Source organism: Mauremys mutica, chromosome 26 (assembly GCF_020497125.1).
Source record: "Mauremys mutica isolate MM-2020 ecotype Southern chromosome 26, ASM2049712v1, whole genome shotgun sequence".
Taxonomy (NCBI): Eukaryota; Metazoa; Chordata; order Testudines; family Geoemydidae; genus Mauremys; species Mauremys mutica.
The window spans coordinates 7,625,662-7,697,548 of record NC_059097.1 but is presented as its reverse complement, the minus strand read 5'-3'; the positions used below and the strand labels follow the sequence as shown (position 1 = coordinate 7,697,548).

The 71,887-nt window shown below is 49.6% G+C and overlaps 2 non-coding genes across 2 annotated transcripts; one reads left to right on the top strand and one right to left on the bottom strand.

Moving 5' to 3' along the window:
- The first annotated feature begins 32,398 nt into the window (after positions 1–32,398).
- TRNAV-AAC lies at positions 32,399–32,471 on the top strand. Its single transcript has one exon. It is a non-coding gene; the product is annotated as a tRNA-Val (tRNA).
- Positions 32,472–35,393: 2,922 nt separating this feature from the next.
- TRNAT-AGU lies at positions 35,394–35,467 on the bottom strand. Its single transcript has one exon. It is a non-coding gene; the product is annotated as a tRNA-Thr (tRNA).
- Between the last annotated feature and the right edge of the window lie 36,420 nt (positions 35,468–71,887).

Here is a 71,887-nt window from a genome sequence, read left to right as displayed (position 1 = left end):
GAGACCTCAGGGGTTTTATACTGACTCCGGAACCTCTCCCAGTACATCTCAGGAGTCAGCCCAAACTCGCGCAGCAGGGCCTGCTTGAATAGTTCGTAGTTCCCTTTCTCTGTCTCTTCCAGCTGGCCGTACAATGCCACGGCCTTGGGGTCCAGTAAGGGGGTGAGAACTTGGAGCCTGTCCACAGGATCTAGCTGGTACAGCTTGTAGGCCATCTCAAAGGCATCCAGGAAGTCATCCATGTCCTTCCCCTCCTTACGCTGGGGCAGGATGCACTTATCAAAGCTCTGCGCAGTCCTGGGCCCCCCCTCACTCACCGCAGCCGGGGGCTCACTGCCCCTCAGCCTCACCAGTTCCAACTCATGATGATGCTGTCTCTCTTTCTCCTCCCGGTCATGGTCTCTCTGTCTCTCCTCATGGTCTCTCTGTCTCTCTTTCTCCTCCCGGTCATGTTCTCTCTGTTTCTCACGATCCTCCAGCTCTCTCAGTTTTAGCTCCTTCTCCCATTCCAGCCGCTTCCGCTCCACGGATGCCGAGCGTCGCCGGGACGATCCCCTGCTGGGGGGTGAGCTTCGCCGGGAGGATCCCCTGCTGGCCGGAGGGGTCACAGTGCCCTCAGTATTCACTGGGCTCCTCCCCGCCCTTCCCTAGGCATAGGGATGGGGGGTCTCGGGAAGCCCTCAGCTGCCGGCTGACCACTCCCAGCTGGGACAGACACTGGGGCCTGCGCTGCATCTGCCAGGCTGCTTCCCTCAGACACAGGGATCAGTTCATTCAAGTGGTCTCCCTCCTCCAGCTGGGCAATCAGCTGGTCCTTGGTGAGCCTCCCTCTGCGCAGCCCCCTCTGCTTGCACAGCTCCACCAGGTCGCACTTACGCCGCTTGGCATACATCTTCCTGCTGGCCACTCGCAGGCCGGGGTGCTCACCGCTCCCCACGGTTTCCAGGGAGACCCCTAGTGCACCAGCCCTTCTTGAGGTCACCACCTCTCTGCCAGGGTCGAGCCGCAGACTCCTCCGCCCCTGGGACCGCTCGCTGCAATCCCCCGGGGGACCCTGTTACTGCAAATTCTTTCTCTCTGGTCACACACTCCCAGGGGTTAATTATCCCTAAAATTGTCCCTTTCTTTTACTGCTCCCCAGTCACTTACTGCAGGAAGCGCCGTTCATGGGGGTGCAGTAAATCCCACCTCTGCCACCAGTTGTCACGGAGTGTGGGAGAGTTTGGTCCTGCACCCCTCTTCCTAGGACTCACAGTGACTCTCAGCCAGCCAGTAAAACAGAAGGTTTATTGGACAACAGGAATGCAGGTTACAGCAGAGCTTGGAGGCACAGCCAGCACCCCTCAGTCAAGCCCCTCTGGGGTCCAGGAAGCTTAATCCCCTAAATTCCAACCACCCAGCCCCAAACCAAAACTAAACTCCCCTCCCTCCAGCCGGCCCCTTCCTTTGTCCACCTTCCCGGGCAAAGGCGTTGACACCGCTCCCTGGCTCAGGTTACAGGCTGAGCACTTGTCTCTCACCTAAAGTAATCCCTGGCTCTCCCATCCCCCACACAGACAGCCCCTACTCCATCACACCTTCTCACACTGCTTTGCTGGACATTCAGCCAGCCTCTTCAGGCCCTGTTATCACCCAACATGACAGCAGGTGGCGCCATACACCCAACTAAGCTACCTGAGTGCTTTACCTGAGCCACTCAAGGAGAGAGAGAAGACAACAGCCAATTTCCCAGTGATAAGTGATAGCAAACAGATCAAAGCAGATGACTTAGCAAATAACCAAAAACTCAAAAAAGCCTAACATACTAGATGGATAGAATTTGAATTAGCAATTTCTCACCCTGACTGATGATAGAAGCAGTCCCCCAAGTTTCCATACACAAACTAGAAATCCCTTTACCCTGGGACCAGCACATCCCCCAGTTCAGTCTTTGTTCCTCAGGTGTTTCCAGGAGTTTTTGTGTGCGGAATGAGGCCAAGAGATGCCATCACACCCCACCTTATGTAGCTTTTCCTATGGCAGGAACCCTTTGTTCCAAACTCAGTTCCCATTCCAGTTAGTGGAAAAATACAGGTACCAAAATGGAGTTTAGTGTCAAATGGTCTGGTCACATGCTCTAGCATGTCCTGCTGAGTCATAGTAGCCATGACTCATAGGCTGGCTGAAACATTCACGGGAAGGCTAAGCTCTTCCATGGTCCATTGTCTTTGTTGATGAGCCATGAACACTGTCTGGCTTCTTTGTTGTACCTGAAAGGCTCGTTGTGGCTGTTACCCAGAGTAAGCACATTTGAAATACAGATGCAGAGTCAATATCCATAACTTTAGATACAAACATGATACATGCACACAAATAGGACAATCATATTCAGCAAATCATAACTTTTCCAATGACACTGAACATGACGCATCTTGCACAAAATGCCTCATAATTATGTCCTAATCATTTGATAATCATACCACTAGGCTGCATGTGGGGTGTAGTGCCAGGGCCTAATTTCAAGGCACAGGTGTTGGGAATGGAACTTCCCCTCTTTGTGGAACAGGAAATAACCCTCTAGCCATGGCTGGGAAAACTACCCAGACTCCCAGTGCTGAAGCCTGAACCTACTGACACTTCATTAGTTACCACCAACCCCGATCTTTGTGGCAACTGGAAACGTTATCAGTGATGATTTTATATTCTCTTCCAGGTCATTGATAAGAATGTTAAATAACACAGGGCCAAGAACCAATCCCTGTGGGAACCCCCTAGAAAGAAATCTACTCAAGCATGGTTCCCCATTTACAATCATAGTTTTTAATCTATTTAATGTATGCTGTGTTTATTTTTATCTTTCTAGTTTTCTAGTCAAAATGTTGTGCTGGACCAAGTCATATGCCTTACAGAAGTTTAGGTATATTACATCAATACTATTAAATTGCAACCAAACTTTTTGATCTCATCCAATAAGGATATCCAGTTAGTTTGATTGGATCTGTTGTCTCTGAACCTTTGTTAATTGGTACTAATTATATTACCCTCCTTTCATTCTTTATTAATTAAATCCATATTCGCTGCTCCATTATCTTGCCCAGTATCAGACTAACACTCTCGTAATTAGCTGGGTCATCTCTTTTACACTTTTAAAATATTGGCACGGCATTAGCTTTAGTCCAGTCTTCTGGAATTTCCCCAGTGTTCCAAGTCCTAATTATAATCACCATTAAAAGTCCACCACACTCCTCCACCAGGTCTTTGAAAACTCTTGAGATACAAGTTATCTGGACCTGCTTATTTAAACATGTCTAACTGTAATAGCTGCTGTTCAACATCCTCGTGAGTTATTGTTGGAATGGAAAGACTGTCGTCGTCAACGTCTTATATGACTTACATCATCCGTTTTTCTCCAGATCCAGGAGAGAAATATTTATTGAACACTTTTACCTCTTCTACATTATTTTTGATAATTCTGCCATTTCCATCTAGTAATTTGCCACTTCCATTGTTAGGATTAATTTTGTACTTAATATACTTTTTAAAAACTTCCTTCTTATTTTCATTAATTGGTCATTGATTTCTGATAGCTTCCCTTGCCAACTTTCTACAATTCTGACCTTCTATTCTTTACTATTAACTTCCCCTTTCTTCCATATATTTTATTTGGAGAGTGGTGGGATTCCTACCAGGGAGCCACCAGCAGGGTCCAGACACAGCCCCATCTCCTATATTAAGCTCTGGCTAGTAGCTATGTGATAAACGTGAAGAGCCTGCCTCCGTCTGTCAGCTGGGAGACACAGAGGTTCTCTCTTTCCACCCTCTGATGCCTCCTGGCTGCTCTAAGCAAGGTGGGGTGGGACTCTGTTAACATGTACCTCACAGAGCTTCCATTTACCTGGTGCTGCTGTTCCGTGAATAGTGGGGTTGTGAGTGGGGCAGCAGGTACTGAGTGTTGGACTCTTGCTCTTTCAGGGGCCGGTGACCTTCGAGGAGGTGGCTGTGTATTTCACCAGGGAAGAGGGGGCTCTGCTAGACCCCGCTCAGAGAGCCCTCTACAGGGATGTCATGCAGGAGAACTATGAGACGGTGACCTCGCTGGGTAAGGAGTCCTGTCCCCTGGCTTATTAGAAGCTGTGGGGTCTCTGAAGAACCTGAGTAGTAATAACTTTATACCTTTATTTGTCATACAAGTTTCCTGGCTCCCCCTTTTTTTGCCTTATCTCCCACCCACTAGTATCATTTTTGGACATGTGCCTTTTTGGTGCCGTCAGTCATTTTAAAATTGCATTTAATGTATCCTTATTGGATACATTAATAACTGTAGCTTTCATGCCCATTCCTCATTTTAAGAGGAAAATATACCTCCTATAGAATTCTAAATTGAGTAAATAGGTGTATGACTCATGCATGGCTTGTGTGACAGTCAGATGAGCTCCTATTTTGATAGGAGAGCGTATAATGTTGCCATTCAGGACCCCACGGATGAAGGGAGAACAGAGCTGTGGGAAGGGAGGAGAAGAGGGGAGTAGATAATTCTGGGGTGTCAGGACATGGGGAGGGTGTGTGCAGGGTTAGAGCTAAGAAGCAGCAGGGAGGGACGAGGTTGTGAGAGACGAGGAGGGAACACAAGAATCTCCCAAGGTGCTGGGAGGTGTTGCTGGCTGAGAGTAATGGGAAGAAGTGGAGAGGAGTGTGCAGGAAGTGCACCGAGGAAGTGGCTCGTTGTCAGGTGCTGAAGCTAAGTGGCCTGTCCTTGTGGAAGAGTGGGAGCCCTTGGGGGGTCTAGTGCACTCAAGGGGCACCTCCCAAGGACTGTTTAAAAGCCTGGGCATTGCACAGATCCTATGGATCCATGACAGTGCCAGAGGTTCAGCCTTATGGGAAAAATATATAAAACAAGAAAAGGATCTAAATGCGTGTTTACCATCGCTCCCTCTCAGTCCTCATGGGAATCCCTGATCTGTTCCAAAGTGTATTAAAACCTTCCTTAAAGGCTTACCTCTTGGTTATCAGGTCATGTCCATTTGGTAGAGGGTTTTCCCTTCACCCTCCCACTTCCCTGGTTCTTGTCACGCAGACAGCAAGCAGCAAATGACCAGAAGTCTGAAGCACAGATAATGCGATGTTTATTGGGGTTATTTCCAAGCAAGCATGTTCCACTGCCCTAATGAACTTACACCTAGAAAAAATAATTATGCAGCAGACAGAAACAATTAGAGAACCAGACAGATTAACAAGGTTAAAGTGGTGGCCATAAAGATAAAACAGTACAGAAATGAGGGTTTCACAACCATTGATAAGTGATTTCTTGCCAGACAGGCTGCTATCAAACTAAGTTTTCTTTATCCATCTTAAGATCTGTATCTTTATCTGGTGGCGATGGGCACTATCAGGACAGGATCATCTTCCTAACAGCCCAATAGCACCTTATTTCCGTGTGACTGGTTAGGGATGTGAGGATGTGACCCTTCGCTTCCCAGCTTATGGCTGCCCCTGCTGCTTAGCCAAAGGCCTTAGCCTAAGAACAAGGCCTCAGCCTATCCTAGTGAGAGAAGGCCCAGACACAGGCACACTGAGATTTTGATAATTAGCTAGTTACAGGGGTATAAAGACAAAGTGATAAAAATACACCTACGTTCTTAAAGTCTAGGCTTTACAGGCAGGCCTGAATATCTCTATTCTAACAGTGAGTTCTACCCCTTCCCCCATTCTGTGTCTGTCCTGTCTATTTAGATCGGGGTCGGTAACCTTTCAGCAGTGCTGTGCCGAGTCTTCATTTATTCACTCTAATTTAAGGTTCCGTGTGCCAGTAACACATATTAATGTTTTTAGAAGGTCTCTTTCTATAAGTCTATAATATAGAACTAAACTATTGTTGTATGTAAAGTAAATAAGGTTTTTAAAATGTTTAAGAAGCTTAATTTAAAATGCAGAGCCCCCCCGACCAGGGGCCAGGACCCAGGCACTGAAAATCAGCTTGTGTGCCGCAGGTTGCCTACCCCGATTTAGATTGTAAATTCTTCAGGGCATGGGCCATCTACTATTCTTTGTTTGCACTTTGCCTAGCACAATGGGGACCCACTGTTAGTTGGTCCTTAGGCACTAAGGTAATGAATATGATTTGTTATAATAGTAACTCTCCTGCCACTTTGAGCCAAGGAAGATGGCCGTGGGATGCATAGCCTTATTTGGGGTGTGTTAGTAATGTTGATTTGATTTATCAACTTAATTTAATTTGTATTGTAATTATTTTAATTAATTAATAATACTTAATCATTTATATTAATTAATATGGGTTTAGGCTTGCCAATTTGTTTAATCAGAAGATAAAAGTTCGTGTTTCGAATCGGGTTCCACAGAATTGATAAAGGGACCTTCGGGGGTATGACAGGAAGCTCACAGGGAGACAGATATAGTCATAAAGACTTTATTAAACTCAATGAAATAGTAAGTAAATTGTAAAACAGGTAGAATTACAGAGTTACAATTGTATTACTGTTATTCAGGAGATACATATAATGATACAATATTATGTGCTGCAAACTTTGGTTAATATTCACACCCTGTTTTGATAAACTGCTGTTGGCCTCGCCTCTGGCGGTTCTGGTTTCACAGCTCTTGCAAGGGAAACTAATGCAAAGAGCTGTCAAATCTACTTTGGAATTTACTTTTTAGGTCAACTAAATAATCTGATACACAAATTATAATAAAGTTTAGAGAGACCAAGCTTAGCCGAGTCCCTTTTGAACTTAAAGTTTGAAAAGAAAATAAGTGCGATCTATTACTGGTTAATAGCTGTCGTAGATGGATAGCGTGAATACGTAGTTGAAGATGGTGAAGTGTAGAGAAGAAGGAGGAGGTCGAGGTGGGGGTGGGGATACCATAGTGAGGTAGGTTACCTCTTTTTATAGAAATAAATGCCGGAAATCCTTCCTCTTATGCCCAAATTTCAGTCTTCCCCCATAGAAATGTTAGGGTACGCTTACTCCATAGGCTAGTGTGTATGTGCGTATGGATGACAGGTATCTGTGCACTTGTGGGGTACTTGTTCAGTCTGTGAGTGCAACTTTGAAAAATCCCCTTTGCTATTCTTCATTGTCTGTTGGTCTAGGTAAAGGGTCTTAGACCTAAGCGTAGGCACTTTATTTGAGCATAGGAAAAACAGTTCCTTTTCTGGGTAACAGGGCACAGGATGTAGCTGTGCTAACTTTGCTTTAGCTTAAAATGCAGGTTTTTGGCCTGTAGGTTTCTTGCATTACAGCCAAATGTATTTTTAATATGAATTAATAAACCTATCACAATACTGTACTTATAAGAAAAGAGATATTGATGCAGGCAAGCAGATGAATCCTGAGAGCTACAGATGTTACTGTCTAAAAATGAGATGGGGTTAAAACTATGGAATATTCTTTGTGACAAGTATCCCACAAATTCCACTGACCTCCCTTGTTTTCTTTGCCTGCAGTAGGGTTTCCAGTTTCCAAACCTGATGTGATCTCGCAGCTGGAACGAGGGGAAGAGCCATGGGTCCCGGACCTCCAGGGCTCTGAGAAAGAAGTGCTCCCGAGAGCTGCCTTTGCAGGTGAGGAATTGGTTAAACAACTCAACAACTGCTTAGGAATGCAGGAAACATTTGGGATGCCTTACAAAGACCCTGTGAGCTCTTCAAGGTCAGGATTGTTCCCTGCAGATGTGGAATCATTATGGCAGATGTCACTCATGGCTTCCCTCCTATTATGACTGACAACTGGCAGCAGGTCGCTCCCTGATCTCACTTTCCCCTGAGAGTTATGGTGCAATGAGGAGCCAGAACTGATGCCTTCCTCTCTTCTCTGTGGAAGGGTTTGGGGAAAATCAGCTCCTGATAGGTTTGATCTCTCCCACATATATTTTGGTTTGTTCATCCCTTTTTCCATTCCTCTCTCTGACATTTCCTTTTTCTCAGGCACAGGGAGTGACCTATGTCTGGATTCTCTCTGTCTCCCATCCGGCAATGGGATGGTGAGTGAGAACGAGGAGGAAAAACCCCAGCAGGAAGACACTGTGCAAGTAGATGCAGATTGGATGTTATCAGGAAGATCCAAAGGGAATGTTTTCAGGAGTTGTGCACTCCCAGAAAACACAAAAGCCTGTGAGACTCAGCAGAGGCCAGAGGAAAACTACAATAGCCACTCAGCCCTTATTCCACGCAACAGAATCAACTTGGAAGAGAGACGCTACATGTGCCATGAGTGCGGGAAAAGCTTCAAGCGGAGCTCTGTCCTGAGTGCACACAGGAGAATCCACACAGGGGAGACGCCCTACACGTGCGCTGAGTGCGGGGGAAAAGCTTCATTTGGAGCTCTCACCTTATCACACATCAGAGAATCCACACAGGGGAGACGCCCTACACGTGCTCTGAGTGCGGGAAAAGCTTCGGGCGGAGCTCTCACCTTCTCAGACATGAGAGAATCCACACAGGGGAGACGCCCTACACGTGCGCTGAGTGCGGGAAAAGCTTCGGGCGGAGCTCTCACCTTATCAGACATGAGAGAATCCACACAGGGGAAACGCCCTACACGTGCGCTGAGTGCGGGAAAAGCTTCAATCGGCGCTCAAACCTTATTACACATCAGAGAATCCACACAGGGGAGACGCCCTATACGTGTTCTGAGTGCGGGAAAAGCTTCGATCGGAGCTCCCACCTTATCGCACATCAGAGAATCCACACAGGGGAGACGCCCTACACGTGCTCTGAGTGCGGGAAAAGCTTCGGGGACAGCTCTGTCCTTATCAGACATCAGAGAATCCACACAGGGGAGACGCCCTACACGTGCTCTGAGTGCGGGAAAAGCTTCAGGTTGAGCTCTCACCTTATGAGACACGAGAGAATCCACAGAGGGGAGATGCCCTACACGTGCTCTGAGTGCGGGAAACGCTTCAATCGGAGCTCACACCTTATCACACATCAGAGAATCCACACTGGGGAGATGCCCTACACGTGCTCTGAGTGTGGGAAAAGCTTCAATCAGCGCTCAAACCTTATCACACATCAGAGAATCCACACAGGGGAGACGCCCTACACGTGCTCTGAGTGCGGGAAAAGTTTCAGGCTGAGCTCTCACCTTATCACACATCAGAGAATCCACACAGGGGAGACGCCCTACACGTGCTCTGAGTGCGGGAAAAGCTTCGGGCAGAGCTCAAACCTTATTACACATCAGAGAATCCACACAGGGGAGATGCCCTACACGTGCTCTGAGTGCGGGAAAAGCTTCGGGCAGAGCTCAAACCTTATTACACATCAGAAAATCCACATGAGAGAGAACTGTTATAAATCCCTTGATTAGGGCTGGAGAAAGATTTTTTTATTTGTTTTTTTTAAATCACATTTGTGAATTCCCACACAGTGATTTTTGTACCATCTTCACCGTGGTGTCTCAGCTCCACCAGATCAGTTGCCTGCTTCTGCCTTTTGCAGCTCATCCTTCTTTGGGGTCAGTCCTGTGATCTTTTCTATCAGCTCCTTTCCTTTGAGTCAAATGAGTGTGTTTCCCTCCTGCCAGGAATGTTCATCACCTCCAGGTGGGAGAGAGGTTTGATCCCAACAAGCTACACTGAGGCAAAAACTACCTGTGCCTGACATCCACTAGGACTGTACATGGCGTTGGCTGCTCAAATTAGTGATCTTAATGTAAAAAATTGTAGTGCAGATGCAGCCCAGGTGCAGGTGTTGCCATTCGCTTCCCCCTTGACCTGACCTAAACTCCATCAGTTTCCCTAGTCTAAACAAACCCTGAGCATCATGGTTATACTGTTCCCCCATTTCAAAGGCATTGTTAGTCATCGAGTTCACTCTTGGGGAAGAAGTTGTTTCACTCCCAGTTGCTCTGATGTTGGTTCAGGTTGTGCTGCAGAGCAGATATTTTTACTACCATTTTTCTCACTTAAAATATATTGAACTATAACAAAGAGCAGGAACAGGGCAGGGATAGGGGAAAATGTCATTTCATCCTCTGGAACAACAGAAGAAGATGGGGTAAATCAGAGGGATTCCCTTATTCCCCATCACCATCCCAATCCCCCTGTTGTGCAGTTGGTTAGGTCAGTATTTTTTCTAAAGGGCTGGGAAGAGGATTCCCTCGTAAATAACTTGTAACTAAGCAAAGTACCCATGCATTGGGCTCCCAAAGACGTTGTGGCCCAGGCCCTGCAGGAAGTGGCTCCTGAAGAGATCTCCTTCCTCATTAGCTGCATGTTGCCTGTTATTTGGGAAATACAATCCCTAGCTAGGTAGAGATGGGAAACATGGAAGTGACTTTTCTCATCAGCTCACCCCTGGGAGATGCTGCAAATGTGTAGAAAATGAAATCCGTGTTGAATGTGCTGTAGCTGCAGAAAGATACCTATTTTTAATAGAGACCTGACATTTGTTGTCTTACAGGGATTCTAAGTTGCACCTGAATTTAGTCCCTAATTTAAATCTGTGCCACCAGATTAAAGAAATAAAAGGGCATAGTTGGGGGAGTTGTACCTCACTGTCGCTACTGATCTGTTGTGCGGTTGGTGAAGAATTCTATGCCAGAGAAGTGTGAAATTACTCCAAGTAAGGTCAAAGATTTGACAAGAGCTCAGGTAGAAATTGCAGGTACTAGTGGTTGATTTTCACCCCTGAGATGGAAGCTATGGTGACCTGTGGCCCAGGTAAACTATTTTTAGAACCCCGCTCCCTAGTTAAGTGGCATTGGTCACACTCCTGAAGGACGCCATGATTAAATTGGGCACAACTGTCCTTTACCATTTGGATCCAAAGTTAGATGAAGCACAGAGAGAAACAGCTGATTCCTTCAGAGCCATTCCGCGCCTACGGGTCCCAGTCTGGCTGCCTTGTTGGACAAGATGCACTTCCTGCTGGCCAAACAATGGTAGCCAACGAGGGAATGTATCAGATGCAAGGTGATAGGGAGGTGGTGACCTCACAGAGAGATGCTGACATCAGCCAGGCAGGACCGGGGCGAGGGGCCAGGGAAACTTCAGAGACCCCTGTGGTTTTGCTTCAGCAAGTCTCCTTCTCCAGGTCTCTCTTTGAGGACTGAGGGAGTATTCGGGTTCATGGACGTGAGTGCCAGGAGGAACCTCTTTCGAGTTTTCTCCTTCCCTTCTAGTGATTTTACTAGAAAACAGCCGTCCCTGTTTAGAAGGTAAGAGCCTCCTGGAGGTTTGAAACCTGTTTAGTCTGATCCATCTGGTGACAGGGGAATTCTAGGCATGGAAAACACGAGCTTAAGGAGGCAGAAGTTTATTGAGCACCTGGGATTTTGTCCCTTAGAATCACTGGGGACATTAGGATTTGTTGTTTTTGTTTCACCTTTTCCTCCATCCCTCCCTCCTTTCTCTTCGTCTCTTGCTTCTTTTGTCCTTTCTCCTGTTCTCCTCCCAACATTAGGAGGGAGGGGTGTGTGTGGGTGTGTGTGTGTTGCAGGGGAGGGCTCTGCAGCTCCCACTGTGGGAGGTCCATCCAAAAATGTGGGGCTGAAATAGAGCTCGGGCAGTGATCCCCACTAGTGACCTGGGCCATCCTTTGGGCTCTCTGGTGAGAACCCTCAGCCTCCCGTCCTCAGTCTCTACCCTGATTGGCTGAGCAGGGGGTTATTGACAGGGAGGAGACTCAGGTCCTTGTTCTTCTCTTTTAAGACCAAGGAAATAAGTCAGAACCAGTTCTGTGTTTGATTAATTTTGCTGCTTCTCTGCATTAATGGTCTCTGAGCAGTTCATGATTCTCTCTAACATTGCAGTTCTCCTCAAATACTTGCTGAATAATTACTGTCACTGTTGTTGGTCTGGAGCTCATCTGAGAGCACTTTACTCAGGTCATTCAATGTCTGAAATTCAAGATCTGATGGTTAGTTTGAAAATCAGGGCTCTTGGGTCCTATTCCCAACTCTGCCCCTGCCTGGGCATGTGACCTAGGAGAATTGACTTCTCTTTTCTCAGCCTTAGCTTCTCCCTCTTTCAAGTAGGGATAATAATGATCCGCTCCTACCTACCTCAACACACTCACTCTTCCCCAAGACACACACTATCTCTCCCCACACACACACACAGTCTCCACACTGCAGTTGAAAAGCAGCTGGCAATCTAGTAGGATGCCCAGGGAACAATCGGAGAGAGAAACCTGCATGACTGAAAGTGCAGCCATGGAGACACCACACACCAGCCTTGCCTAGCTGGCAAGAATCAAACCTCCACAGAAACACCCTGTGGCTTCTAACCCAGCTCACTAAGGCCTCAGCCACAACCACTTAACACAGGGGCCTTTCTACACTCTGGTTCTGTTCTCACTGAAGGGTCATTTCCAATTGTTTGCTCAGACCAGCTTCCCCAGCACACTCACTGCTGTGCAGCTCTGTACGTGTGGCCATGGCTGAGCAGCCAGAGTTCCTGCCCATTTCCCTACTGGCTGGAGCATGGCTAGAGTGTGTTTGTGGTTAATGACGTTGCAGTAGATGGTTCGTTTCCTGCCTTGGCAATTCAGACGGACCCTTCTCCAGCACATCAGTCCCTGGCTGGGTCTCCTGGGCAGTGGAAAACATCCCTTGTTTGGCCCTGCCAAGGGGATCGTGCAGAGCTGAGACATCCCTAGGCTTGGATCAAAGGGGGAGTTGGATGGAATTTATCACACAACCCTCCCTGCTCCCCAGAGCCCCACGGGGAGAAGCTAGGGAAGGGGGAGTCATTCCTCCCCTGCGCTTCCAGAACAGCTGCTAGGACTCCTTCCTGCCAGCTACTCACCCCTGGATCCATCCTCAGCTCCTGGGATCGTCCTGCTTCAGAGGCCTGGCGGGGCGGAGGGCGTCACTGCACCGTCTGACACACACGGGAGGTTTCTGGAATTGAAGGAAGGAGAAGAAAACGGAGAGGAAAGAAACAGAGAGAAAACGCCTCGTCTCTCCCCTCCCCCTCCCAGCAAGACATGTTACCAAGGACCAGCGTTAGGGGAAATGGTGCCCTGGGTAAACCTTGTACTTTGGCCCTTCCCCGTCGCCCCTGGACGAACCCCCTCCCCCTTTACCCCCAGCTCCTGCACTCCCGACCCTTGCACCTCCCCCACCCCTAACTCTGCCCCCTCCTGTGCCCTAACCCCTACGCTGTGTCCCCTTTGCCCTTAACTCCTGCACCCCCCTCCTGTGCCCCCAGCCACTGCCCCTCTCCTGCACCCCCTTCACCCCTAACCCCTGCACCCCCTCCTGTGCCACCAGCCACTGCCCCTCTCCTGCACCCCCTTCACCCCAACCCCTGCGCCCCCTCCTGTGCCACCAACCACTGCCCCTCTCCTGCACCCCCTTCACCCCAACCCCTGCGCCCCCTCCTGTGCCCCCAACCCCTGCATCCTCTCCTGTGCCCCCAGCCACTGCCCCTCTCCTGCACCCCCTTCAACCCCAACCCCTGCACCCCCTCCTGTGCCCCCAGCCACTGCCCCTCTCCTGCACCCCCTTCAACCCCAACCCCTGCACCCCCTCCTGTGCTACCAGCCACTGCCCCTCTCCTGCACCCCCTTCATCCCTAACCCCTGCGCCCCCTCCTATGCCACCAGCCACTGCCCCTCTCCTGCACCCTCTTCACCCCAACCCCTGCGCCCCCTCCTGTGCCCCCAGCCACTGCCCCTCTCCTGCACCCCCTCCACCTAACCCCTGCGCCCCCTCCTGTGCCCCCAGCCACTGCCCCTCTCCTGCACCCCCTCCACCTAACCCCTGCGCCCCCTCCTGTGCCCCCAGCCACTGCCCCTCTCCTGCACCCCCTTCACCCCAACCCCTGCGCCCCCTCCTGTGCCCCCAGCCACTGCCCCTCTCCTGCACCCCATCCCCCCAACCCCTGCGCCCCCTCCTGTGCCCCCAGCCACTGCCCCTCTCCTGCACCCCCTTCACCCCAACCCCTGCGCCCCCTCCTGTGCCCCCAGCCACTGCCCCCTCCGGCACCCCCTTACCCCAACCCCTGCACCCCCTCCTGTGCCACCAGCCCCTGCCCCTCTCCTGCACCCCCGTCACCCTAACCCCTGCACCCCCTCCTGTGCCACCAGCCACTGCCCCCTCCTGTACCCCCTTCACCCCTAACCCCTGCGCCCCCTCCTGGGCCCACGTGGGGACACTGACCTGTGTGCATGGAGCAGGTGGCATTGCTCCTCCCTGGAACGCTGCTCCTCTGGGCACCCCTAGGGGCTGGGGGACGGGGCGGGGGGGGGGGGAGAAGCGACATCATCCGAGCTCCCTGCACCCAGGTCACGTTCCTCAGCCGGGCTGCGTCAGGGGAGGGCAGAGAGCAGCAGCTTCTGATGCTCCCTGCACAGCCCAGCCCAGGTGGGGAAAGTGACCAGGACGCATGGGGCACATAGTGTTGCTCCTCGCTCCCCCCACCCTCTGTGGGGCCACGGAGGAGCATTGGGGCAGGGGAGAGCAGTGAGCACCCTTTGCATGACCACACGGTGCCCTTTGACCCCCTGGAGCCCTGGGCGGCTGCCGGGGGCCCCACCCCTAAGGCCAGCCGGGCTCCCCAGCATGAACAGCAGAGACACACAGAGACTGGCCACACACTCTGTCCAGCCATCGCCATTGCAGGAGAGAAGGTGTCCATGGAATCGAATGCCCTGGCTCAGACAAGAGACACAGGGAGGTTTTGCTGTTCATGGATCCACGCAAAGGACATTGTGTCTCTGTGTGAAAATAGGGACGGAAATGAAACACCCGCCTGGTGGTGCCCAAGGCGGAAGGGACCCCGTATCGGATTAGAACAGGACACGTTCTCAAGCAGCATGTTTCTCACTCTGCCCGTCTGTCCGGTTTGATGATTATCAATGGAAATATTTTGCCATTGGGTCCTGTGTTTACACAGACATTGACATTTACCAACAAACACGTAATTCTCCCCGTCCTGCCTAGCCTGCAGGGGGGGAGTGTAGAAGGACAGAGTCACTCTGCCCAGAGCCCATGCCAGGCCTGGGCTCTCCATGCTGCCCACTTCCCACAACACTGGGATCCTTCCCTGACCTCCCCCCAGACCTCTGCCCCCCACCCCCACTGCTGGGCTCCCCTCCCCACACTGTCCAACTCCCCTGCATCCAGGATCCCTCCCCACTGCCCTCCTCCCGCTGAGCAAAAACTCGACATTATTCCAGGGCCGCCCACAGGATTCAGGGGGCCTGGGGCAAAGCAATTTTGGGGGCCCCTTCCAGACAAAAAAGTTGCAATACTGTAGAATACTGGATTCCCGTGGGCAGCGGCGTAGCCAGGGTCTCACATGAGGGGAAGCGAACACATAAAAAAAGGCACCACCCAACATATCAAATTACTAATTACATCCGCTCCCTCCCACTTCCTGCCCCCTTCAGAACCCTCAACACCCCCCCACTCCTTGTCCCCTGACTGCCCCCTCCTGGGACCCCGGTCCCTGACTACCCCCTAGAACCCTACCTGTCCCCTGACTGCCCCGACCCTTATCCACACCCCTGCCCCGAGACAGACTGCCAGGACTCCCACACCTATCCAACCACTCCCCACCCCCTGACAGGACCCCCAATATACACCAAGACACACCCCGTAATCCAAAGTGGGGGGGGGCGGGGCAGGGACCACACACCGCTCCTGCCATTGAGGGTACATGGGCAGCTGCTTCTGCCCTGGCACCTGGCTCTAGTGTGTAGCCAGAAGCCCTGGCGAGCAGGCGGAGGGATCCTGCTAGCAAAGGGAGCGTTTGATTTTAGAGTCTGATCCAAACAGACCCAGCAGAGAACACAACAATAGCCCTGCCTCTGCCATCCCAGCACAGGGTCTATAAACAAGAGAGGCAGAGCCGTGCTTGATACCGTGCATGGGGTGGAGAGGGAGCACAGACCAGGGACGGGGCATGGAGAAAAACCACAGAGAGGGAGAGAAGGAGGAAGTGAGGAAGGAGGAGAAGCCAGGACTGTGTCTCTGGAGGGAAGGCGCGTTCGGATGCAGCATGTTAATGAGACCCTTGCGAACACAAGGGAAAGAAGCAGGGAAGGGACTGCAGAGGACAAGCCGGGCTACTCACTCAGTCTCCCCTGTGGGGCCCTGTGGCATTGGGTAGCAGGGCCCAGGAAATGAAAATCTCTTAACCACGCAGAATTGTTAACTGCTCCCAAATCCTTTTGTGCCAGGGCCGCAAGCTTAGAAGAGCTTAAGCTGTGAGCTGCATGGACGGCCTCAAGAAACCTCTCTTGTGCGGAGCCTCAAGCAGGTTTGCATTGTGTGACCCTGATGAAAAGCCCAGCAGAGAAAGCTTCCAACTGTCCCAGCTCTTTCAGCCACGTTTGGGGCCTTTAAATCACTCAGGCTGCATCTTCCAACTAAAATGCATTAACAATACAGCTCAGGCAAGCGGGCCGGGGGCCGGGCAGGCTGCCGGGCCAGCTGATAGCACTTCCCGCTAACGGCTGCTTTTCTAGTCTTGTGTTTTGCTGTTGGACAGAGGCCCAGACGTCCTCTCATCTAACCCCCCCTGCTCCCTGACTGCCCCAGCCCGCAGAAAGTCCCCACCCCGAACCATCCAACCCTCCCCCTGCTCCCTGACTGCCCCCCAGGACTCCTCTTAGCACCCGGCAGCTCGAGCCGCTGGCTGCCTCTGGAGCCAAAGTTAAACACGTGCCAGCACACATCCCCTCCCCCGCAGCGTGCTGAGGCAGCGGGGGGTGGGTGTGTGTGTGTGTGCAAGGGGGGGTCTGGCTGCTGGAGCCCCAATGGGAGCAGCTCAATCAGGCCCCGGCGGCCAATCAGCAGTGCCGCACTCTGCAGGGGCGGGGGGGGGGAGGATTCCAGATCTTTCCACCTTATTCCAAATTCCTCCTAAGGCGCCACTTTGGGGGAATGTGCTCAGTGGGGGAGCGGCAGCCCCCCCAGCTCCCCCCAGCTACGCTTCTGCTTGTGGGGGCCCCTGCAAGACCCAGGGCCTGGGGCAAATTGCCCCACTTGCCCCCGCCTCTGGGCGGCCCTGCTAGCAGCTCTTCTGGGAGCGCAGGGGAGGAATGACTCCCCCTTCTCTAGCTTCTCCCCGTGGGGCTCTGGGGAGCAGGGAGGGTTGGGTGATAAATTCCATCCAACTCCCCCGCTGATCCAAGCCGAGGGGCGTCTCAGCTTCCACGATCCCCTTGGCAGGGCCAAACAAGGGATGTTTTCCACTGCCCAGGAGACCCAGCCAGGGACTAATGGTCGCCCCAGACTTTCCCTTTCTCCCTTCTGGGAAATCAAGTTCAAGTTTTACAAGGAGCTAAAGAAGCCTCAACCCTGCATCTGAATTAATGTCAATTTCTCACTGCCTGTCAGAAACAAATGTCATTTCAATCCCAGGTGAGTCCACGTCAGTCATTCCTCAGCCCGATTCCTTCACCCTCCTGCCTTAGCTTAGGGCATTGCACCACCCTGTGGGCGTTTCATGTCCCTCCTCAGTTTCACACAGAGACACAATTTCCTTTGCATGGATCCATGAACAGCAAAACCTCCCTGTGTCACTAGTCTGAGCCAGGGCATTCGATTCCATTGAAACCTTCTCTCCTGCAATGGCAACGGTCAAACAGAGGGGACGTGGCCACCTTCAGCCCTGGCAGTGAGATATTCCCTCTCCTCTTTCTTCATGCTGCTGTTGTTATTCCATAAAACATGAACCATGGAATAAAAAGCTGAGTTTACTCCAGGGGAGGAAAGAAAGGAGCCACCAACTCCCCAAAAAATCTCAGTGCCCCAGAGAAAAGCTGCCTCTGTTATTGGAACTAATGATGTGCTGGAGATATGTTGGGAAAAGGGACTGTCTGAATTGCTAAGGCAGGAAACAAACAATCTATAGCAACATCATTAACCACAGACACACTCTAGCCATGCTCCAGCCAGTGGGGAAATGAGCAGGAATTCATAAAGTCAACTATAAAAATGATACACATCTAGAAATAGCATAATTATAATGAGCCAATCAGAACCTCTCCTTAGACCCCTTACACTACAACCTTTCTACAATATTGGCTACAAATAGAACAGCGGTCGCAACGGTGATCTATACGGTTATAGATTATGTCAATAATGTCACAGGAGGTGACACGGCATCAGTGAGACTGATACTGGAATAGCCTCCAGTTTTGGTGTCGTACTTTGAAAAACATGTTGTGAAATTAGAGTTTGGGGCTGCAAAGAGCCACCAAATGTTCTGACGGCTGGAGAAAAATGCCTTCTAGTGAGCTATTGAAAGAGCTCAACCTGTTTAGCTTATCAAAAGAAGACTGAAAGGTGACTTCATTGAAGTGTTGAAGTGCCTTAATGGAGAGAAAAGATTGGGTATTAAAGGGCTCTTTAATCTAGCAGAGAAAGGAATAACAAGACCCAATGGCTGGAAGATGAAAAAAGACAAATTCATATTACAACTAAGGCACAAATATTCAACAGTCAGGATGATTCACCACGGGAACAAGCTACCAAGGAAAGTGGTGGATTCTCCATCTCCTGATGTCATTTAATGAAGACTAGATGCCTTTCTGCAATGTGTTTGCCCCAAAAGTAGCAATTGTGTCCTACAGGAGGCCTGTGATATGCAGGGGGTCAGATTAGATGCTCTAATGGTCTCTTCTGGCCATAAAGGCGACTCATTTCTGACAAACTGAGTGTAGCATTGGGAGCAGCGTCTGATGTTTCCCTGTCTAGCCGGCTTGCTGCCTAGAACGAACGCTCCTTGAGTGGGGTGATCCACAGGGAGTAGCTCAAACCTGCAAAGTGCCTGGCCAGGGGCAGGACATTGGCACAGCAAGGGAGGGGTGTGGCAGTGACATCACAAAGGCCTTTGGCAGGACCTCAGACTATTGGTCCAAGGTGGTGGGGAGGTGGTGACCTCACAGAGAGATGCTGACATCAGCCAGGCAGGACGGGGCGAGGGGCCAGGGAAACCTCAGAGACCCCTGTGGCTTTGCTTCAGCAAGTCTCCTTCTCCAGGTCTCTCTTTGAGGACTGAGAGAGTATTCGGGTTCACGGACGTGAGCGTCAGGAGGAACCTCTTTCGAGTTTTCTCCTTCCCTTTTAGTGATTTTACTAGAAAACAGCCGTCCCTGTTTAGAAGGTAAGAGCCTCCTCGAGATTTGAAACCTGTTCAGTCTGATCCATCTGGTGACAGGTCACTTCCCTTCTCTATACCTCAGGCTCCTCCCCATCTGCCCAATGGGAACAGGGACAGTTCTCGAATTCTGGGTAGTCGTGAGCCTGAGTGAGATAAGGGGCGATAAAGCCCTCTGTGAAGGAGAAAGGGCAGTTTCACAGTGTTTAGCACCAAGGAATTCTAAAGTTTGCTAAAATGTCTAGTCTGTGGAAACAAGAAATGGTCGGGGCCAAACTTTTTAACCATTGCCTTTTCTAAAGCCCATTCAGGGATGTGAGTCTCTGTCTTTTCGGTACCTGGGGTTCTTTGCCAGCAGGAGAGAAGAGGTTCCTGCCTCCATTTTTGTGGCCTTAACAAACCAGGTGTTGTGCCCCAGTTCTCGTCAGTGATCCCTGAAAAAGAACATCTTCCCATCCATGAACAAGACAGGACCTATCTTTGAAAGGGGAACAAAGAGACCCCTGGGACTTGCAGACTAGCTAGCCTCACTTCCATAGCTGGAGAGATACTGGAATACATTCTTAAACAATCAGTTTGCCAGCACCACCTAGAATCATAGAATCTCAGGGTTGGAAGGGACCTCAGGAGGTCATCTAGTCCAACCTACAGGATAATTTGATTCTTAGGACGAGTGAGCATGGATTTGTCAAGAACAAATCATCCCAAACCCAGCCTCTTTCCTTCTTTGGCAGGGTTCCGGGCCTAGTGGAGGTGAGTAAACTGTATGAATGATGAGTTGGAAAATGGAGTGGAGAGTATCGTTCTAAAATGTGCAACTGACACCAAGCACTTTGGAGCACAGGATTGGAATTCAAAACGCCCTTAACAAATTGGAGACTTGGTCTTCTTGAGCCAAACCCCATGGCTGGGCCCCTCTCTCTAGACTGGGCTGAAGTGAAACCCCAGAGCCAGACACTCCTCCTCCTGGGCAGTGCGCTCCGACCTTGAATGGTCAGATGCTGCTTAGCACTGTCAGAGCAGCTTTGGCTGGGGGATTCTCCCAGCACTTTCCAATAGCGGGAAGGTACGAAATCCCCATTTGCCTGCTGGGGACGGAGCCCTAGAGGGGGGGAGCAACTTGCCCAGAGTCCCCCAGGAAAAGGAAAACAACCAGCAGTGGAACCAATAGGAAACCCAGCAATGGAACTCAGGAGTCCTGGGGGTGTGCTAGGGTGACCAGATGTCCCAATTTTATAGGGACAGTCCCAATTTTGGGGTCTTTTTCTTATCTAGGATCCTATTACCCCCCACTCCCTGTCTCGATTTTTCACACTTGCTGTCTGGTCACCCTCGGGTGGGCACATGTGTGGGTCCCAGCTGCTCCCTGCCCCCCTCATTGAAGCAGGTGTGCAGGGTTACTGCCCTGGGAACTGCAGGGCACCAGTGGACATGGGTATGGCTGGAGGCAGGGCAGGGGCTGGCTGGAGGTAGGGTCTGGCTGCAGGCAGGGCAAGGGGTGCGGGGCTGGCTGAAGACAGGGGTGTGTGGGGCAGGCTGGCTGGCTTCAGGCAGGGACACAGGGGGGTGCATCAGGGGTTGGCAGGGCTGGAGACAGAGGAGTGTGGGACTGACTGGCTTCAGGCAGGGGGGTGTGGCAGGAGTTGGCTGGAGACAGGGCAGGTTGTGCACGGCTGGGGGTGTGTGGGGGCTGGCTGGCTTTGGGTGGGGCCACAGGGGGGTGCGGCAGGAGTTAGCTGGAGACAGGGCAGGGGGTCTGGCAGGGGCTGGCTGTGGGCTGGGGGTGTGGAGCTGGCTGCAGGCAGGGCAAGGAGGACGCGACTGGTGCGGGCAGGGCAAGGAGGACGCGGCTGGTGCGGGCAGGACGCGGCTGGTGCGGGCAGGGCAAGGAGGACGCGGCTGGTGCGGGCGGCTGGTGCGGGCAGGGCTGCAGGCAGGGCATGGGGTGCGGGGCTGGCTGCAGAGAGGGGCTGGCTGCGGGCAGGGCAAGGGGTGCAGGGCTGGCTGCAGGCAGGGGCTGGCTGCAGGCAGGGCATGGGGTGCGGGGCTGGCTGCAGGCAGGGCATGGGGTGCGGGGCTGGCTGCAGACAGGGGCTGGCTGCGGGCAGGGCAGGGGGGTGCAGCAGGGGTTGGCTGGAGCCGGGGCGTGCGGGGCTGGCTGGAGACAGGGGCTGGCTGCAGGGAGGGCAGGGGGTGGAGGGCTCACTGAAAATGTCCTGAGAGGTATTTTAAGGTGAAGATAACACCATGGTTACCAGTTGACTGGCACATCCTGGGTTAAAGAAAGGAAGGGACCTGGAGTTAATAGTCTGAAGTATTTGTGTTACCAACCCTGTCGCTGTCTGACCCCCCTTCAGTGCGGAGCAGGTGTGTACGTTGCTGGGTGGAACGCACAGAATCCTGGGGAGCAGGGGCAGCTGTTTCCAGGGCAGAGAGCCTGGCACTTAGGAGACTTTCTTGACTTGCTGTTTTGAAGCAATTCAGTAAAATAACGGTGGAGCTACAATGTCTGGTCCAAAATTTCAGCCCCCCCCGGTGCAAAAACACTATTTTAGGATCTAAACAGGAGGCTTCCAGCGCTAGGACACCTGACCAGAGAGCTCAGTGGGGGCATAACAGCTGCTGACTCTGATGGTACGTCCAGACTACCAGCCAGATCGGCGGGTAGCAATCGACTTCCCGGAGTTCGATATATCGCGTCTCATCTAGACGCGATATATCGAACCCCGAACGTGCTCCCGTCACTCTCCGGCTCGGGAGCACTGGGAAGACCCGACCGTGGACGGGCCGTCACTGGGGGGGGGTCGGCCCCGCGCAGGCCCTGAACACGTCCTTATATCACTTCTGTGGCGGGAAAAGTGCTGAGGAGATGGAACGCTGAGGGCTGGTTTTGGCGGGAAAAAACGGTTTGGACTGGTTTGAGCCTGTCCCCTGATGGTAAACAAGTCCCCTCTCAGAGATGGAGTCCAGGGGTCAATAGTTCATATGCTCCAGATTGGATCTTATTGTAAAGCCAGTGATTTACCTCATAAACATCTTATTAACCAACTCATTGAACCTATTGAACAGTTTATACTTCTCACACCTAACAATGAGATAAAAAAAAAACAACACAGACAAACCTTATCGGTAACAGCTAATGTCCTAACTGGGAAATCAGCAGCGGTTTGTAGCGGGGGGAGCGCACAGTCTGAATGTGTATGACCCGACCCCAGCCCCCAGCCCCACATACCAGTGGGGCTTGGCACTCTCTGTGCATTGGTGTGGTGGCTGAGTGGTTCACCAAGCAGTGACAATCCAAGGAGGTTCCCTGAGTCAGTCTCACTCCTGAGGAGCTTCTGCACCAAAAAAATTCTGTGCACAATATTTTAAAATTCTGCAAATTTTATTTGTCAATAAATAAATGTGGAGGCTCCAGCATTGCAGGGGGGAGCACAGGCTGCTGGATGCACGGAGGTGGGAGATCACCCTGCAGCCCCCTCTCCCCTCCAGTGAAACAGACTTGGTGGTGGGGCTGCACCTCTCTGCTGCCTACTTCAGGAGCCCCAAAAAGACTCCCCAGAACTGCTCATGAGGGGCACATGTGCCTTCCCTTTGCTTCCCCATCAGGAAGTCAGAAAGCCTGAGCAGCTGGCCCCGGGCAATTTGAAAGGGCCTGGGGGCTCCTGCCACCACTACCGGCAGCACAGCAGGACTAAAGTGGATTCCTGCCCACCCTCATTCCGCACGGCGCACCACTCCCAGAAGCATCTGGCATATCCCTGCGGCCCCCGTGGGGTGTGTCTCTCGCACGCTGCCCCCACCCCAAGTGCCAACTCTGCCATTGGAACTGCGGCAATGGGAGCTGCAGGGGTGGTGCCAGCGGGCAGTGGTGCCAGGAGACCCACGCCCCCCGGGCCTCCTCCATGTAGGAGTTGCAGCCAGATGGGGGTGTGGGTCACTTTCGGGAGCTGCCCAAGATAGGTGCCACACCCCAACCCTCTGCCACAGCCCAGATCCCACACCCCGCCCACACCCAAGCTCCCTCCCAGAGCCCACCACTGCCCCCCAACTCCCTGCCCCAGCCCAGAGCCCACATCCAAACTCCCTCCCAGGGTCCGCCACCCGCCTCCCCTGCACCCCAACCCCCTGCCCATCCCAGAGCCTGCACCTCATGTACCCAAACTCCCTCCCACAGCTTTGGGGGGGGGCGAGGAAGGACAGGCAGGACTTGGACCAATTCTGGGCATCACCAAAAGTTATATAAACCTGGTGACGCTGAGCTGGAGCCCTAGTCACTGCACATCTCTCTCCTTACAGGGGGGGACTCTGTGGGGCAGGGCACTGCTGGGGGTTTATTCCGTCCTTTAATGGCTGTGGAAGGGGGAACAGGGAGAGAATTTGCTCCTCTGTTCTCTGCGGAACACGTGCAGGCAGCGGGATTATTTCCAGGGCTGTAACAAAACACAAGCTAGCAGAGGCGGGGGGAAGGGATTTCCTGCAGGATCTATTCCCAGTGCAGCTCCCAAGCTGTGCCCTGGCAAGCTGTGCCCAGGGGATTTAGATGCTTTATGTATGGGGCCTGTTGCCCCCTTACTAACATTCAGTGGGGGTGTTTGGTTGCTAGCTCCCAGCACTAAAAAGGGAGGGGTCGATGGGAAATCAGGAGCCTGAGACTGACAGTCCTCAGGAACAATGTGGAGAGACCAATGCTCCAGGTCAGCCTGATTGACAGGGCGGGCAGGCTGGCTATTCAAGGAGTCAGGAGGCCAGGGGGGTCCCGTCCTCCCTGTGAGCTGGAATTGTCTGAGTCACATGGAGTGGGGCCGAGCTAAGGAGAGAGCAGGGGACCCAAGGTGAGCTGATGGTAGCAGAGCTGCAGCCCCAAAGCCAGAGCACAGCCCAGAGAGAGCATCCCTGCTCTGGGAGCAGAGCTGTAACAACTGGAGCCAGAGAGGCCAGACAAGCAGCCCAGGGAGCTGAAGGCAGAGCAGCAGCAGCAGCCGTGCTGAGGCAGAGCGGAGCTGGAGCAGGCCGGAGCTGGGTGCGGTGAGCAGCTGGGGAGAGCGAGGGGGACCCTGGGCAGTGGGCCCAGCACAGGGAGATGCCTCAGCCAAGAGGCCCTGCAGGCCAGACTTGGAGGGGGATCGTAACCCTGACAGGGTGGGGAGAAGGGTCCTGCCACCCAGAGCCTGAGAGCGTGTGGCCACCGCCAGAGCAAGTGTCCAACCTGCAGCATCCCTGCAGCCCAGCCAGGGCCTGAGGAGGCGGCCTGGGACCTACAAGGAACAGACTGTGAAGTGCCCTGATGTCCAGAGACACTTTTTGTGATGGTCCCTGCCACAGAGCGGGGTGATGTGTTTTCCTTTAACCTTTCCCATTTTTTCTTATTTTTTAAATGTTATTGTTAATTAAATAACTTGTATTTGCTTTAAATTGTATGATGTGATCAGTGGGTCAGGGAGGTGCGCAGTGCAGAGAGAGGGACACCCTAGCCCCTGTCCTGGGTGACCACAGAAGGGTTGGGGGGGGTCGAGTCCCCCAGGAATCCTGGGCCCAGCCTTGTTGGGGTTACAAGGACTCTGCCAGACAGGAGAGTGGAAGGGGAGTCCTCAAGGGCAGGGAGGCCTCTGGGTAAAGGAAGTGGGAGCGAGGACTCAGATCCTTTTGCCAGCCCACTTCTCCGGGGTAGTGCAGAAGCCAGGAAAGTTCCCCACAATAGCAGGACCATTCCCCCACTTACATCTAGATACAGTACCAGGCACATAGGAGGATTTCCCCTTCTGAGTCATGGAAGCAGAAATTGACTTTTCCTTTCCAGATTTAGCTAATGTTCAGAAAGAGACTCTAACACCTGCCTTCCAGATACTGAACACCTCAACATTCAGGAGTGCTCAAGCTCAATTTGGGCAGCTGTTACTTCATTTCTCCCAAATCAAATATACTGATCCACTGTCATTTGCTGTAGAAAAAGTAGGATAAAATTGAGCAAGAAATGCTTCCCAGGGGATATTAGAACTGGAATTGCTATTTTCAACAGCGATTGCCATTTTTTTTCTAGTTTTGTTTGTTTGAAAGGAAGACAGTGATATTGCACTGGCAAATTCCCCATAGAAACAAAGAATAATAAAGGCACCTCAACTTTTCCTCATTTATGGAGGACAGTCTTATAATATGCATCCAGGTATCCTCCAATCACACAAGCTGAAAATTGTTCCATTTTACTGCAGTTCTGTAACCATATGGGAACCAATCCTGTCTGTGTTCTGTGCACATCCAAAATTCCTGCTGAATGACCCATCCTGGGAGCGAGTTACCAGTGACCCAGGGCTGGGGTGGAAGGAGGGTGCAGGTGGGGGGGAGCACCCAGGCCTGGGGCGGCAGGTGGTGTGTGGGTTGGGGAGCATTGGTGGGGGGGAAGGGGAGAGCCCAGATCTGGGGCAGCACAGGATGTGGGGGGGAGCCCAGGGCTGGAATGGCAGGGGGTGTGGGTTTGGGGGGGGAAGAGCCCAGGGGTGGGGTGGCAGGGGGATGCAGGTGTGGGGAGGCCCAGAGCTGCGGCGGCAGCGGGTGCAGGTTTGGGGGAACACAGGGCTCGGGCAGCAGGAGGGTGTGAGGGGGAGCCCAGGGCTGGGATGGGGGCAGCCAACATTTTTTTTGCTTAGGGCGGCAAAAAACCTAGAGCCGACCCTGCCTCCACGCACTGTGAAGTAGGTAGGAGCTGTCACGGAGTATGGGGGAGTCAGGGCCCTGCACCCCCGGGTTCCCTGCGATTCACCAGGATTCTCAGCCAGCCAGTAAAGCAGAAGGTTTATTTAGACGACAGGAACACAGCCCAAGAAAGGTCTTGCTGACACAGATAACAGGATCCCCCCCTGTTAGGTCCATCTTGGGGCCCCAGGAGCCCCATAGCCCCCATTGGGGATCAGAGGCCTGTCTGAGCTTCCCTTCTTTCCCCAGCCAGCTCCAGTCTGCCCAGCCTCCTCCAGCCCCTCCCCTCTGCTCCGCTTCTTTCCCGGGCCAGGAGGTCACCTGACCCCTTTGTCTCCAACACCTTTAGTTGCACCTTTGCAGGGGAGGGGCCCGGGCCATCAGTTGCTAGGAGACAGAGTGTCAGGCATTCGGTTGCACTGGCCTTTTGCTTTGCTAGATACTTAAGAACTTCACCCAGCATTCCCAGCCCCCAGTAAGAACAGTCCCACTTCGTCACTGGAGCGGATCATTATTATCCCTACTTGAAAGAGGGAGAAGCTGAGGCTGAGAAAGGAGAATTGACTTGTCTGAGGTCACACGCCCAGGCAGGGGCAGAGTTGGGAATAGGACCCAAGAGCCCTGATTTTCAAACTAACCCTCGGATCTTGAATTTCAGACACTGAATGACCTGAATAAAGTGCTCTCAGATGAGCTCCAGACCAACAACAGTGACAGTAATTATTCAGCAAGTATTTGAGGAGAACTGCAATGTTAGAGAGAATCATGAACTGCTCAGAGACCATTAATGCAGAGAAGCAGCAAAATTCATCAAACATAGAACTGGTTCTGACTTATTTCCTTGGTCTTAAAAGAGAACAAGGACCTGAGTCTCCTCCCTGTCAATAACCCCCTGCTTAGCCAATCAGGGTAGAGACTGAGGACGGGAGGCTGAGGGTTCTCACCAGAGAGCCCAAAGGATGGCCCAGGTCACTGGTGGGGATCACTGCCCGAGCTCTATTTCAGCCCCACATTTTTGGGTGGACCTCCCACAGTGAGAGCTGCAGAGCACTCCCCCGCCACACACACACACACACACACACACACACACCTCTCCTGCTGTTGGGAGGGGAACAGGAGAAAGGACAAAAGAAGCAAAAGACAAAGAGAAAGGAGGGAGGGATGGAAGAAAAGTTAAACAAAAAGGACAAACCCCAATGTCCCCAGTGATTCTAAGGGACAGAATCCCAGGTGCGCAATAAAATTCTGCCTCCTTAAGCTCGAGTTTTCCATGCCCAGAATTCAACTGTCACCAGATGGATCAGACTGAACAGGTTTCAAACCTCCAGGAGGCTCTTACCTTCTAAACAGGGACGTCTGTTTTCTAGTAAAATCACTACAAGGGAAGGAGAAAACTTGAAAGAGATTCCTCCTGGCGTTCACGTCCGTTAACCCGAATACTCTCTCAGTCCTCAAAGAGAGACCTGGAGAAGGAGACTTGCTGAAGCAAAGCCACAGGGGGTCTCTGAAGTTTCTCTGGCCCCTCGCCCCTGTCCTGCCTGGCTGATGTCAGCATCTCTCTGTGAGGTCACCACCTCCCCACCAATAGTCTTTGACCAATAGTCTGAGGTCCTGCAAAAGGCCTTTGTGATGTCACTGCCACACCCCTCCCTTGCTGTGCCAATGTCCTGCCCCTGGCCAGGCACTTTGCAGGTTTGAGCTTCTCCCTGGGGATCAAGGAGCGTTCGTTCTAGGCAGCAAGCCGGCTAGACAGGAAAACATCAGACGCTGCTCCCAATGCTACACTCAGTTTTTCAGAAATTAGTCGACTTTATGGCCAGAAGAGACCATTAGAGCATCTAATCTGACCCCCTGCATATCACAGGCCTCCTGTAGGACACAATAGCTACTTTTGAGGCAAACACATTCCAGAAAGGCATCTAGTCTTCATTAAATGACATCAGGAGATGGAGAATCCACCACTTTCCTTGGTAGCTTTTTCTTGTGGTGAATCATCCTCGCTGTTGGAATTTTTGCGTTTTAGTTGTAATACAAATTTGTCTCTTTTCACCTTCCGGCCATTGGGTCTTGTTAGGCCTTTCTCTGCTAGATTCAAGAGCCCTTTAATACCCAATATTTTCTCTCCATTTAGGCCCTTCAACACTTCAATGAAGTCGCCTTTCAATCTTCTTTTGATCAGAAACAGGTTGAGCTCTTTCAATAGCTCACTAGAAGGTATTTTTTCCAGTCCTCAGAACATTAGGTGGTTCTTTGCTGCCCCAGCTCCAATTTCACAACATCTTTTTCAAATGAGGACACCAAAACTGGAGGCAGTATTCCAGTATCAGTCTCACTGATGCTGTGTCACCTCCTGTGACGTTATTGACATAATCTGTAACTGTATAGATCACCATTGCGACCACTGTTCTATATTTGCAGCCAATATTACAGGGAAGTGGTCGTGTAAGGGGTCTATGGAGAGGTTCTGATTGGCTGATTATAATGATGCTATCTCTAGATGTGTGTCATTTTTTTGTAGTTGACATTATGAATATTGGCTCTATGCTGCCTGTATTTCAAACTTGTGCTCTGCTTCAGGGAATGATACCTTTGTTTAATTGATGAAAACATAAACTAGACACTTAGAGGATTGGAACTGATTTCAGCTGATGGACAGGTTTGCTAGGTTTTTATGTATTTGGACAGCAAAATGTTGAGTGCTCACATTCATTTCAACCATCTTCGTATAGTGGAGCTCCTGAACATAATGGAGAATGAACCTGGGTTTGAACAAAGGACCACTTGATCTGCAATCAAACACTCTACCCCTGAGCTATACCCCCATTACAATGGGAGTATGGAATCGTGATCTCCAGGACTCTGAAGGACAGACCCTGCTTCATCGAGCTCCTTTGCCATTCCCAGACCACAGGTGGTTTTAAAAATGGGGTTTGATTAAACTTCTTAAATGTGGTAAACACCACAGCTTGCACACCCACTGATATAGCTTCTCCCCATGACAGAGCTGCCACCGCCTGGGGAAGTGGATTGACTACACCAACAGGAAAACTCTCCCCCCTCAGCATGGAGCAGTGGTTCTCAAGCTGTGGGTCAGGACTGCAAAGTGGGTCGTGACCCTGTTGTAATGGGGTCACCAGGGCTGGCATTAGACTTGTTGGGTCCTGGGGCTGAAGCCAAAAGTCTGAGCCCCCCAACCCAGGGCTGAATCCCTCAGGCTTTGGTTTTGCCCTCCCCCCACTGGGGCTCAGTCTTTGGCACTCCCCCTGCCCCCCCAAGTGGAGGGGCTTGGTCTTTCTTTCCAGGGCTATGTATTAAGTAAGGTATTTTGGCAGAAGGAGGTTGCAGTGAAAGGACGTTTGAGAAACCCTGGCACAGAGCATCTCCATTACTGAGCTACAGCAGCATAGACTCACTGTTTGAAACATTGACCTGGCCTTAGCCTCTGAATATGTCCAGGCTTGGCTCCCTATGGCACCGTTGTGATCAGACCCTGGAAGTACAGCCATGGAGACACCACATACCAGCCTTGCCGGCAAGGATCAAACCTTTACAGAAAGACACCCATGGTTTTCTAGCCCAGCTACCTAAGGCCTCAGCCACAACCAGTTAACAGAGGGGCCTTTCTACACTCTGGTTCTGTTCTCACTGAAGGGTCATTACAAATTGTTTGCTCAGACCAGCTTCCCCAGCGCACTCACTGCTGTGCAGCTCTGTACATGTGGCCATGGCTGAACAGCAAGAATTCCTGCCCATTTCCCCACTGGCTGGAGCATGGCTAGAGTGTGTTTGTGGTTAATGATGTTGCTGTAGATTGTTCATTCCCTGCCTTGGCATTTCAGACAGTCCCTTTTCCCGTTGTATTGCCAGCACCTCTGTGAGTCCAATAACAGAGGCAGGTTTTCTCTGGGCATTGAGATTTTTGAGGGCATTGGTGGCTCCTTTCTTTCCTCACCCTGGAGTAAACTCAGCTTTTTATTCCATCCTTGATGACTCATGGAATAACAACAGCAGCATGAAGAGGAGAGTGAATATCTCACTGCCAGGGGGAAGGTGGACGCATTCCCTCTGTCTGACCATTGCCATTGCAGGAGAGAAGGTTTCAGTGGAATCGAATGCCCTGGCTCAGACAATAGACACAGGGAGGTTTTGCTGTTCATGGATCTGTGCAAAGGAAATTGTGTGTCTGTGTGAAAATGAGGAGGGATATGAAATGCCCACGTGGTGGTGCCTAAGGCAAAAGGGAACCCTAGAGGATTAGAACAGGATAAGTTCTAAAGCAACATGTTTCTTACTTTGCCCATCTGTTAGTTTTGATTATTATCGATGGAAAGATTTTGCCATTGGGTTCTGCGTTTACACAGAAATTGACATTTACCAACAAATACGTAATTCTTCCAAGTCTGCCGGTGGTGAGTTTAGAGGGACACACTCACTCTTCCCACCCCCCATGCCAGGCCTGTGCTCTCCAGAATGTCAACTTCCCACAGAGCTGGGATCCTTCCCTCATCTCTACCCAGACCACTGCCCCACCCCCACTTCTGGGGTCCCCTCCCAACACTGTCCAACGCCCCTGCTGGCAGGATCCCTTCCCATTCCTTTCATTTCCTGCCTCCCCTCTGAGCAAAAGCTCTGCATTGTTCCCACACTGGGAATTGAACCCAGGCTACCTGGGTGAAAACCAGGGATCCAAATCACGAGACCATATGGAACTTGTATAATCAATAGCACATTTACACATTCACACCCAAAAATTCAAAGTAGCCATTCAAAAAACCTTCAAAAACAGACTTCAAAGAGAAATTGCAGAGTTACAATTGATTTGCAAACTGAACACCATTAATTTGAGCTTGAATAAGGACTGGGAGTAGCTGGCTCACGACAAAAGCAATTTTCCCTCTCTTGGTATTGGCACCTCCCCATCAATCATGGGGAGAGGACCACATCCACCCTGACTGAATTAGCCTTCAACACTGGTTCTCCCCTCGTACGGTAACTCCCGTCACTTCATGTTCCAATCTATATTTATGCCTCTATCTGCAATTTTCACTCCATGCATCTGAAGAAGTGGGCTTTTTACCCACGAACGCTTATGCCCAAATAAATCTGTTAGTCCTTAAGGTGCCACCGGACTCCTCATTGCTTTTAATACTAAGCTGATCTTAACCCTTTCAGTACCCTTACAAACTCAGATGCTTCTCACCACAGGCTGGCTGGGGGCTTTTCAGCCAGGCTCTCCCCTTTCATCAGCGCTTCAGTTGCTTGGTGTGGGGGTGTCTGTAGATGTAGGTGACAGAGCGAGATAAAGCCTGGCAAATGTCTCCTTTTATCATGTCCTTTCTTCCCTCATGGCTTTGCCCCCCCTCCCCCTTCAGAGTCAGGTGAGCATCACTGCGTCTCTCCAAGCAAGTCTGAGCAATTCCTCATGCAGTGTCCTCATGCAGGTGAGTCAGTGCATTGTAGCTCCCTTGCTGGACAATGGCTGTCGATGGGTTGTTTGACACCCTGTCCGGGTGCTGGTTATTTTCCTTGCTGTTGCCACTGGGGAGCTAATATTTGGCTGACTCCCCCACCTTGCAGCACAGTGACAACCACACTGCACAATTCTCATAACTTCATATGCATGAATGGTCTACATCTATGGGTAGAGAAGTGACTTTCAGCAGATCATATCCTTTCCCTGATACCTTACAAGTCATGCTCTATATGTAAGATCATGATGATTATGGGAGTTACAGCCGCTCCCCCAAAGGTATAGAATGTCACACTGAGATTCCATGTTCATTTGTTCTGTAACAGCATTACAGAGATCCAATGACTGACCAATGGCATTTCCAAGTGCTAAAATAGCAAGCGATGTCGGTCTCTCATTGGCCATCAGCGACTGAAGATGTGGTTTAATGAGCTGGAGCTTCAAGGTGAGGGTGGCTCTGTCCACTGCCTTCCGTTGCGCTGCTGGGCCCCAAGACCCTGGTGGCCAATATGTGACGCTGGGAGAAGAGAGTGGGGTGGCAAGTGGTGGCAGGACTTTTGCCACCAGGGTCTAGCAGCCCAACTTCCTCCTGATACTGCTGGCCCCCCGTCGCCTTCAGGTAACCCAGGAACTAAGGCAGGAATAGGGCGAGGAAGCGAGTAAAGCCGAGCAAGGAAGGCAAAAGTGAATCTTGTCTTCATGGGCCGCTCGCAATGACGTCCTTTTTTCGTGCCACAGCTGACAACAACATCCCAGACAGAAAAGCAGGAGGCCAAAAAGAAACCGAGCAGCTGCTGAAGTAGTTCAGTTGGGAGCATGCTAGACTAACAGGCTCTTCTGTCCCCCTTTGTGCACGGGTGGGATGTTTTCTGAAAATGCAGCAGTTCCTTTAACTGCCACGAGTCCCTCATTTCAGGCTATGCAGCAGGAAAAGACAGCATGGGCTTCTGCACCAAGTTGGCCCACTTGACCTTTCATTCTTCTCTTGCTCTTTGTCAGCAAGGGGAAGAAAAAGAAGCTCTCCCTCAAGCTGGAGTCACAAGGGCGACGTAAGGATGACTTCCTGAGTGCCCGCTCCAGTCCTCTGCTCTGCCAGCTGACCCATTGAAGGGCTGCCACCACTTTCTCCAGGTTTGTCCATCGGTCTGTGCCAGGGTGAGCAAGAGCCAAGAAAATGGAGTTTCTGTAGTGTAGTGGTTATCACGTTTGCCTAACACGCAAAAGGTCCCTGGTTCAAAACCAGGCAGAAACATGCTGGTTTCCTTTTCCCAGATCCTCTTGCTGTTCAGGAAGGCCTCCTCCTTCTCCTATTGGCCTGTCCCTGGGATAACTCCAACCCCTGCATGACAGAGGGTGCTGACAGCAGTGGAGAAAGCACCTTGGCGTCAGGCTGGAGAACCTAGAGGAGTGCGGCGTGTCACCTTTTGGAGGCTTGTAGCTTGGCCTCCTCTGCTGTTGGAGGTTGGCCGGTGGAGGCCGGCTCTTCCTGCTGGCCTCCTCTGTGTGACTTGCCAAAGGAGGAAGTGAGGCAGGAATGGGGCAAAAGAGGAAAGTCGAGCTGAGGAAGGCAGGGCAGAAAGTAAGCACATCATTGCGGCTAAGTGGGGTTAGTAGAGCGTCACCATTCGTTCTGCAAAGCCGGGGGAGGTGCGGTTGGCTGCTGGGAGGCAGAATCCTGTGCCTGCCTCTTGGCTTCCCAGGGGTGGCTCCTTGCAGCCCAGGAGAAGCGGGTTTCTGGGGGGACGGAAAAGCAGCAATGGCGAGGCTGAGTGGGCTCCTTTCTGGCCGACATGGTGGGCTGTGGAGGGTTTGGGAGTTGCCTGTAAGCCATAAGTGGATTTGGTGCAGTGAAAACCGCTGCTCCATTCTGGCTGACCTGGGGGCGCCATTGATGACATGGGAGTGGGGACAGGGCGCTGGCTGTGAGCAAATGGGATCCAGGAAGCCCCAGCCTGCCCCTCCAGGGGCCCCAGTCATCTTCTTCTCTCCTGCCATGGGGAGCCCGGCCTTAAGCCTGCCCAGCATGCGCTGCAGCTCGAGCATTGAGCCTTCCTGTGTGGCCTGTGCTGGAGCTGACCCTGGACCCCTGTGGGGCACTGTTGGGGGAAATCCCGACTGCAAATAATTCTGGACACAAGATCAACCCATTGGGTCGAATGGGGCAAGCTGGAGGCCTGGTGCCTTAGTCCGTGGGGCCAGCAGGTCAAGCCATTTTCCTGCATGTGGGGGAGGCAGCTGCTGTGGTTCACCCTTCCTGCTCCCTGTGCTGCTGCACCCTAAAATCCCTGTGGGCCGGCAAGATGGGCTGGGAGCCTGGAGAGAGGAGGCAAAGGGGTGGCCCGAGCCCCCTTGGCCACTGCCCCTGCCCCAGGCAGCCCACAGAGACCTGATGCCTCCCCAAGTGACACACGGAGATGTGCCGGCAGCGCTAAGGCGGCTCCCTGCCCACTCTGCCCCCTCCCTCCCTGCCACACTGCTCCTGGAAGTGGCCGGCATATCCCTGCAGCCCGGAGTGCAAACGCCACAGCTGACCCGCCCCCGTATCCCACTGCCTAGGAGCCACTGCCGGAGGGGAGTGTGTGCCAGTCACTTTGGCAGCTGTGCTGCCCGTGGGAAGCACCTCCACTCCCGACCACCTCCTGCAGCCCTACCCCTGCCCCAGCACAGAGGCTCTCTGTGTCTTGAACAAGCACTTTCAAGGATTGGCCAAGAACTTCTGCTCTGTTTCTGTGAAAGAGACACAAAAAAGGGAGCCCAACGGAGAAGTTTAGTTCGCAAGCACAAACTGGCAGGGCCAAGCCTGGATCTCTCAGTTACTCAGAAGGCTCTTCAGCCAGCTCTTCCCAAAGGCCAGTCTCTAGAGGCTTTTGTGACATGCTGTACTTCAAAATAGCTCCCTGTAGCTCACATAGTCATCATTCATATATGGCTGTGATATGTCCTACCAACCAGTCCATGTAAGTTATCATATGAAAAGTCATGATCTGCTGAAATCGGTTATTCTGTCCAAATATGTATAGCATGAGGGTGTGTGAAGTTATGCATTTTGCTGTATGGTTGTTACTGAAATAGGCTATAATTTTGCTAGTGACCCCTGCCGAGGAGGGTGTTTAACAGCCATGAATCAGCAGAGGAATTGTAATTAAGGGATTTCCAGTTCAGTGACAGATGCCCAAACACAACACTGTGGGGACTGCTCAAGTCTATGACTCAGTTGCACAAGACCACACCAGGAGGATTCCCCAACCTAGTGACTCAGCAGAGCCCACCCGGACACGTCTGGGCAAGTGTCTTCTAGACACTTGAACTAAGGATATAAAATAGGAGACTGTGGCATCATGTTTTTGCCTTTCTCCTCCCCCACCTATGCTGGAAGCAGCAGGAATCCTGAGAAAATGAAGGTCATCTGAGGACAGTAATCCAGGTTTTAGGGGGAATTCTATGTATTAAGGAAGGTAACATCCAGTAGGATGAGAAAATTGCTTGACCTAACTACTGCCTAGTGTAATAAGGTGTAAAGTTTAGATTTTGCTGTGGTCATCCAGTGCTTAGTGCTCTGCATTCTGGCCTCAAGAGCCATGGATGCAAGTGGAGTTACGATGACCTTTTCCTTGTCTCCACATTTCTTATGTGCCTCCTTCTGACACTTGTCAGAAAAAACAACTGGTTTCTTTTGCAAGCATTTGCATTGCAAGGCAGAGGCAGTCTTCTCTGTTTCCGCAAAAGATTCACCAAAAGGTGGGAAGAGCAGACACATTTGTTAAGGCACCACTGGGAGCTGCATCCCTAACTCCACTTTACCTGGCAGGTGAGTCACCCAGCTTAGCCACGGTGCGACTCCCTGGGACTTTTCTCCCAACCGCTCCATTTTTCATCAATGACAATCAAAAGGAAGGTGACATGACATCTGTGTGTGAACATCTCCAGGGAATCACAAGGATGTGTGGCGCAGGCTCTCGTGTTGCAGCAATTGCAGTTTAAGCAACCGCCATGCCAATGCCAGTCATAGCAGCCTTTTAATCAACTCCAGGTTTGTGATTTGATTGTTTCCAATGCTTCTCTCCAAAGAAGCCTTTTCCTTAGCAAGCAATGACTTGGATACCAAGGGAGGCCTCTTCTGTTTCCTAGGAAGACACAGGAAAATGTGAGCAGAGGAGACAAAAGCCATACAACAAGGCACCACTGGGAGTTGAACCCAGGATCTCCTGTTTACTAGGCAGGTGTTTTAGCCAGCTAAGCCATGGTGCCTGCCTGAAGAAGGTTTTGGCAACTGTTCCATTTGATGGTTCAAGTCAACACCTGCAAATTCTAAAGTACAAACATTCCCCATTTCCCTCAAGACTTGCAGATCTTGAGGTGTCTGGCTCTCTATACACAGAAAGCCACAGCTGAGTAGACAGAGGACTTCTAACATGTGCCTCTCCCACCAGTCACTGTGATCATATAATGGTTAGTGATCTGTGTTTCAGTCGCAGCAACCTCGGTACAGTTCTGAGTCATGGTAACCTTTCCTTCAGCTCCAGTCAGGAGAAGGCTTGCTGGAGCAGCCCATATATAAAGAGCTGCTCAGCACAGCAAGAGTTAGTCACTCCTTGGAGTTTGAGGAGGGAGGATTGGCTGCCAGGAAGGAGCCGGGAGGGCACCATGATCAGAGTAGTGCTGGGGTAAGGGGTACATGAGTGACCTCCTGGCTGACTACTGCCAGACTAAGGCCCTGATACAAAGGTGGAGGAAGGTTCTAGGTCTGTTGGGAAATGGTCCAGGGAAACAGATGGCAGGGTTGGAGGTTCACACCTTTTGCCTCAGTATCCACTGACACAGGTGGCTACACCCTGGACTGCAGCCGGCCACTGAGGCAAGTGTCTGGGTAGAGGACATCCCCCCCCACCCAGCAGGGGGGAGAGAACTGAGTGGGGCACAGCCAGAGGGCTGTGTCCATAAGAGGACACTGAAGTCCTGAGAGCAACATGGGTCCTAATGATAGAACAGATGGTGGCCAGACGCTACTAGATGAAGGTGCACCGGTGAACCAGAGCTAATTGCTAGGATGGTCAGCAGGAGGTGCTGTGGTGAGGCATGCCCCATGGCACCAAGACTTAGCCGCAAGGAAGGCTCTCTCTGTCTTGAACAAGCACTTAGAAGGATTCTGCTGACAGATCTTTTCTTTTTCTGAAAAGAGATACAAAAAAAAGGAGCCAACAGACACACTAGGTTCGGCAGGGAAGAACTGTCGGGCCAAGCCAGGCTCTCCTGATTAGTAGGAAGGTTCTTCAGCCAGCTCTTCACAAAGATCACTATCTAGAGACCTTTTAATAGCCACTGCAGATGTTCACCACAAAAGAGATGCCAAAATGGAGTTCTCCACTGCCTGCAGCCATCACGCTACCAGGAGTTCTGTGCACAGAGAGGCCCCTGCTGGTGGGAAAAGGCTTTGGTAGAGACTCTTCTGACACCACCCGTTCTCATATAGTGTTTAGCGCTCTGTGTTGTGGCTTCAGCATCCACAGATGCCAGTTCAATTGGGGGACATTTTTCCTGTCTCCACATTTGTCTAATGGCTCCTTTCAACACTTGTCACCAAAAAGACCTGTTTCTTTTGCAAGCGATGTACAGCTAGGCAAAGGCAGTCTTCTCCATTTCCTCAAAAGATCACCAAGCTGTGGGGAGAGGAGACACATTCAGCCAAGCTGGATACTTAATCTCCTCTTTATTCAGCAGGTGTCTGTGAAGGACACAAATCTCCATCGTGTAGAGGTCAAGAATAGGACTTTATTACACACAGTGCTGGCGGAGTGGGCTTATTAGGCTCAGAAACACTGTTAATTAATTAATTCCAATAGAATATATAGATTTTCCACGGGCGGGGGAAAGTGACAGGCCAGGCAGTTCCACACCCCGGGACAGATTTTGCAAGACAGGATAAGCACATTAGCCAATGATTAACAGATTAGATAATGTCTCCACCCATGGTCTCAAGTTAGCAAGTTAACATTTCATTAATACTTTGATAAAATGTTATTAGTATAAAATATATATGTTGAATTCTGATTTGGGATCCATAGGAATGGAGCAACTACTTTGATTGTCCAACAGGTACATTCCTAGGGGTTAAAGCAAAGAAAGAGTGAAAGTCTATGGCAATAAAGATTGTTTTCTGTGTGTCTTAAGGCAGGCATTGGTCCCTTGGAAGGGAGGTGGAAGGATGCCATATCTTATACTGACGTGCCAACTTTTCATAAACTCAAGGTTGGATCTGTGGGAAGAATGTCTCCCTAGAGAAGAAACAAACACAATAGGGATTCTTTGTTCAGTCTGCAGTTCTGAATAAGACACAATCATTTAGTTCTAAGCTCCAACACCTGGCAATTTGCTGACCAGGCCTATCTTAGCAAGCAAGGCTTTCTGTTTACCCAGCTTTCTCTTAGCTGGTCACTATTTGCTAGGCCTCTGGTCCTTGACCATACTCTGGACTTTGGGTCTGGAAAAGAACTGGCACAATCCATAGACCAGGTTCTTATATAAAATGCACATGGATTTGAACCCTTCACATACAGTAATGGCAAAGTTCTTGGTTCAGGCTTGTAACAGTGATGGAATAAACTGCAAGTTCAAATCAAGTCTCTGGAGTCTATTCAAAGCTGGGATGGGTCATTCAGTCCTTTGTACAGAGCTTCAGTTTGTCGCAAAGTCCCTCCAGAGGTATAAAGCAGGATTGAAGACAAGATGGAGACGAGGCATCAGCCTTTTATAGTCTCTTGCCATGTTGTCTTTGCTTTCTTTGTCCCAAGGACACTCTATCCAGCACGTGGCATAGAAAAACCTTAGATTTCTCTCCATAGGCAGGTCCCTGCTACCTTGCTGAGTCACAAGGCGTATCTGCCTTCTCTCAATGGGGTGATTGTATAGCTGATGGTCCTTAATGGGCCATCAAGCAGGCTAGACAGAACTGACACCAGAAGCAGAGCACAAGATTGAAATGCGGGCAGCATGGAGCCAATATTCATAACGTCAACTACAATAATGATACACATCTAGAGATAGCATCATTATAATCAACCAATCAGAACCTCTCCATAGACCCCTTGCACGACACCTTTCTACAATATTGGCTGCAAATATAGAACAGTGGTCGCAATGGTGATCTATACAGTTACAGATTATGTCAATAACGTCACAGGAGATGACACGGCATCAGTGAGACTGATACTGGAATACTGCCTTCAGCTTTGGTGTTCTCATTTGAAAAAGATGTTGTGAAATTGGAGCTGGGGCAGAAAGAGCCAACAATGTTGTGAGGTCTGGAGGAAAATGCCTTCTAGTGAGCTATCGAAAGAGCTCAACCTGTTTAGCTGATCAAAAGAAGATTGAAAAGTGACTTCATTGAAGTGTTGAAGTGCCTTAATGGAGAGAAAAGATTGGATATTAAAGGACTCTTTAAAATAGCAGAGAAAGGAATAACAAGACCCAATGGCTGGAAGGTGAAAAGAGACAAATTCATATTACAACTAAGACACAAATATTCAACAGCGAGGATGATTCACCACAGGAACAAGCTACCAAGGAAAGTGGTGGATTCTCCATCTCCTGATGTCATTTCATGAAGACTAGATGCCTTTCTGGAATGTCTTTGCCCCCAAAGTAGCTCTTGTGTCCTACAGGAGGCCTGTGATATGCAGGGGGTCAGATTAGCTGCTCTAATGGTCTCTTCTGGCCCTAAAGTCGACTAATTGCTGAAAAACTGAGTGTAGCATTGGGAGCAGCGTCTGATGTTTCCCTGTCTAGCCGGCTTGCTGCCTAGAACGAACGCTCCTTGAGTGGGGTGGTCCCCAGGGAGCAGCTCAAACCGCCACAGCGCCTGGCCAGGGGCAGGACATTAGCCCAGCAAGGGAGGGGTGTGGCAGTGACATCACAAAGGCCTTTTGCAAGACCTCAGACTATTGGTCAAAGGTGTGGGGGGGAGGTGGTGACCTCACAGAGAGATGCTGACATCAGCCAGGCAGGACGGGGGCGAGGGGCCAGAGAAACCTCAGAGACCCCTGTGGCTTTGCTGCAGCAAGTCTCCTTCTCCAGGTCTCTCTTTGAGGACTGAGGGAATATTCGGGTTCAAGGATGTGAGCACCAGGAGGAATCTCTTTTTCGAGTTTTCTCCTTCCCTTTTAGTGATTTTACTAGAAAACAGCCGTCCCTGTTTAGAAGGTAAGAGCCTCCTCGAGGGAAGGGGTTTCATGGGGTGTCACAGTTCGGATGCCGGTGGGCCCCCCATGTATGGAAGTTCCCGCCACCCTGCTCTGTGTTCGCAGGGCCGGAGAGCAGCATTGCACGGCAGTGATTTGCTCCTGGCTGCGGGAGCAGAGCAGCAGGCTCAGCTTCCAGAACTTCCTGGAGCTATGAAAGGGGAGAGGCCAAGCCTCTTTAGCAGGAATGCAGGGCAGGTGAGTTCACGGTGGGCATTGTGGGATACTGGCGAAGGCCAGTTATGGTGATTTAATGACCAGCAGCATTTACACTGGCACTCTGTCACTGTAAGTTTGCTGCAAAAAGCTCTAGGCCTTTCATCGAAGTGGTTTTATTTTGTCACCAAAACAGGGCAGTTTTGTCGCCAGACGTGGCATTGCAGTATGTACACCAGCCACAGCAAGCTGCCGACCGAGGGAGCGTTGTGTGTTCTTCACACACCTGAGCAATATATTTCTGCTGAAACAACTTTGTAGTGCAGACCTGGCCAAAGATTCACTCACACACAGCTTGCAAGGAAAACGTCACCTGCTCCTCTGCTTTGCAGAATCCAAACACAAGGAAAGCTTGTCAGGTCCTGGTGGAGATGGCAGGGAGTCAGGTGTGGGCAGACACTATATCTTACACCCAGGCAGGCAACATGGCTTAGCTGGCTAAAGCACCTGCCTTGTAAACAGGTGATCCTGGGTTCAACTCCCAGTGGTGGCTTTTGGGGCACCTGCTATTGGCTACTGTCAGAGGACAAGATTCAGAGCGAGATAGGCCTTTGGTCTAGCCTAGTGTGGTTTTTCTCATGGTTTAAATTACACTCACGGGCACTGGTGATAGAGTTACTGATAGTTTGGGAGTTAGGCGCTGGTAGATCAGTGGTCCAAGCCCCTTGTAGACACCCCCCTCCCTCTGGGACAGGGGCAGGTCTGAGCTCTCGCACCAAAGGCTCATTGTGGCTGCCAGAACCTGTGAGTGGCTCATTTCATTTGCATCCTGGGTTGAGTCCTGCTTTGTGCACTGTGTCTGAGAATGAAAATCCTAAACCACCCTTTGAAATGACGAATGCAGCAGGACGTGTCATTGTCCCTGCCCCAAAGAAGACAGACCAATGGAGAAATGCTGTCGAGTCCAAGGTAATACTTCACTGCGGTTTTACCATTTCCACTTGCTAAACTCCCTCCTATCTGCCCAGCCCAGGTGTCCTCTGCCTCAGCTGCTGCTCCCGGCCTGCTCTAGAGTCAAACATGCAGGGCCCCCAGGGGAACAGAGGCTGGGACAGGGCAACAGCCTGGGCTGGGCTGGGCAGATGCCGGGAGTTCTCGTTCCCTGAGAACTGCCCTGGCTCCCTTCTCAACAGCAAACAAATCAATTCCATGCCCCCTCCCCAGAAAAACCAGCCTGGAGCCAAGGGCAGCAGGGGACGATTCCCTTGAGTTCCCACCGAGGCAGGAGAGAACCCAGCGCCTTTCTAGCAGAGCTTATGGAACCAACGTGGGGAAACCAGCCTTTAATAACAGGCAGTTCACGTTTAAGCTCAGTGTTTTTAACAATTTTTACAACCTTAAATCACCCTTCAATCGCAGTGTCACTATCCATAACATTGCTTCAGCCTTATAGGTTCCCAAGTGCAAAACTAAACATCTCTTCAAACACAAGAGAGTGCAGATCAGTCAGTGTTCAGAGTCATCCCACATAAAAGAATCATGTAGTGGTACATATTGGCCTCATCATGTGGCCGTTGCCTTTCCCTCCGCTCTGTTAAAAGGTTTGGTATTTTGCACAGTAACTTTCTTCCCTCAGGAGAGACCTAGGAAACAAGGCTGCCAGACAAACACCTTTAAGAGGAGGCATAACCTGTCAAAAAATGATCTCCCTCCTTCAGTTCAGTGACAGCCTGAAATGTTACTTATCCCGGCAGAGCCGGAGGATTGAAAGCAGCTACATCAAATCCCTGTGTAGCTAGCAGGAATGAACACAAACACTCCCTGGTATCTGAAGAGACGTTTAGTTTTACCCTTGGTGGTGCCATATATAAAGAGTGAAACACAAAACAATTATCATAGTTATGCCCATAGCGGCTGCAAAATATTTCTATATTCTTCTTCTTAGCATCAGTGTATTATTTTCTCTGGCGTCTATACATTGACCATACCTTGACCAAGAAATTTGAATCTTGATAAAATAATCGACTACCCCTGGTTAAGGCAATGGACTTGATACCCACTCGGGTGTCCCTACACAGGTTCAGGTACTGACAACAGTGGCTGCTTTTTAGCCATAGCTTTTAATCAGGGCAATACATTGATCCTGTGAAATCATTTCCCAGCTGGAGTCCATCGCCCACATTCCTTAGGGCATTGGGCCACCATGTGGACGTTTCATTTCCCTCCTCAATTTCACACAGAGACACAATTTCCTTTGCACAGATCCATGAACAGCAAAACCTCCCTGTGTCTCTTGTCTGAGCCAGGGCATTCGATTCCATTGAAACCTTCTCTCCTGCAATGGCAATGGTCATGCAGACGGGACGAGGCCACCTTCACCTCTGACAGTGAGATATTGGATCAGCTCTTTCTTTACGCTGCTGCTGTTAGTCCATGAAACATCAGGGATGGATGCAAGGCTGAGTTCATGCACCAACCCCCTGAAACATTTCAGTGCCCCAGAGAAATCCTGACTCCGGCTATTGGCATGATCTGGTGCAGATTCGAATAGGAACAGGACGGTCTGAATTGTCAGTGTGGGGAATGAACAAAAATCTATAGCAATGTCGTTAACCACAAACACACTCTAATCATGCTCCAGCCAGAAGGGAAATGGGCAGGAACCCTTGTTGTTCAGCCATGGACACACCTACACTAATGCACAGCCAGGAGTGTGCTGGGGGAGCTGGTCTGAGCAATTTGAAGTGACAATTCAGTGAGAACAGAATCATTGTGTAGTGAAGCACCTATACATCAAGTAGTTGCAGGCGAGTGGTTAAGGCGATGGACTAGAAATCCATTGGGGTCTCCCCAGGCAAGTTTGAATCCTGCCAACTACGGAAGCATTCGTGTATTGTCACTGCTCTTGTAGTGCCTGAGCATCCACAGAGCCAGACCTGGTCTCACTCTGAGGCTGTCTACACTTAAAATGCTGCTGTGACACTGCTCTAGCACTGTGGAGTAGACAGTTGCTATAGTGAGTGGAGGGGTTTTCCATCCCTGTAATAGCTACATTGACAGAACAATCTTTCCTTTCATTTAGTACTATCTAACCATGGCTTAGGTCAGCTTAATTATACTGATTCCAGGGTTTTTCACACCCTGAAAGATGTACTTCTTAGAGGGTTTATCCCATCACGCTCCCATTCCCTGGTCCTTCTCGCATGACCTGAGAGCAGCAATACCCGCAGTTCAAGAGGTGCAAACAATTCAATGTTTATTGGGGTAAACTTCCAGCAAGCAATGATTCCAATTTTCTTCCTCGGTATCGCCCTTCCCAGCTCTGACACCACAGAGGCTTGTCTGTGTCCCTCTTTCTATTCCCCCCTTAGCAAAACATAACTCCAATTCCCCTACCCCCATTCCATTCCCCCCCTTACTTCCTGATTGACTGCAAACTATATAGTAAAACTGGAGTTCTGCTTAGCTATACCTTAACCAATCATTTTACTGAAATGTAACTAACCAATCCCAACATAGTGTAACATGATTATCTAACCAGTTATACCCCACCACCTTAATTGCTTTACACCCAACAAATTAATTATCCAGCAGACAGAAACAATCACAGAACCAGACAGAGATTATACAGACAAGCAATAGGAAAGTGGAGACTACAGTGATAGAACAACAAAGAAATGAGGATTTCAGACCCCAGCTATTGATAAGTGAGTTGTTGCCAGACAGGATGCTATCATGGTAGAGGTTGTGGATGCTGGTTGCTTAACTGTCTGGCCCCCAGGGCAGGATTTTGAGGGCCTCAGAATGCCAGCACCCATCTTTTGTTCGCTTAAAACGTGAGCAGGGAGATTCCAACACTGCAGAACTCATGGAACTCCAGGAAACGTGTAACTTTAGGTCCGGGTGAGTGTGCCTAAAAATCAGCTGTACTGGAGAAGGTCTCTAGGAGTTGAAAGAGATGTGCCATCTTGGCCTCCCTAAAGAGTGTCATCAAATATTAATGAAAACTAGGGTTGATAAGTCACATTCTTTGTAGCGTTAGGATTTGGGACTGGTCCAAAGTGCCCGTTTTAAGACTCTTTTTTCCTCTCTCTTGGGTGTTCTGGTTTCTGCATAGCGATGTGGTTTCAAATCCCACTCCTGACATGACCATTTTCTTTTATCTGGAGAAAATGGCCTCACTTCAGTCTCCTTTGCAACAATAGAACACCATTTGTTTAGCTTTTCTATTCCAGTAATTGTGAGAGAAGTTCCAAACTAGGGGGAAACAGGACCTTTTCTCTCGACCGATCAATTTTTGTCTTCCTTCATTCAAAGCCATTTTCTCAGATACAGCCGTATTTCCCACACTTTTTTGTTCAGCGTTCTTTGCTTTTATGAAATTTTAGGGTCATCATTTAATTGCCCACAACTGTACTTATGAAGTGAAACACAATCTTTTTTGGATATTCTTGCAGGAGAGTTTTGCTTTCTGACCTGGAATTGAACAGGGGCTACCCAAGGGGGACAATGCTACTCCCTTTTCTTGCCTCATCCGAAAAAACATACATTCCTGACGCCCTTTGTTTCCTTGCCCTTTTTAGGGTAAATTTACACTTCTCAGAAGTAGAATCCTTTACAAAACCACTCAAAATCTCAGCAGTGTCGTAAGCAATGGCTTCCGGAAACATGCCCAGCTTTTCTTTAATTTGGTGACACAGCAAGGGACTGGATACAGGCCTGGATCAGAATCTTCGTTACCAGAGCTAGAATTTCTATTTAAAAAGAGCTATTTTTCTGCTGCTATTAGATTTCCAACATTGATTTCATTTTATACACATTTTCAGCATCTATTAAGGATAAATTGAACAAAAATACCACTTCTCTTTCCTCAACATCTGCATCATGAAGGGGAGCATTCCGAAAAGGAAAGATCTTCTGTGGGGCATGGGTTACAAAAATGCTTCGGGAACCAAATACATGGGTATTTTGCCAAGTTAAAAATCACTTAATGTGGAATTCTCTCCCCAAATCATCTGAGAAAATACTGACTTAAATAATTGAACTCCACTGTGACCATATGCACTTCCCTCAGTTAGTTGGGGTTCTGCTGTTGTTCACCATTTCCGAATGGAGATTTTAAATCACTGCTGTTTCTTTGTTAGCATGTGCAGTAAATTGGAGAGTTCTCCACTGTTGACAGAACTGCACTTGAACTTTCTCCGTGTCATCATGGAGGGGTGGGGAAAAAGCAAAGCTGAAGTGACAAATGAGGACTTTAGGAAATGGTCATTTGTCTTCAATACTCCAAGAAATCTGAGCTACGTCCTATCGAACTGAACTAATATCCAATTGGGTGAGCAAACAGCCTTCAGGAAAGAGAGAAACCCACATCACAGAGAGACAGAATACATGGCAATGAAAGTATCAAGAGACATTCCAGAGCAGGTTACATTTGATTATTTAGAATCAGGACAAGAGATTCTCCCATCACATTCTCCTCTGATCCATTCAAAGCAGCTTCACTCAGCACTCTCTCAATAGTCAGTTATGTTATTTACAAAATTGCAAGTATCCCAGCATCCCCATAATGGGGGACAAAATAGTCCTCTTGCCAGAAGTGGCTTTACCAATAGATGAAACCTGGTATTTAAACGCCAAATAATCACACTGTGTTTGGGAGCCATTTAAATTCCCCTTCCAGGTCTTTGACACTTTCATCTCCAGTCATAGCGACTCTGATATAGGAGGAAAGAAATCAAAGCATCATCTCCAAGCACGGACAGCTGAGAACTCTTCCTCATATGACATTTTGAGAAGTGGAGGGATAGAATGTGATGAAAATAAACTCTGCACAGAGAAGCCAAAATGTAACAGTTCTGGAGTGATGGGGAAGGAGGGAATCTCTGAACCACCCCATCTCCTTCCAGTGTCACAGAGGCTGAAATGACACTTTTTTTCCCTGCTCCTTTTTAATTAACTATAACATGAAAAATTCCCAATGTAACTGCTCTTCAGCACAACCCAGAGCAATGTGAGAACAACTGGCAAGGATTCAATCTGTATCACTGGCGACTCTAACAATCACTTTGCAATAGGAGGAATGGTATAAATGTGACGCTCCCTGGTTCCTCATAGGAAGGGCACACTCCAGTTACTTGTGGGATAATTGATAGAAAGGACAAATGGGCCCACCTCAAAAGAAGGCAAACTACAAAAGGCATAAATGGGCCACTCATCTGGCCAAGCTGAGAGATAACGGTGCTGCAAATAGTTCAAACAGATTTAAAAAGTTACTATGTGGGAATCAGGAAAAGTATTAAAGAAAAAAAATTGATAGCCCTAGAGGGTTTTATGGTGTTCACTGCCCTTGCAGATTTTCTGATGGCTATTATCGGCTGAGTGCCAAGAGAAGGTCTTCCCACACTCACGGCATTCATAGGGCCTTTCCCCCGTGTGGATTCTCTGATGTTTAGAAAGATCTGAGTTCTGAGTGAAGCTTTTCCCACACTCACGGCATTCGTAGGGCCTGTCTCCTGTCTGGATTCTCTGATGAACAGAAAGGGTTGATATTCGAGTGAAGGTTTTCCCACACTCACGGCATTCGTAGGGCCTCTCCCCTGTGTGGATTCTCTGATGAACAGAAAGGGTTGATATTTGAGTGAAGGTTTTCCCACACTCACTGCATTTGTAGGGCCTCTCCCCTGTGTGGATTCTCTGATGAACAGAAAGGGCCGAGTTGCTAGTGAAGCTTTTCCCACACTCATTGCATTTGTGGGGCCTGTCTCCTGTGTGGATTCTCTGAACAGAAAGGGTTGATATTTGAGTGAAGGTTTTCCCACACTCACTGCAGTTGTAGGGCCAGTTGCCTTTGTGGATTCTCTGATGATTAAGAAGGGCTGAGTAGTCATATAAGTTTTTTCCACACTCTGTGCATGTATTTTTTCTCTTTGCAATGATGATTTCCTGCTTTGTTGTGGTTTCCTTGAGGTCCTTCTGAGTTCCCTCAGAGGAAATACGTTTACCCATTTTCACCCCCGGCTGGTTTCCTTGTTCTCTTTCTGGTCCGTGCTGAATCTCACAGGATTTTTCCTCCTCATGACTCCTGGACACATTGCTTTTTGATCTTTGCCATAATGCTCTGTGTTTATCCACTTGCTGAACATTTTTCTGCTGAGAATTTTGCTCCTCTTTCTCACATGCCATTGCACCACCTGCTGTGAAAAAGACAGAAACATCAAACAGGGATGAAAAGTGAAAAGCCAAAACAAACTAAGTGCTGGAGGGAGGTCAAATAAAAATCACAAACTGAACTCCCCCATACTCTTCCCCAAAACAGGAGAGAGGAGGGGATCAATTTGGCTTTCAAATCGCATCCAAATTCTCAGGGGGAAGGGAGGAAGCTACTGCCTGGTGTCTGCTAGAATCTACGGGAAGCCATGAGCTATAGTTACCCTGAGAATATGACCCCTGCTGGCAACAATAATGAACTGAGACACCTCTCAAGGGCTTGGTAGGGCATCCCAGATGTTTCCTTCAGGCACTTTCACACTCAGAGTTGGTTTAATGTTTCCTCACCTCTGCAGGAAGATCTCAGGGTCTGTTTTCCCTCTGATCCCTGCAGGTCTGAGACCCATGGCTCTTCCCCTTGTTCCAGCTGGGAGATCACATAAGGTTTGGAAAATGGAAACCCTGCTCAGATGAAAGAAAACAAAGGAGTTCCGTTGATTTCATAAAACTTTCTCATAAAAAAACATTCTATTAATTTAACTTTAATACTTCGTGTGACCCGGTGTGCCTGGGCTAGTCCTCACTGAAAATGCCAAGACCAGGGCAGGCTGAAAAAGGGAGAGAAGAGGCTCCCCAAACTGGTGGTTAACACGGAAGTTAAACTCACCAACTGTGCTTCTGATCCCCCACACTGGTTATCGAGAAACTGAAAAAAGAAATCACACGGCCCCCTTTATTGCATCCCAGTTCTCTGACTCCCAATCAGTGCCTAGGTCCAGCACAGTGAGAGGTTATTTTAAAACCCTGCTCATATAAACAAAGTGTTCTTCTGACCCCAGTCAGCCACATTACCAGGTCAGTATAGGTTTGGATCTTACTCAAAATACTACGATGCCAGCCAATCATTGGCATCTAAACTAAAGGTTTATAAGCAAGAAAGCATCTAAACTAAAGGTTTATTATAAAAGAAAGAAAGAAAGAAAGAAAGAAAGAAAGAAAGAAAGAAAGAAAAAGGGAGTTGTAGCAACATTGTATGGAAAGTGATGAGATTTTACGCTATGATATTACTGAAAAAGCTGCAACCCTAACCCTAAGTTCCTCAGAGACAGCAAGGCAAACAGCTGGTCAAATAGCCATTCTCCACCAGGGGGAAGGTGTGAAGATGACATTTACATTCCATCACAGAGACACTTGAAGCTCGTATCTATGACAGCCTGTCACCATGACTCAACTGGGAACTGAAGTGGTTTCTAGTACAAAGGACTGAATTATAAAAAGAGGTGAGAAAAATGCATAAGACTCTCTCTCTCGCTCTCCTTTCCCTCTGCTCATGACAACTCCTGAAGAACTGAATGTGGGCGGCAGGGGCAGGTTAGGGGGAGTCCTGGCTGAAAGGAAAACCAGCCTGTCTCAGCAGATGGTGAGAGAAACATTTGTTTTAAATCCCTTTTAGCTTGTTAAGTTAAACATTAGTTTGTGTTTTATCTTTGCATTTCTTTTGGAAACAATTCTGACATTTATGCCTCATTACTTGTAGTCACTTCAAATCTTTTTTTTCCAGTAGTTAATAATTTTGTTTCCTTTTTTTAATCAAACCAGTGTGTTTGGATTAAAGTGTGTTGGAAACTCCATTTGGAATAACAAGGCTGGTGCATGTCATTTTCCACTGATGAAACAACAGATTTCATATGAGCTCCCATTGTTCAGAAGTGTGCTGGACAATGCAAGATGCACATTTCTGGGGGAAGTCTGGGAGCAGAGAATTTTCTGGGGTTCTCCTGTGGGGTACTGTAATTTGTGAGTCACTAACTAGCAGCACTCAATACTGTGTAGCTGGGAGTGAGTTACATGCTGGAGACTGCGTGTGAACTGCCCAGGAGTGGCTGCTCTCACAGTAGAGCAGTGTAAAAGGCAACCCAGCCTGGGGAACTGAGGGGACACAGCTGTTAACAGTCCAGATTGTACTGTGCTTAATGTCACAGACACTCAATTTCAAAGAGTCTCCTAAAACATACAGAAAGTAAATCCATGTCCCAGAAATCGAAGTCTCCCTGGCACTGCTTCTTGCTGACAGATGGGTCCAGAGACAAAGACACAGTCTTGGGGAAGCTGGAAACATAAGCATGGGGCTCAGTGGAGAACGGGAACAGGAAGGGCAGGGATATTATTGAATGCAGGATCTCAGCAGTACTAGATGTCAGGATAACACATTGCAGCCCATTGGCAAACATAATCCCAAATATACATATAAAATGACGGGGTCTAAATTAGTTATTTCCATTGATTTATACAAGGGCAATAAGATATTCTCTGTATTACTGTCTATCCCTTTTAAAATAATTCCTAACATCCTGTTTGCTTTTTTGACTTCCGCTGCACACTGCTGGATGTCTTCAGAGAACTATCCACAATGACAAAGATCTTTTTCCTGATTAGCCTAATTTTGCCCCCATCATATTGTATGTATAGTTGGGGTTATTTTTTCCAATTTGCATCACTTGACATTTATACACATTTTCCATTTTGTTGCCAAGTCTTTTTTGAAGTTCTTCACAGTTTGCTTTGGTCTTAACTATCTTGAGCAGTTTAGTATTGTGATGTTATTGATATAATCTGGGACCATATAGAATATGGTTGCAACCAAGGTCCTGTAGTGGCACCAAAACTTATGTAAAGGGGGTCATATAAGGTGTCCAAGACCAGGTTATGGGTTGCTGGTTATAATTATGGTGTCTGTATGTATGTATCATTTTGCAGTTGAAGTTATGAGTATTGGCTCTATCCTGTCTGTATTTCCAACTTATGCTGTGCTTCTGGGAGACATCCCAGACAAGTTGGTGTTAGCTCTGCCTAGCCTGCTTGATGGCTCATTAAGGACCATCAGCTATTCAACTGACCCATTGAGAGAAGGCAGATACGCCTTGTAACTCAGCAAAGTATGCAGGGACTTGCCCATGTGACTCCAGACTCCATTTTGCTGTCATTTTCCACAGTAACAACAAAGAAGTGTTCTTACACCTGGAAAAGCCTATAAAAGGCTGATGCCTCATCTCCATCTTGTTTTCAGTCCTGCTTCTTACCTCTGGAGGAACTTTGCTACAAACTGAAGCTCTGAACAAAGGACTGACTGACCCATCCCTGAGGAGGACATACTCCAGAGACTTGATTTGAACCTGCAGTTTACTCCATCACTGCTACAAGCCTGAACTAAGAACTTTGCATTACTGCACGTAATTGATTCCATTTAACCAATTCTAGCTCTCAGCTCTATCTTTTTCCTTTTCTGAATAAACCTTTAGATTTTAGATTCTAAAGGATTGGCAACAGCATGATTTGTGGGTAAGATCTGATGTGTATATTGACCTGGGTCTGGGGCTTGATTCTTTGGGATCGAGAGAACCTTTTTCTTTTATTGGGGTGTTGGTTTTCATAACCATTCATCCCCAGGACGAGTGCACTGGTGGTGATACTGGAAGACTGGAGTGTCTAAGGGAATTGCTTGTGTGACGTGGTTAACCAGTGGGGTGAAACCAAAGTCCTCTTTGTCTGGCTGGTTTGCCTTGCCTTAGAGGTGGAAAAATCCCAGCCTTGGGCTGTAACTGCCCTGTTTTAAGCGATTTGTCACTCTCAGTTGGGTCCCACCAGAACTGCATCGTCCCAAGTATCATCTGCAAACTTTGCCACCTCACTGTTTACCCCTTTCTCCAGATCATTTATGAATACGTTGAATAGGATTGGTCCTAGGACTGGCCCTTGGGGAACACCACTAGTTACTCTTCTCCATTCTGAAAATTTACCATTTATTCCTACCCTTTGTTCCCTGTCTTTTAACCAGTTCTCTAGCCATGAAAAGATCTTCCCTCTTATCCCATGATAACATAATTTATGTAAGAGCCTTTGGTGAAGGACCTTGTCAAAGGCTTTCTGGAAATCTAAATACACTATGTCCACTGGATCCCCCTTGTCCACATGTTTGTTGACACCTTCAAAGAACTCTAATAGATTAGTAAGACATGATTTCCCTTTACAGAAACCATATTGACTTTTGCTCAACAATTTTTGTTCTTCTATGTGCCTGACAATTTTATTCCTTTACTATTGTTTCAACTAATTTGCCTGGTACAGACGTTAGACTTACCAGTCTGCAACTGCCAGGATCGCCTCTAGAGCCTTTTTAAATATTGGCGTTACATTAGCAATCTTCCAGTCATTGGATACAGAAGCCGATTTAAAGACAGGTTACAAACCATAGCTAATAGTTCCCCAATTTCACATCTGAGTTCCTTCAGAACTCTTGGTAAATACCATCTGGTCCTGGTGACTTGTTACAATTAAGTTTATCAAGTAGTTCCAAAACCTGCTCTAGTGACACTTCAATCTGTGGCAGTTCCTCAGATTTGTCACCCACAAAAGGTTTGGGAATCTCACCAACATCCTCAGCCATGAAGACTGAAGCAAAGAGTCCATTTAGTTTCTCCGCAATGACTTTATCATCTTTAAGGGCTCCTTTTGTATCTCAATACTCCAGTGGCCCCACTGGTTGTTTAGCAGGCTTCCTGCTTTTGTTATTACCTTTTGAGTTTTTGGCTAGCCCCTTCTTCAAACTCCTCTTTGGCTTGTCTTATTACATTTTTACACTTAATTTGGTAGTGTTTACGCTCCTTTCTATGTACCTCACTAGGATTTGACTTCCACTTTTTAGAAGACGCCTTTTTATCTCACTGCTTCTTTTACATGGTCGTTAAGTCACGGTGACTCTTTTTTAGTTCTTTTGCTGTGTGTTTTAATTTGGGGTATATATTTAAGTTGGGCCTCTAATATCGTGTTTTTTAGAAGTGTCCATGCAGCTTGCAGGGATTTCACTCTAGTCACTGTACCTTTTAATTTCTGTTTAACTAACCCCCTCATTTTTGCATAGTTCCCCTTCCTGAAATTAAATGCCAGTGTTGAGCTGTTCTTCTTCCCACCACAGGAATGTTAAATGTTGTTATATTATGGTCACTATTTCCAAGCGGTCCTGTTATAGTTAGCCCTTGGACTAGATCCTGCACTCTACTCAGGACTAAATCGAGAGTTGCTTCTCCCATTGCGGATTCTTGTACCAGCTGCTCCAAGAAACAGTCATTTAAAGTATCGAGAAATTTTGTCTCTGCATTTTGTCCTGAGGTGGCATGTATATGGGGATAACTGAAATCTCCCACTATTATGGAGTTCTTTATTTTGATAGCCTCTCTAATCTCCCTTCGCATTTCATCCTCACTATCGCTGTCTTTGACAGGTGGTCGATAACAGATCCCTATTCTAATATTCTTATTAGAGCATGGAATTACTATCCAAAGAGATTCTATGCAACATGTGGTTTCATTTAAGATTTTTACTTCATTTGAGTTTACATTTTCTTTAACATACAGTGCCACTCCCCTCCCCACCCCCCGAGTATGGGGAGATCCAGTGGACATAATGTACTTAGATTTCCAGAAAGCCTTTGACAAGGTCCCTCACCAAAGGCTCTTACGTAAATTAAGCTGTCATGGGATAAAAGGGAAGGTCCTTTCATGGATTGAGAACTGGTTAAAAGACAGGAAACAAAGGGTAGGAATTAATGGTAAATTCTCAGAATGGAGAGGGGTGTTCCCCAAGGGCCAGTCCTAGGACCAATCCTATTCAATTTATTCATAAATGATCTGGAGAAAGGGGTAAACAGTGAGGTGGCAAAGTTTCCAGATGATACTAAACTGCTCAAGATAGTTAAGACCAAAGCAGATTGTGAAGAACTTCAAAAAGACCTCACAAAACTAAGCAATTGGGCAACAAAATGCGAAATGAAATTTAATGTGGATAAATGTAAAGTAATGCACATTGGAAAAAATAACCCCAACTATACATACAATATGTTGGGGGCTAATTTAGCTACAACGAGTCAGGAGAAAGATCTTGGAGTCATCGTGGATAGTTCTCTGAAGATGTCCACGCAGTGTGCAAAGGCGGTCAAAAAAGCAAACAGGATGTTAGGAATCATTAAAAACGGGATAGAGAATAAGACAGAGTATATTATTGCCCTTATATAAATCCATGGTACACCCACATCTCGAATACTGTGTACAGATGTGGTCTCCTCACCTCAAAAAAGATATTCTAGCACTAGAAAAGGTTCAGAAAATGGCAACTAAAATGATTAGGGGGTTGGAGAGGGTCCCATACGAGGAAAGATTAAAGAGGCTAGGTCTCTTCAGCTTGGAAAAAAGGAGACTAAGGGGGGATATGATAGAGGTATATAAAATCATGAGTGATGTTGAGAAAGTGGATAAGGAAAAGTTATTTACTTATTCCCATAATACAAGAACTAGGGGTCACCATATGAAATTAATAGGCAGCAGGTTTAAAACAAATAAAAGGAAGTTCTTTTTCACGCAGCGCACAGTCAACTTGTGGAACTCCTTACCTGAGGAGGTTGTGAAGGTTAGGACTATAACAATGTTTAAAAGGGAACTGGATAAATTCATGATGGCTAAGTGCATAAATGGGTATTAGCCAGGATGGGTAAAGAATGGTGTCTCTAGCCTCTGTTCGTCAGAGGATGGAGATGGATGGCAGGAGAGAGATCACTTGATCATTGCCTGTTAGGTTCACTCCCTCTGGGGCACCTGGCATTGGCCACTGTTGGCAGAGAGATACTGGGCTAGATGGACCTTTGATCTGACCCGGTACGGACGTTCTTATGTTCTTATGACCTGCTCTGTCCTTCCGATATATTTTGTACCCTGGAATAATTGTGTCCCATTGATTGTCCTCACTCCACCAGGTTTCTGTGATGCCTATTATGTCAATATCCTCCTTTAACACGAGGCACTCTAATTCACCCATCTTATTATTTAGACTTCTAGCATTTGTGTACAAGCACTTTAAAAACTTGTCACTGTTTATTCGTCTGCCCTCTTCTGATGTGTCAGATTCTTGTGTGTGAGAATGATCTGGCCCCTACTTTATCCTCTTCCAGCCTCTCTTCCTGACTAGAACTAGAAAATCTCTATCACTAGACTCTTCTCTAAGACAAGTCTCTGTCCGATCCACGAGCTCCTCTGCAGCTATTGGCTTTCCCCCATCTCTTAGTTTAAAAACTGCTCTGCAACCTTTTTAATGTTAAGTGCCAGCAGTCTGGTTCCACTTTGGGTTAGGTGGAGCCCATCCTTCCTGTATAGGCTCACCCATCCCCAAAGTTTCCCTAAACGCCTCCTCTCTACACCATCATCTCATCCATTAATTGAGACTCTGAAGCTCTGCCTGCCTACCTGGCCCTGTGCATGGAACTGGAAGCATTTCTGAGAATGCCACCATAGAGGTCCCAGATTTCAGCCTCTTTCCTCGCAGACTAAATTTGGCCTCCAGGACGTCTCACCTACCGTTCCTTATGTCATTGGTGCCTACATGTACCACGACCACCGGCTCCTCCCCAGCACTACACGTAAATCTATTTAGATGCCTCGAGAAATCAGCAACCTTTGTACCGAGCAGGCAAGTCACCATACGGTTCTCCCGGTCATCACAAACCCAGCTATCCTTGTTTCTAATGATCAAATCTCCCATTACTAACAGCTGCCTTTTCTTAATGCCTGGGGTTCCCTCCCCGAGAAGTAACCTCAGTGCAAGAGGTTACCCCAACACCATCTGGAAGGAGGGACCCAATTATGGGAAGGTTTCCCTCTGCTCCCATTGACAGCTCTCCTTCCCTGGGCCTTTCATTCTCCTCAACAGCGCAGTGGCTGTCTGACCGGAGGTGGGAGAAATCTACAAGTGTCCTGGAAAGCCTCATCAACATACTTCTCTGCCTCCCTTAGCGTCTCCAGTTCCACCACCCTGGCCTCCAAAGCCTCCACGCGGTCTCTGAGGGCCAGGAGCTCCTTGCACCGAATGCACACGTAAGCCACCCGCCCACAGGGCAGGTAATCATACATGCTACATTGAGAGCAATAAACAGGATAGCCCCCACTCTGCTGCTGGGCTTCTGCCTGCATTCTCTCTCACAGCTACCTAGGTTAACAACAGGGGTTTTGTTTCAGTCAAGAAGTTTGTATTATAGCTTAAATGTTTTCAAGAATGGCAAGAGTACCTCGCTCCCTTCCCACTCCCCTTCCAAACTCCCTCACGAAACTCCCCGTTAGCAGCCCTGTTTGAAAAGCTCCCTGGTCACCTGCTCACTGCTTTACAAAGCACTCCCCTATCACATACCCCCCAGTCCTGACTCCTTCATCCCCTCCCACATAAAGAGCCCTCACACCCCATGCTCTGACTCCTGCACCCGCCCCCCCATCCTCAACTGCACCCTGAGCACCAAATGGGAGCTCCTGCACACACCCCCTCTACATTGCCATCTGCACCCCTCACACCACATGGGAGCTGCCCCAGGTAAGCACTTCACACCCCAACCTCCTGCCCCATCCCTGAGCCCCCTCCTGCATCCTAAAATATGGCCAGACCCTGCACCCCCATCTCCAGCTGCTCCTGCAACCTAACTCCCTCCCAGACCCTGCACCCCCAGCCCTGACTCCTGCACCCTGAACACCCTGCCCTCCCTGACCCCTGCACCCCCTCACACCCCCAGCCCTTACTCCAGCCCTTACTCCTTCACCCCTCTCAAACACACCCCAGTTCCCTGCCCTCCCTGATTCCTGCAACCACCCATAACCACTTATCCCCCACCCCCTGCCCATCACACACCCCCAGCCCTGACTCCTGCACCCTGAACACCCTGCCCTCCCTGACTCCTGCCCCCCTCCCAGAAGCCTCCTGCCCACCCTGACTCCTGCCCCCCCACATCCCCACCTGCATTGCTCGCATGAAACAGGAGCTGCTCCAGGTAAGTGCTCCACACCCCAACCCCCTGCCCCCTCCCACACCCTAACTCCTGGCCAGACCCTGCACTCCAACATTTTTAATTTTTAATAAAGGGCTCTTATCCAAAGTGCTTTACAATAGATAGCTAACGGTACAAACAATATATGGAAAGATCATTAAGTGGTGCACCAAGACTCAGCGATTTTCAAGTGGTCTGTGGAAAAATCGGTTAGACGACAAAAACAATCAATGTACCTCACTTTATTTTCATTTACTTCCTATTACTTATAGGAGGAGGAGGAAGGGAAAAAAAGAATGAAAAAATGGGGGTGGGAGGGAAATAAGAGAGTTTTTTGTTGCTTATGTCCCAAGGAGGGACCCCTAAAATGGAGCTGAGCACAGGGCCCCACTAACGCTAAATCCGCCACTGAGCTTCCTTCTCTGGATACCCCCAGCCAGCATTCAAGGACGCACGGAGTGTCTGTGTGATAAGTGACCCTGGGCCAGCAGCTCTGACTCCAGCAGCCTGCTCGTTACACCCCAAGCATAATTGTGGTCTGGGTGGAGAAGGCTCAGGGTTTGAGAGATCAGGGGTAGGAAACTTCTGCTGATTATGCCGCACCGAACCCTCAGTTTTACTTGAGCAAACAGGAGATATTTGACACTGTGCAATACGGCTCCTGTGCTCTATTCCCAAAGTGTTCTACAGCAGGGGAGGGTCTCTGGTAGCTTGTGTGTCACTGCCATATTGGGGTGATGAGGCAACAGGACAGAGTAGAGGTGGCATTGTGGGGTGGCATGAACTATCTCTCTTCTTTTCCCCTTCCAAGAATAGAGGGGAGAGGAACCCTTACCCAGCGAGGTCACATTCTCATAGTTCTCCTGCATGACATCCCTGTAGAGGGCTCTCTGAGCAGGGTCCAGCAGAGCCCACTCTTCCCTGGTGAAATACACAGCCACCTCCTCGAAGGTCACCGGCCCCTGAAAGAGCGAGAGTCCAACACTCAGTACCTGCTGCCCCACTCACAGCCCCCCTATACATGGGGGACAGGAGCCAAACAGAAGCTCTGGGTGGATTGCAGTCAGAGTCCCACCCCCACCCTGCTCAGGGCATACAGGAAACACCAGGGGGAGGGGACGAAGCGAGAGCCCCTCCTCTCTCCCAGCAGAGCCATCACCCCCCTACTAGCCACAGACTGATTCAGGAGATGGAGCCCCTAGCAGGGTCCAGGGACAGCTCCCTGGTAGGAAGCCCAACAACCTCCCCATTCTGAAGAGCTGGATGTGAAGGGAGGGGAATGTCCCCCAAGCCTCACTGGTGGGTGCCCCCTTCATATCTCACAGCAGCCGCTGGTTAGTCAGGTCGGGCTCCAGCACTATGAGTCTGGTCAATTTTCCCAGCCCCATGCAGCTGGGTTATTTTCTGCTCCACAAACTAGAGCATTTCCACCGCCGAACCTCCTGGGTCTGTTCCTAGAATCTAGGCCACATATTAAATAACTCCCAGCAGGTTTAGCACACCCCTGTCCTCCTCCCTTTCTCCACCCTGTGCATTTCCTGCAAACCAGACTGCAACCTCCAAACCAGCCTGTGCAAACCTTCCCATCTCCCACGTATTTGCTGTCCCTCTCCCCCGCTGAAGGAACCCACCAGCAACCCCCTGATAATACCTACCTGAACTGGCTCCTCTGCAGCCATTTCTCTCCCCTGTCCAACGAGAGGACGGGATGAACTGGAGCGAAACATGGACGTTATTCTGCAGCCTGGCAAGGCGAGAAGGGCAGTTGTGAAGGTTTCAGAACAGGCTTTAATACATTTCACAGCATGATTCCCCCAGGCCCTTTTCCCACACACAGGCACCCTAGAGTCTGCCATGCTGAGAAAGGCTTGATCTCTTTGTACAGTGTAGACCTGGCCTCTCCTGCCAGGCTAAGCCCACAGAGACATTTTTAACCTCCCTTCTCCCTCCCCTCACCCCGTAACAAAGTCTCTGAACACAAGGCTAGAAAAAAGCAGAACCAAAGGAGTCACTGTGGGGGATCCCCTCAGACACTGACCCCACGGCAGCCACACCCCATCAGGAGGGATATGGAGTCAGGAACTGGATTTTCCTCTGTCTGATTCTCATCTTTTCCACAGGAAAGTGACTCTATCCAGGGTGCAGCAATACATCTGTCTGGGCAGATTAGAGATCTGGAAATCTCTCTCCAAACTCTTCTCCCCCACGGCCCCTTTCAGTCTCTTTCTCCTTCTATCTCCTTTTCCCCTCTCCCTGCCCGTCTGGTAGGAAAGTCCCATTCCTGGGTAGTTTGCTCCCCCATGGCTGGATTTGCTCCTGCAATTGTTAATTGGATGAGAAATGAGGGGGGGGGTCTGTTTGTGTGGAGTCATTTTAAGGCCAGACCCCAGCATTTTCCCTTCGTTTCTTTCAGTTACCTGGAGACTCTGGCTCAGAATTTAGTATTAACAGGGCCCAGGGCTGCCCTAGGGGGCTAGGACCAGCTGGAGAAAGTCATCCCCTGGGCCGGGCAGAGAAGCAGCTTTAATTCAGGTCACTTCCCAGCACAGAACCCCGCTGGGGGAGCAGCAGCTGCTAAGCCTGGTCTCCCAGATCACTATGGAGGCTGCAGCGTCTGACCCAGGAAGCTGAACCCCAGTATCCTGAGCAGAGAGGACAGAGCGTTTGAGCAGCTTCCCTCCTTTAGCTCTCTGGGGAGAGCAGCTAATGAGAGCCCCTCCTCACAGGGAGAATTGCTGATCTCATTTGTCCCACTGTCCATCTGGAGTCACTCCTTGTCCTTCCATACAGTGACTCTGGATTAACATTGGTCTCAATGAAACCGGATTTCAGAAAGAATGAGTCCAGAACGCTGTGGAAGAGACCATCGTGTGGCAGTGCTGACCCCCTTCCTACCTCCCTCATACCTCAGATCTAGGACAAGGACTGGGGGGCACAATTTTCCAAATGGAACTGAAAGTTCCTGCAGTTTTCAAAAGAGGAGAAAAGCAAAATCTGTGATTTCACACTAACAGTGACTGATAAGTGGATAGAAAGTTATCACAGTGACAGGGCCTGTGACTGGGGAATGCCAGGCAGTGCTTGGAGCCAGGACTCTGACACAAGTTGATCAGAGAGAAGGATCATGGTTAGTAGCAGCCCCCAGACACTCCCCAGAGCCCAGATCCCACAGCCAGGGGCAACAGACACCCCCTAGCCAGGGTCCCACCAGATATTCCCTGGGACGCAGCTCCCAGAATCCCTGGCCAGGGGCCCCAGATACCCCTCAAAGCCCCACTGGCCAGGAAAGCCCCACCAGACCATGATTGCCAGGTTGGGAATCCCAAAGGGCTCCCCCCACCAAGTGCCCCCAGCAGCCAGGGACACCCCACCAGGAACTCAGTCCCTCACTGCCTGCCTAGGACACCCCCCACCCCTGATTTCCAGCAGGATCTGCCATGTTGTTTGTCTGGGACCCCCTCCTCTGCCCTGATGCTTTTCAGTGGGATCCTTCACTTTGCTTGCCTGGCATCCCCTGAGCTAGTGCCAGAGCTCCGCTCCCTCCCCCACCCCTGTGCACTGGGCACGGCAGCGATCCCAGGAGTCTGCGGGGGAAGCCCAGACAGAGCCCCTGGCACAGCACCAGGCTCCCTCTAACCCCCTGTCCCACCTCCCCAAGAGACGCCCACCCCGGCTGTTCTGCAGCCAACAGCGACACCCACCTCCAGGACCCAAAGCCTCAGGGCTGGGCACATCAGAACCAAGCCCCCCAAACCTCCAAAACCCACCAATTTGATTAGGGTCCCACCTGCCCAGTCACCTAAACAACTCCCATTACCACAACACCCCTTCAGCTCCAGCTGAAATCTCCCCACACAGACACCCCTTCCCCCAGTGCAACAGTGTTACCTGACAGTGCCTGAGAAGTGGATAGAAAGTGACCACCGCCCCCTGCTGGCCAGTCACACAGGCAGAGGGAGCCCTGGGGGATGTCTCTTGAACAGGAGAATGGAAGGCCTGGAGGGACAAAATAGGTAAGAAATGTTCATGCCCTGTCACTAGCAAATAATGGCCACCATGGATCCACCCTAGCGGTTAGGTTCACTCCCTCTGGGGCACCTGGTATTGGCCACTGTTGGTAGACAGATACTGGGCTAGATGGACCTTTGGTCTGACCCGGTACGACCGTTCTTATGTTAACATGGGCCTAGATCCTCAGAACAAACACTTGGGTGTTGGGGGAGAAAATTCCCTAATTTGTGAAACAGGAAACAGACAAAGCAACTCCCTGGGCGGGACTGGGAAAACTGACCAGATTTCCAGGGCTGACCCCTCAGCCTGCTAGCCAGAGGCTGGTGTGACATGGAAAGGGGGCACCCAGCAGGGAGGTGTAGGGAAGATGTCCTGGCCCCTCACATCCAGCTGCTGGCAGTGGGGAGGGTGTTGGGTTCCCTCCCATGGGGTTGTGCCTGGACCCTACTGGGGGCTCCATCTCCTGTATCAGCCTCTGGCTAGTAGGTCTGTGGTGGTTCTGCTGGGAGAGACAAAGGGCTCTCACTTCGTCCCCTCACCCAGATGTCTCCTGGCTGCTCTCAGCAGTATGGGGATAGGACTCTGCTGACTCTCTCAGAGCTTCCATTTGATTGGCTCCTTTCCTCCATGAATAGTGGGAATGTGAGTGGAGTAGCAGGTCCTGAGTGTTGGACTCTTGCTCTTTCAGGGGCCGGTGACCTTCGAGGAGGTGGCTGTGTATTTCACCAGGGGAGAGGGGGCTCTGCTGGACCCCACTCAGAGAGCCCTCTGCAGAGCCGTCATGCAGGAGAACTGTGAGAATGTGACCTCGCTGGGTAAGGATTCCTGTTCCCTCGGTTTTTAGAAGGAGAAATGCAGAGTTAAGGTTCATGCCACTCCCCCAATGCCACCTCTGCTCTGCCCTGTTTCAGCATCACCCCGACGTGCCAGAGACACCCACACTAGCCCTCTCCCCTCCCCTGTTACAGAGCGCTCTGGGAACAGAGCAGTGCAGCAGAATGTCTAACATGTTCTTCTCTTTGCTAAGATAATATTCAGGTTCAACTCCATCATAGCAAACAGAAGCTTCCTACCCCCTGGCCTGCTCTCCAGTACTGAACCTCCTGCACACAGGCCAGCTGAGACTTGCACAGTGTTACTACCCCCTCGCCCTCAACCTGAGTTTTCCTTTTGAGTCACTGCCTTCACTTACCCCTCACTAAGCCCCACAGGTCACTCGAACATACGCCACCAGGGTGCTGACAACCCCCATGGCAAGAACACACCCTTGGGCACCTTTGCTGACAAAGCCTGCAACACTCAGCACGGAAATGAGGCAGAATTGCCCCCCAAGTTTCACATGCACCTCTCTGCATAGCACAGGCACAGCTCTGCCCAGCTGCTCCAACCCATCCCTCCATCAGCCAGTCACAGCTACAGCTGGCCCAGTGCACACAGCTGGAGGCATGCGGATAGGTGCTGGGATTCCCACCTGTGAGCACAGCACAGACAATGTCTTAGTCTTAGTCTTTCCTCGGGTCGATTATAGGTTCATAGATTTTAAGGCCAGATGTGACTATTAGGTCGTCTACTCTGACGTCCTTTATACCACAGACCATAGAATTCATCCCGTTACTGCTGCATTGAGCTGAATACCTGAGTCCCTGTGGCAGTTGGTTAACCTTTGCACGGCCCACACAGAACCATTCTCACTGGTTCTGGCCAGCTACAGGGTTAAGGGTTGGGGGAAAGTTTACATTAACTTTTCATTTCCTGGTCTGCAGAGGTTTAAGTTTACTCACCGTCCATATGGTGCAAGGCAGGAGACAGCACTGGGCAACCTTAACTCTGCATTAATGTAGCTTATGAGCATTTAGTTTCCTGTTTTAAAGAATGGATGCTTTTGCCGCTATAGCTGTGTCTGTAATTGAGCTTTGGCCAGCAGAGCCATGTTGGATGGTGCGTGTGTGCGCATGCGTGTGGGCACTTTTTCACAGCCTTAAACAATAGAGCTGGACTGGCAAAGCTTTTAAGAGCTACCTAAGACCTACCTAACTAGTTCCTCGACAGACACCTGACACGCCCCCTTTGGGTGAACGAATATGCGTGTACCTGGTCTGTGGGATCCCAGTAAAACATTAGGCACCCTGTGCCCTCTGCCAGGTGGCATCAAGAGGTCCATGATGAGTCACATCCTTTTCCTCCTCCAGTCACTGCATTAGAGTGTCTTTAAAATGAGCCGGCTGACCCCCGTTCCAGCCTTCTGTTTGGGTTCTACGGGGCTCTGTCCTTGGTCCTCTTCTTTACTTCCTCTGCACCTTATTTCTGGGGAATCGCATCCGCGCACACACATTCAGCTACCATCTCTGTGCTCCTAACTCCCAGTTCTGCCTCTCTGCTCCTGGCCTGTCTCATTCTGTCACAACTGAAATCTCAGCCCCTCTCTCTCTCTCTCATCTCCTCACTGATGTCCAGTCATCAGCTAAAGATCAACAGCTGAAGCAAAGCTATTAATATTTCCCCCAAGCCCTCCCCCCACCTTCTTTCTCTACCGCCGCAGACAGCACCATTGTGCTGCCTGTCACTCAGGCCCATAACTGTGCAATACCTTTGTCACGGAGCTCCCTCTGGGGCCTCCTATCCAGGCTGTGCCTACACCTGGCATTTTCTTTTTGCGTAACATCCTTAACAATTGGCCTTTCCTATCCATCCGCGCAGCTAGACCTCTTAGTCATCCTCTCCTGTCTCAGTTACTCCAACATCCTTTTCTCTGACCTCACCTTGCGCATCTCCATTCAGAAGGAAAAAGCGCCCTCCTGGTCCTCGAACATGACTTATGAGGGAAGGTTGAAAGAACTGAGCATGTTTAGTTTTGAGAAAAGAGTGAGTGGGGAACTGAGAACAGTCTTCAAATATGTCAAGGGTTGTTATAAGAGAGCAGTGATTAATTGTTCGTCACGTCCACTGAAGGTAGGAGGAGAAGTAATTGGTTTGATCTGCTGCAAGGGAGGTTGAGGGTGGGTAATACAAAAACCTTTCCAGCGATAAGGATAGGGGAGTGCTGGAATGGATTACAAAGACAGGTTGTGGAATTCTTGTCCCAGGAGGGTTTTAAGAACAGGTCAGACAAACTTCTGGCATATTTACACCTGCTCCTGCCGCAGGGCGATGGGAATGGAGTAGATGACTTCTTGAGGTCCCTTCCAGCCTATATTAAAAGATTTTAGGATTCATTGCCCTTTGCTTTGATCACGTCTCCTGGTGGAGAATTCGGACCTTTTTTGTGGATCAGCTGCGGGTACAAATTTTGTTCCCAGAGCCCTGAAAATCTGCAGATATCCATGGACCATTTTTGCGGATCGCAGATCGGATGCGGATATAAATTTTGTATCCATGCAGGGCTCTACCTGTCGTACTTCTGTCTATACCTACAACTTAAATCTATTTCGTACACAGTGACTACATCTGAAATAACATATGAGATCACCATAACAATGATCAATGAATGATAAAATGAACTAATTGGCTCCATGAACCACGGAGACTCTTCCTTTTCCATCCCCACCTGCAAGAGCCGCCGTCTCTCTTCTCTGCATGTTCTTTGGATCTTCGAATTTGTCCCTCCTGAAGTCACATGGCCTGATTCTTATTTTTCACATTCTTCTTTGGCAGAAGAATTGGTCTCTGGCTCTTGAACTACACCATCTAATTTGCCAGCTTCCTCCACACACAGTGTTTTTTATGCTCCCTCCCTTTATACCTGACTCGCTAGGTTCCCTAATGCCGCAGGATGTGCTTTCCTGACATCTAATGCTGCTGAGATCCTGCCTTCAGTGATATCCCTGCCCTTCCTGGTCCTTACTCCACTGGACCCCCCAGCCCATGCTTCCTGTTCCCAGCTTCCCCTGGACTCTCTCTTTGGCTCTGGACCTCTCTGTCAGCAAGAAGCAGTGCCAGGGACACTTGCCCTCTGTCTGGAGTCTTCACTTTCTGGGAAATGCAGTTCCAGTCTCTGTTTTTTAGGAGCCTCTTTGATAATGAGTGTCTGGCTGTGTGTGTTCCCAGCAAAGATGGGGATAGTTAAATCCCTCCTAAGCAGAGTGTTCTGCACCTTTGAGCACCTGGGGAGCTGGCCCTGCGATTTTATTGTTTAAAATGGACTGGGGTTAAACTAATAGAATGTTTTTATGATGATAAATGGCCTATGAATTCCCCTGATCTCCTTTGTTTTCTTTCCCTTGAGCAGGGTTTCCAGTTTCCCAACCCCCTGTGATCTTCCAGCTGGAAGGAGGGGAAGAGCCCTGGGTCCTGGATCTCCCTGGTTCAGTGAAAAGCGAGATCCTGGGAAGTCCCTGCACAGGTGAGGAAACATTAAACCAACCCAGAAACTGTAAGTGCCTGAGAGAACCGGCTGGGATTCCCCACACAGACTCTGTGAGCTCAGGACAGTCCCCAGCAGATCTCACTCCTGGCTTCCTACAGATGATAATTGACACCTTGGCTGGAGCTCCCTCCCTACCTACTGAGTGTTTGGATGGGATGTGGGCAGGGCCGGGCGTGGGGAAATGGCACCCGGGGCAAACTTGCATTTTGGTGCCCCTGGCTCCCATGGGCTCCCTAGGCAACCCACGTTCCCCTCCCCCCAACCTCTGCACTGTGTCCCTTTGCCCCAAATGCCTGCTCCCCCTCCTGTGTTGCGTCTCGGTGCCTCTCAAGCGGGCATGAACAAAGCTCTTCAGTCAGCATGATTGGCAGCTAAGTCCTTTATTTCTCTCCAGCATATTTCATTTATACAATTAATGCAGGCAATCAAGCAATTGCTAATTGGTTAATAAGGTGCAGACAGGCACAGCTGTAACTTCATTGGCTATTTAACATCCTGGCCAACCCTTTAATTTATTATCCTGTTATTGTCTCCCAGCAGATAAGAACGAGCCTCATCCTTGAGACTTGCATGTCAGTTTCCCACACTCTTATGCAAAACAATCCGACACTTCCCCCCTCTTCTCATAATAAAAAAGGGAAGGCACAGCAAAACATTCCCAGTTCATAGCATCACATTACTACAATCTATTAAACAGCAAAACTAAGAGCAAATCTAAACACCAGCTGCCTAACTAAACCGTAACAATATCTTCCGCAGTGCCCTATTTTTACCTATACATCCCTCCTCCAGGTAACGCAAGTGGCCCAAGGGGCCAGGAGGGTTCTGCCAATATGCAAACACCCACAAAGCAGATTTCCAATAAGGGCTTCCACTGCAGCAACATGGGGCAAGCAAAGGGCCGTAGTATTTATGGCACTCTGCGCCAAAATCAGCCAAGGCCGGACCCACTTCGCCGGAATCCACCTGGCTTACTGTCTTCCCATTTCCCATGCACCGTATCTGATCCAGTTAGGCCACCTGGCCTTTGCCTCGCTCTGGCAGTTCCCTACTTTCTCATAACAACATTATCTCATCCCTCTGTTCTCGTAATCACGCAGCTGTAATTTTCCACCAAGGCAGCATAGGGAAATTCTCCCCTCTATTCCAAAAACACATAAAAAAAATAACAATAACCAATTAAACAAAACAAAACTAAAAGCCAAATAATACTTCCTCAATCTATAAGGCTTATCCATAACCATGCAATTCATAAATAATTACATGGTACATTAAATGCTATACAGCTAACACCAATTTTCTTTAATATCTAAAAAACAAAAACAAAACTACCCCTACTGGGCAATTAATCATTACTTAAAATATACCAAAACCCTATATAGCTAGCAGGCAAAACAAAAAAAAATTACTTCATCAAATAAATCATTTACATTAATACAATTGCTCCTAGCTTACTCCTAAAATTCAAAACTAATCACAGCTTAAAATTTCTTACTATTAGCTTCTAATTTTAAACACTAAAAAAAAAAAAAAAATCACCACTTATATGCCCTTAGCCTAATACAATTACAATTACATAGCACAATATTCAATCTTCAACTAATGCAACAAAATATTCATGGCCAAACAATTGCAAACTAATTTCTTGCCTAAATTTATTTACAAACATTTCAAAACACCAAAAACGTTTCTCTAAGCATTTTTACAAAATTCAACCTTTATTCCCTCTGGCAACCATAGAGTTAAACTTTTAGTCTCGCTACGCCCTCAAGAGTTTTTCAGCCAGCTTTCCAAGCCTTATCTATTGCCTGTCCGCTTGGGCCCGATCCTGTTTTCCCTTCAAATTCTCTATCTATTGCGTGCCTGCCTGGGCCCAATCCATATTTCCTCTCCAAATACGCTGTCTATTATAATATAGGCCACATCTAATATCAAACAGTCTACAACGGCCAATAATCAGCACATAACACAAAATTAACAAAAAATCTAAATAAACTAACAAAGGCACTTTACATAAAAATTCTTAGGGTCACATAAATTCAAAGCCATTCTCCCAAATTACCTAAATTTATGCCTAAACAATCCACAATTCCCCCCTTGAGAATACTCAACAAACCTTTTGGCTGAGTTTTCTCAAACTTGAAAAATAACAAACAATTAAACTCTAAAAAGCTGGGGTAAATAATTTCACATTCATCCTCCCCATGAACCCGGCAGGGTTCGATATGTAAAAGCCCTCACCCCCCAACTCAACCGGTTTACATGCTGGGGAGGGGCACTGCAAATATTTACACTTTTACTTAAACAGTGTCTAAATATATTTTTACAACTCCAAATCAAATGGCACTCCTAATATATTTGTAAGGGCAGTGGGCTATCCTGGTGCTCAAAATCACTCCGAATGGCCATCAGCTGGCCATTCAAAACGTCAAACATACCAGCTCCCACGGCAATGCTTTCTCAGCCTCAATAAAATAAGGACATATCATTTACAATCCAACTAGGGTGGGCTATACATACTGAAGGATTTATCCAAAACACAGGGCACAGCCTGTAAAATAAATCCCAAAATCCAATTAATATCACATTTCTCAGCAGGAGTCCCAAATTTCTTCCTGCCAGTGTACAATTCTTTGTCTCTTCACCAGGATCAGTTCTCAATGTCTTTTTAGTCAGGAATTTCTGGACTTTGGCAATGTCAATACTGTAAGTGTTTTTTCTCCTTTTTCACTACCGTTGTGGTTCAGCTTTTACGGGGGAAATATCCAGAACGTGGGGGCTGCAGCGGACAAGGGAAAAATTAGCCAGCACGTTACCTTGTCCTTTATTGCTGCTGTTTAAAAGCACAATGGAACTAAAAAAAAAAATTAGGCCAATCATCAGTAGGAAAATTCTCCTGATGTGAAGGGGTCTTTCTGCAGTAAAAATCATGGGTCCAAGCAGTCAGTCTTTTTGTAGCGTTTCTTTACCCATAAAAAAAAAAATCTAACACATTCCGGTAATGCCAGGCCGAATTTTACAGCTATTCCAGCGGCCTGAGCACAGTCAAGCCCCCCCCTTTCTCTTGACCGTTCGCCAAGTCTTAATTGCAAGCAATGTCCTTGGCTGGGCCAAAAAAAAGGAATGAGCTTTCTTGCCTTGTTAACTCATGCTGTTCCTTTTCCTTCCCTGCTTGGCTTCTTTTAATCTGTAAATCCTGTGTCAGCTATCGCTGCTCATACCGGAGAAGCATAATGGTTTTCCCAGCACTGTCCCAGGCTCAAACCAGCCAGCGTAGGATGCCTTCTCCGGGCTTCTGTAGGTCCGAACGACCTCCGGGGCCCCGGCACCAGCCTCTACCTGCGCCGTGCACTCCAACGTCTTCCCGTCCAGGGCTCGCTTCCAGCGGAGCACCTCCTCGTCCTGTGCCCGAAGGCCGGTCAGGAGGAGCCTCCACAACTCCCCCTCTCTTCTTAATAAGTAAATCAGTGCAGCAGGGAAGATCTTTTCCCTTTGTCGGTTCATAATGTGCAAATAAAACTTCTCTGTTATCTTTTCTTCAGCTGATACAGCGGTACTCATATCTGAGCTTGGGTGCGCCTCTCTTTTCGGACGCTCGCCCCTGAGCTCAGGCGCGCGTCTCTGTTGGACGCCTGGGGGCGTCTCCGGCACTCTCCCCTGCGGCTCCCAGCCGCTCACCGCGTCTCTGTTGGACGCCCGGGGGCTTCTCCGGCACTCTCCCCTGCGGCTCCCAGCCGCTCACCGCGTCTCTGTTGGACGCCCGGGGGCTTCTGTGTTATCTTTTGTTCCGCTGATGCAGCGGTTCCCATATTAGCCACTCACCTCTGAGCTCAGATGCGCCTCTCCTTTGGACGCCCGGGGGCCGGCCCTTCTCCAGCACTCCCCGCCGCGGCTCTTCCGCCTGGAACAGGCCACCGAGACTAGGCCACCGACACTTTCAGCATTCGATACGAATCACGTCGGATAGGCACTCCCCGCCTCTGGGCTCAGGCTCCTGGCCGTTCGCCTCTGGGCTCAGGCTCCCGACACTATCATGATTCAATACGAATCACGTCGGGGTCACCATTTGTTGCGTCTCGGTGCCTCTCAAGCGGGCATGAACAAAGCTCTTCAGTCAGCATGATTGGCAGCTAAGTCCTTTATTTCTCTCCAGCATATTTCATTTATACAATTAATGCAGGCAATCAAGCAATTGCTAATTGGTTAATAAGGTGCAGACAGGCACAGCTGTAACTTCATTGGCTATTTAACATCCTGGCCAACCCTTTAATTTATTATCCTGTTATTGTCTCCCAGCAGATAAGAACGAGCCTCATCCTTGAGACTTGCATGTCAGTTTCCCACTCTTATGCAAAACAATCCGACACTCCTGCACCCCTAATCCCTACACCCCTTCATTCCTAACCTCTGCCCCCCTCGTGCACCCCAACACCTGCCCCCTCCTGAGCCCCTAACCCCTGCACTGTGCCCCCTTCACTCCAGCCCTTGCACTCCACTCCTGTGCCGCAATCATTAATGATCTGGAGGATGGTGTGGACTGCACTCTCGGCAAGTTTGCAGATGACACTAAGCTGGGAAGAGTGGTAGATACGCTGGAGGGTAGGGATAGGATACAGAGGGACCTAGACAAATTAGAGGATTGTGCCAAAAGAAACCTGATGAGGTTCAACAAGGACAAGTGCAGAGTCCAGCACTTAGGGCAGAAGAATCCCATTCACTGTTACAGACTAGGGACCGAGTGGCTAGGAAGTAGTTCTGCAGAAAAGGACCTAGGGGTTACAGTGGATGAGAAGCTGGCTATGAGTCAACAGTGTGCCCTTGTTGCCAAGAAGGCTAATGGCATTTTGGGCTGTATAAATAGGGGCATTGCCAGCAGATCGAGGGACATGATCGTTCCCCTCTATTCAACATTGGTGAGGCCTCATCTGGAGTACTGTGTCCAGTTTTGGGCCCCACACTACAAGAAGGATGTGGAAAAATTGGAAAGAGTCCAGCAGAGGGCAACGAAAAATGATTAGTGGGCTGGAGCACATGACTTATGAGGAGAGGCTGAGGGAACTGGGATTGTTTAGTCTGCAGAAGAGAAGACTGAGGGTGGGATTTGATCGCTGCTTTCAACTGCTGAAGGAGGGTTCCAAAGAGGATGGATCTAGACTGTTCTCAGTGGTAGCAGATGACAGAACAAGGAGTAATGACCTCAAGTTGCAGTGGGGGAGGACTAGGTTGGATACTAGGAAAAACTATTTCACTAGGAGGATGGTGAAGCACTGGAATGGGTCACCTAGGGAGGTGGAGTCTCCTTCCTTAGAGGTTTTTAAGGCCCGGCTTGACAAAGCCCTGGCTGGGTTGATTTAGTTGGGAATTGGTCCTACTTTGAGCAGGAGGGTGGACTAGATACATCCTGAGGTCCCTTCCAACCCTGATATTTTATGGTTCTATGCAGCCCTTCACTGCTACCCCCTGCACCACTCTCCTGTGCCCTCAACCCCTGCACTGTGCCCCCTTTGCCTCTAACCCCGGCATCCCCCTCCTGCACCCAAGTGGGAACCTGACCTGGATGCACAAAGCAGCTGGCATTGCTGCTCGCTCCCCCACTGGACTGCTGCTCCCCCACCCCACACAGCCCTGGGGGGCTGGGAGAGGGGAGCAAGGAACGACGTCAGGGCTTCCTGCACCCAGGTCACTTTCCCTGCAGGCTGCGTAAGGGGAGGGCAGGAGAGCAGCTGCTCCTGATGTCTCAGCACAGCCCAGGTGGGGAAGTGACCTGGATGCAGGGAGCCCTGGTGTGTGTGTTGAGGGGAGGATATTAAAGAGTGTGTGTATGTTGAAGGGAGTGTGTAAAGGAGTGTGTGTGTGTGTGTGTGTGTGTGTGAAGGTAGTATGTGCCTGAGTGAGTGAGCGCGCTGTCTGTTTAAGAAAGTTCCCAGGGTCAGGAGCCTGAACTAGGCTTGTTCAGACACAAGCAGCTACCAGCAGCTCCGGCCCCAGAGAGGCAGCAGCACACGCAGATTCCCCCTGTCCCGTCACCCCAGCTCAGTGGAAATCAGTACCTGGGTTGGGGGGAGGGGATCACCCCACCATCAATCAGCACCTCCCCCCTGCAGAGCAGTCAGGAGGATGCTCCCAGTCGGGGGTGGACGGGGCGACTCCGGGGGTGAACGGAGGGTGGGGGGACAGGAACAGCAGCAGCTGCACACGTGGAGCAGGGCCGTGGAGGGGCCCCTCTGATCCGGAGCAGTCACCTGACTCTGACGCTGGTCGTCCAATTTCCCCCTGCAGCTCAGGTCTATCCCACTCCCCCACGCAGCTGCTTATCTGCTCCCTGTGCCGCTTTCATCAGCCCAGCGAGCCTCTCGGCAGCAGGGCAGGTGGGAATCCAAACCCTGCGCCCGGCACCCCCTTGGGTGGGGCACCCGTACGGCCCCCCATAAAGGCCGGTCCTGGGTGGGGAGCAGAATTGATCCCCTCCACTGTCCCCTGTGGGGAAGAGTTAGGGGGAGTTCAGTCCCTGATTTTTATTTTCTGTCTCTCCAGCACTTACTTGGGTTTGTTCTCTGCCTTTCCATCCCCAATTCTGAGATTTCTCCTCTCTTCTAGCAGGTGATGGGGTGGTGAGGGAGAGCGAGGAGCAGAATCCTCACCAGGAAGATGCTGAGCTCGCCGAAGCGCATGGGGAATTACTGCGAAGAGCCAAAGGGAGCGTGTCCAGCCCCCGTGAGCAGGGAAAAGCTGGTGAAAATTACCCCAGACCAGAGAGAGAGCAGGGAAACCACTCAGAGGAGAGAGTGGATGAACCCATTAATTGTCAGGGACCTCACAGGGACCTCAAGGAAACTACATCCCAGGAGAAAATCCTCACGGAAAAGCGAGAGAATACATGTAGTGAGTGTGGGAAAAACTTCCATTACCGCTCAGCCCTTATTCGACATGAGATAATCCACACGAAAGAGACACCCTACAAATGCTGTGAGTGTGGGAAAAGCTTCAATCGTACCTCAGCCCTTAGTAGGCATCAGCGAATACACAGAGGAGACAAACCCTATGAATGCTGTGAGTGCGGGAAAAGCTTCACTCAGAGATATACCCTTAACTCTTATCAGAGAATCCACACAGAAGAGCGACCCTACGAATGCTGCAAGTGCGGGAAAAGCTTCACTCAGAGATCAGTCCTTATCTCTCATCAGACAACGCACACAGGAGAGCGACCTTATGAATGCCGTGAGTGCGGGAAAAGTTTCAGTCACTTCTCCTCCCTTATCTCTCACCAGAGAGTCCACACGGGAGAGAGACCCTACGAATGTTGCGAGTGTGGAAAAAGCTTCTCTCGGAGCTCAAACCTTACTATGCACCAGAGGATCCACACAGGAGAGAGACCCTATGAATGCAGTGAGTGCGGGAAAAGTTTCACTCACCTCTTCTCTCTTCTCTCTCACCAGAGAGTCCACACGGGAGAGAAACCCTATGAATGCAGTGAGTGCGGGAAAAGCTTCTCTCGGAGCTCAACCCTTGTCACACATTACAGAGTCCACACCGGAGAGAAACCCTATGAATGCAGTGAGTGCGGGAAAAGCTTCACTCATAGCTCAGGCCTTTCTAAACATCAGAGAATCCGTAAAGGAGATAAACTTCATAAAAACCCTCTCTAGAGCTGTCAGAAGATTTTTTTCTTTAATTCTTTTGACAGTTCCCAAGTAGTGAGTGTTAAGACTGTTTGCATCTTTTGCACACTGTAGTCCCTCAGCTCCCACACACGAGTTACCCACTTTTGAAGCTCGCCCGTCTTTGGGGTGGATCCTGTGGTCCTTTGTATCAACTCCATTGTCCTGCAAGTCATGGGAGTGGGT